This window comes from Chlorocebus sabaeus, chromosome 25, assembly GCF_047675955.1.
Source record: "Chlorocebus sabaeus isolate Y175 chromosome 25, mChlSab1.0.hap1, whole genome shotgun sequence".
In the NCBI taxonomy this organism is placed as follows: domain Eukaryota; kingdom Metazoa; phylum Chordata; class Mammalia; order Primates; family Cercopithecidae; genus Chlorocebus; species Chlorocebus sabaeus.
Window position 1 is genome coordinate 1,580,296 of NC_132928.1, and position 60,948 is coordinate 1,641,243.

The 60,948-nt window shown below is 41.8% G+C and overlaps 1 protein-coding gene across 1 annotated transcript; it reads right to left on the reverse strand.

Annotated features, from left to right (window-relative positions):
- Positions 1–31,251: 31,251 nt before the first annotated feature.
- On the reverse strand, positions 31,252–60,159 carry PRSS38 (serine protease 38). Its single transcript, XM_007988217.3, has 5 exons — positions 59,841–60,159; positions 59,451–59,613; positions 58,304–58,575; positions 31,844–31,986; positions 31,252–31,506 (listed from the first exon to the last, which is right to left on the reverse strand). Exons 1-5 carry the CDS (start codon positions 59,986–59,988, stop codon positions 31,252–31,254), a joined length of 981 nt encoding a protein of 326 aa, XP_007986408.3. The 5' UTR covers positions 59,989–60,159.
- Positions 60,160–60,948: the final 789 nt, after the last annotated feature.

Here is a 60,948-nt window from a genome sequence, read left to right on the forward strand (position 1 = left end):
GTCTACAAGTCTTTTCTTTATAGGTGATTCTCCTTTCTCTTTGGGTTCTTGCAGTATATTCTCTTTGTTGATACTCTTCAACTTTACCATAACAGGTCTAGGTGTAGAATAATGTTGTGTTTCCTTGATCTTTAGATGTATATTTTTCATCGGTTCCAGAAAATTATCTTAATACATAATTCTTTTAACGTATAATGCATTATTCTCTTAATGTAAATTCCTAAATAAATTCTTACCATCTTTTTCTTTAGAGATTTCAAACAGACACATATTAGATGTTGTCATTGAATCCCCTTACGTCTCTTAATCTGTCTTTCATGTTTCTCATCTTCCCATCTTCTCTGGATTTTCTTCTCCTCTACTACTTCTCTCTTTAACTGTGTGTAGCCTGCTGAACCCATGCACTGTGGGATTTTTTTTAATTTAAGTAATTATGTTTTACATTTTTGAGGTTACATTATAAAAACCAATTCCATTAATTCCTGAAGGTTTGCTTTTATATGCTGTTTTTGTAATTGCATCCTTCATTTCCCATTTTAAAAATCATTTTTATTTTGAGAAATAACATCCATGCAGAAAATTTTATGAAAGAAGATTGTGCAGATGAAAGACTGACACAAAAGAAATATCTTTATGATGGGAATGCCACCTGGATCAAGTCAGAATATACTCTCAGCACCCCAGAAGCATTCTGGTGCCCCTCCTGAGAACTCCCTCTTCTCTCCTGCTTGTCACTTTCTCTGGGTGACCACTATCCTGAGCTTTATAAAATACTTTCCTCACTTTTCTTTACACCTGTATTCCTAAATACCAGTCTAGTCTTGCTTTTGTTTTGCACTGTACATAAATGGAATCATACAATATATATTCTATTGTGTCTAGCTTCTTTTGCTCAATATTAGAGTTATGAGATTCATGCATATTGTCGCTTGTTGTTTTGAATTGTTTGTTTTTATTGCTGTATGACCATCTTTTTTTTTTTTCTTTTTCTTTTTTAGAGACTGGATCTCACTCTGTCACCCATGCTGGAGTGTACTGATGTGATCACAGTTCACTGCTGCCTCAGCCTCCTGGGCTCGAAGTGATTGTCTTACCTCAGCCTCCCAAGTAGCGGGACAACAGGTGCATGTCACGACACCTGAGTAATTTTTAAATTTTTTGCAGTGATGAGATCTTGTTATGTTGCCTAGGCTGGTCTCAAAGTCCTGGCCTCAAATGATCCTCCCATCTAAAGCATGAACCACCGTGCCTGGCTACCACTGTTTTTTAATGCTTTATTCTGTTGCTGGATATTTGGTTATTTTCCTTTTTGGGACAGTTGTTAATAATGAGGCTATAAATATAACTTCTCCATATTTCTTGGTGTATATGTGCACATATTTCTTTTTTTGGATATACTTAAAGATGGAATTACTAGGTCAAATAATAGATTCATATTCACCTTGAGTAGATAATACCAAACCATGTTCCAAACCAGCTGAACCAATTTGAACTTTTACAAGTGGTGCATGAGATTTTCAGTTGCTTCCATTCTTGCCAACACTTGGTATTATCTAGGTTTCTTTCTTTTTTTAATATTAGGTATTTTGGTGGGTATGTAGTTGTATCTTATTAGAGTTTTAATTTGCATTTCCCTGATGTGTGCACATTAGTCATCTGAATATACTCTTTTGTGGTGTTCATTTGAGTATCTTATCCATTTTTATATTGAGTTCTTTCTCTTGTTGATTTTTTTTGAATTATGTATATTCGTTGGTTTTATGAGCTACACTTTTTTTAGACTTGATAGGTTTTCACTCTCTTAATAGTGTCTTCTGATAAACATAAAAATTTAATTACAATATAGTAAAAATTTCAATAATTTCCTTGATGACTAATCCTTTTTGCGTGTACATGTATCGTTATTTTATTTAATTTCTTTAAATTATTATACTTTAAGTTCTGGGATACATGCATAGAACGTGCAGGTTTGTTACATAGGTATACACATGCCATAGTGGTTTGCTGCACCCATCAACCCATCATCTATATTAGGTATTTCTCTTAATGTTATCCCTCCCCTAGCCCCCCACCCCCTGACAGGCCCTGATGTGTGATGTTACCCTCCCTGTGTGCATGTGTTCTCATTGTTCAACTCCCATTTATGAGTGAGCATGTTGTGTTTGGTTTTCTGTTCCTGTGTTAGTTTGCTGAGAATGATGGTTTCCAGCTTCATCCATGTCCCTGCAAAGGGCATTAACTCATCCTTTTTTATGACTGTAGAGTATTCTATGGCTGTAGAGTATGTACAGTAGAGTACATACTCTAATGTAGAGTATTCTATGGCTGTAGAGTATGTACAGTAGAGTACATACTCTACTGTAGAGTATGTAGAGTATGGTGTATAGATGCCACATTTTCTTTATCCAGTCTATCATTGATGGGCATTTGGGATGGTTCCAAGTCTTTGCTATTGTGAATAGTGCTGCAATAAACATATGTGTACATGTGCCTTTATAGTAGAATGCTTTATAATCATTTGGGTATATACCCAGTAATGGCATTGCTGGGTCAAATGGTATTTCTAGTTCTAGATCCTTGAGGAATCACCACGGTGTCTTCCACAATGGTTGAACTAATTTACACTCCCACCAACAGTGCAAAAGTGTTCCTATTTCTCCACACCCTCTCCAGCATCTGTTGTTTCCTGACTTTTTACTGATCGCCGTTCTAACTGGCATGAGATGGTATCTCACTGTGGTTTTGATTTGCATTTCTCTAATGATCAGTGATCATGAGCTTTTCTTCATGTTTGTTGACTGCATAAATGTCTTCTTTTGAGAAGTGTCTGCTCTGCTCCTGTCCTTTGCCCACTTTTTGATGGGGTTGTTTGCTTTTTTCTTGTAAATTTGTTTAAGTTCCTTGTAGACTCCAGATATTAGCACTTTGTCAGATGGATAGATTGCAAAAATTTTCTCCCATTTTGTAGGTTGCCTATTCACTCTGATGATAGTTTCTTTTGCTGTGCAGAAGCTCTTTAGTTTAATTAGATCCCGTTTGTCAATTTTGGCTTTTGTTGCCATTGCTTTTGGTGTTTTAGTCATGAAGTCTTTGCCCATGCCTATGTCCTGAATGGTATTGCCTAGGTTTTCTTCTAGGCTTTTTATGGTTTTAGGTCCTACGTTTAAATCTTTAATCCATCTTGAGTTAATTTTTGTATAAGGTGTAAGGAAGGGGTCCAGTTTCAGTTTTCTGCATATGGCTAGCCAGTTTTCCCAACACCATTTATTAAATAGAGAATCCTTTCCCCATTGCTTGTGTTTGTCAGGTTCATCAAAGATCAGATGGTTGTAGATGTAGTGTTATTTATGAGGCCTCTGTTCTGTTCCATTGGTCTATATATCTGTTTTGGTACCAGTACCATGGTTTTGGTCACTGTAACCTTGTAGTATAGTTTGAAGTCAGGTCGCATGGTGCCTCTACCTTTGTTCTTTTTGTTTAGGATTGTCTTGGCTGTATGGGGTCTTTTCTGGTTGCATATGAAATTTAAAGTAGTTTTTTTCTAATTCTGTGAAGAAAGTCAGTGGTAGCTTGATGGGATAGCATTGAATCTATAAATTACTTTGGGCAGTGTGGCCATTTTCACAATGTTGATTCTTCCTATCCATAAGCATGGAATGTTTTTCCATTTGTTTATGTCTTCTCTTATTTCCTTGAGCAGTGGTTTGTAGTTCTCCTTGAAGAGGTCCTTCACATCCCTTGTAAGTTGGATTCCTAGGTATTTTATTCTCTTTGCAGCAATTGTGAATGAGAGTTCACTCATGATTTGGCTCTCTGTTTGTCTGTTATTGGTGTATAGGAATGCTTGTGATTTTTGCACATTGATTTTGTATCCTGAGACTTTGCTGAAGTTGCTTATCAGCTTAAGGAGATTTTGGACTGAGACAATGAGATTTTCTAAATATACAATTATGTCATCTGCAAACAGAGACAATTTTACTTTCTCTCTTCCTATTTGAATACCCTTAATTTCTGTCTCTTGCCTGATTGCCCTGGCCAGAACTTCCAATACTATGTTGAATAGGAGTGGTGAGAGAGGGCATCCTTGTCTTGTGCCAGTTTTCAAAGGGAATGCTTCCAGCTTTTGCCCATTCAGTATGATATTGGCTGAGGGTTTGTCATTAATAGCTCTTATTATTTTGAGATATGTTCCATCAATACCTAGTTTATTGAGTTTTTATCATGAAGGGGTGTTGAATTTTATCGAAGGCCTTTTCTGCATCTGTTGAGATAATAATTTGGTTTTTGTCATTCGTTTTGTTTATGTGATGGATTATGTTTATTGATTTGTGTATGTTGAACCAGCCTTGCATCCCAGGGATGAAGCCACCTTGATCATGGTGGATAAGCTTTTTGATGTGCTGCTCGATTCGGCTTGCCAGTATTTTATTGAGGATTTTAACATCGATGTTCATCAGGGATATTGGCCTGAAATCTTTTTTTGTTGTTGTGTCTCTGCCAGGTTTTGGTATCAGGATGATTCTGGCCTCATAAAATGAGTTAAGGAAGAGTCCCTCTTTTTCTATTGTTTGGAATAGTTTTAGAAGGAATGGTACCAGCTATTCTTTGTACCTCTGGTAGAATTTCGCTATGAATCCATCTCGTCCTGGGCTTTTTTTGTTGGTAGGCTATTGATTACTGCCTCCATTTCAGAACTTGTTATTGATCTGTTCAGGGATTTGACTTCTTTCTGGTTTAGTCTTGGGAGGGTGTATGTGTCCAGTAATGTATCCATTTCTTCTAAATTTTCTAGTTTATTTGCATAGAGGGGTTTATAGTATTCTCTGATGATAGTTTTTATTTCTGTGGGATTGGTGGTGATCTCCCCTTTTTCATTTTGTATTGTGTCTATTTGATTCTTCTCTCTTCTTTATTAGTCTGGCTAGTGGTCTATCTATTTTGTTAATCTTTTCAAAAAACCAGCTTGTGGATTCATTGACTTTTTGAAGGGTTTTTCATGTCTCTATCGCCTTCACTTCTGCTCTGATCTTAGTTATTTCTTGTTTTCTGCTAAGTTTTAAATTTGTTTGCTCTTGCTTCTCCAGTTCTTTTAAGTGTGATGTTAGGGTGTCAATTTTAGATCTTTCCCACTTTTCCTCTGGGCATTGTGTTATAAATTTCCCTCTAAACGCTGCTTTAGCTGTGTCCCAGAGATTCTGGTACGTTGTGTCTGTTCTCATTGGTTTCAAAGAACTTATTTATTTCTGCTGTAATTTTGTTATTTAACCAGTAGTCATTCAGGAGCAGGTTGTCCAGTTTCCATGTAGTTGTGTGGTTTTGACTGAGTTTCTTAATCCTGAGTTCTAATTTGATTGCACTGTGGTCTGAGACACTGTTTGTTATGATTTCCATTCTTTTGTATTTGCTGAGGAGTGTAAACCCAATTATGTGGTCAATTTTAGAGTAAGTGTGATGTGGTGCTGAGAAGAATGTGTGTTTCGTTGATTTGGGGTGAAAAGTTCTGTAGATGTCTATTAGGTCTGCTTGGTCCAGAGCTGAGTTCAAGTCCTGAATATCCGTATTGATTTTCAGTCTCGTTGATCTGTCTAATATTGACAATGGTGTGTTAAGTCTCCCACTATATTGTGTGGGAGTCTAAGTCTCTCTGTAGTTTTCTAAGAACTTGCTTTATGAATTTGGGTGCCCCTGTATTGGGTGCATATATATTTAGGATAGTTAGCTCTTCTTGTTGTATTGATCCCTTTACCATTATGTAATGCCCTTCTTTGTCCTTTTTAATCTTTGTTGGTTTAAAGCCTGTTTTATCAGAGACTAGGATTGCAACCCCTGCTTTTTTTTTTTTTTTTTGCTTTCCATTCACTTGGAAAATATTCCCCCATCCCTTTGTTTTGAGCATATGTGTGTCTCTTCACATAAGATGGGTCTCCTGAATACAGCACACAGATGGGCCTTGACTCTTTATCCAATTTTCCAGTCTGTGTCTTTTAATTGGGGCATTTAGCCCATTTACATTTAAGGTTAATATTGTTATGTGTGAATTTGATCCTGTCATTATGATGCTAGCTGGTTATTTTGCCAGTTAGTTGATGCAGTTTCTTCATAGTGTCGATGGTCTTTACAATTTGGTATGTTTTTGCAGTGGCTGGTACTGGTTTTTCCTTTCCATATTTAGTGCTTCCTTCAGGAGCTCTTGTAAGGCAGGCCTGGTGGTGAGAAAATCTCTCAGCATTTGCTTGTCTGTAAAGGATTTTATTTCTCTTCACTTATGAAGCTTAGTTTGGCTGGATATGAAATTCTGGGTTGAAAATTCTTTTCCTTAAGCATGTTGAATATTGGCCCCCACTCTCTTCTGGCTTGTAGGGTGTCTGCAGAGAGATCTGCTGTCAGTCTGATGGGATTCCCTTTGTGGGTAACCCGACCTTTCTCTCTGGCTGCCCTTAACATTTTTTCCTTCATTTCAACTTTGGTGAACCTGATGATTATGTGTACTGGGGTTGCTCTTCTCAAGAAGTATCTTTGTGGTGTTCTCTGTATTTCCTGAATTTGAATGTTGGCCTGCCTTGCTAGGTTGGGGAAGTTCTCCTGGATAATATCCTGAAGAGTGTTTCCAACTTGGTTCCATTCTCCCTGTCACTTTCAGGTACAACAATCAACATAGGTTTGGTCTTTTTGCATAGCCCCCTATTTCTTGGAGGCTTTGTTTGTTCCTTTTTATTATTTTTTCTCTAATCTTGTCTTCGTGCTTTATTTCATTAAGTTGATCTTCAATCTGTGATATCCTTTCTTCTGCTTGATCGATTTGGCTATTGATACTTGTGTATGTTTTGCAAAGTTCTCATGCTGTGCTTTTCAGCTCCATTAGATCATCTATATTCTTCTCTAAACTGGTTATTCTAGTTAGCAATTCCTCTAACCTTTTTTCAAGGTTCTTAACTTACTTGCATTGTGTTAGAATAGCTCCTTTAGGAGTTTGTTATTATCCACCTTCTGAAGCCTACTTCTGTCAATTTGTCAAACTCATTCTCCATCCAGTTTTGTTCCCTTGTTGATGGGGAGTTATGACCTTTTGGAGGAGAAGAGGCATTCTGGTTTTTGGAATTTTCAGCCTTTTTGTGCTGGTTTTTCCTCATCCTCATGGATTTATCTACCTGTGGTCTTTGATGTTGGTGACCTTCAGGTGGGGTTTTTGTGTGGATGTCTTTTTGTTGATGTTGATGCTATTCCTTTCTGTTTGTTAGTTTTCCTTCTAACAGGTCCCTCTGCTGCAGGTCTTCTTGAGTTCATTTGCTTGGGTATCACCAGCGGAGGCTGCAGAACAGCAAAGATTGCTGCCCGCTTCTTCCTCTGGAAGCTTCGTCTCAGAGGGGCATCTGCCAAATGCCAGCTGGAGCTCTCCTGTATGAGGTGTCTGTTGACCCCTGCTGAGAGGTGTCTGCCAGTTAGGAGGCACAGGGGTCAGGGACCCACTTAAGGAGGCAGTCTGTCCCGTAGCAGAGCTTGAGTGCTGTGCTGGGAGATCTGCTGTTCTCTTCAGAGCCGGCAGGCAGGAACATTTAAGTCTGCTGAAGCTGCGCCCACAGCCACCCCTTCCCCCAGGTGCTCTGTCCCAGGGAGATGGGAATTTTATCTATAAACCCCTGACTGGGGCAGCTGCCTGTCTTTCAGAGATGTCCTGCCTGGAGAGGAGGAATCTACAGAGGCAGTCTGGCTACAGCAGCTTTGTGGTGCTGCGGTGGGCTCCGTCCAGTTTGAACTTCCCCACGGCTTTGTTTACACTGTTAGGGGAAAACCACCTACTCAAAACTCAGTAATGATGGATGCCCCTCCCCCCATCAAGCTCAAGTGTCCCAGGTCTACTTCAGACTGCTGTGCTTGCAGCAAGAATTTCAAGTCAGTGGATCTTAACTTGCTGAACTCCGTGGCGGTGGGATCCACTGAGCTAGACCACCTAGCTCCCTGGCTTCAGCTCCCTTTCCAGGGTAGTGAACAGTTCTGTCTCTCTGGCGTTCCAGGTGCCACTGGGGTATGAAAAAAACTCCTGTAGCTAGCCCGATGTCTGCCCAAATGGCCACCCAGTTTTGTGCTTGAAACCCAGGACCCTGGTGGTATAGGCACCCGAAGGAATCTCCTGGCCTGTGGGTTGCAAAGACCATGGGAAAAACATAGTATCTGGGCCGGAGTGCACAGTTCCTCATGGCAGGGTCCCTCACAGCTTCCCTTGGCTAGAGGAGGGAGTTCCCCAACCCCTTGAGCTTCCTGGGTGAGGCGACACCCCACCCTGCTTCTGCTCACCCTCTGTGGGCTGCACCTACTGTCTAACCAGTCCCAATGAGATGAACCAGGTACTTCAGTTGGAAATGCAGAAATCACCCACTTTCTGTGTTGATCTCACTGGGAACTGCAGACTGGAGCTGTTCCTATTTGGCCATCTTGCCCAGGTCCCTTTAATTTTTAAATTTTAAATATTTTTTGTTTAGAGACAGGGTCTTGCTTTATCACCCAGGCTGGGGTGCAGTAGCACAATCATTGCTCACTTCAGCCTCAACCTCCTGGGCTTAAGTCATCTGCCCACCTCAGCCTTCTGAGTACTTGGGACCACAAGTGCCTGCCAACATGCCTGGCTAACTTGTGCATCCTTTTAAAGAAATATTTGCCTATGATGAGGTTGTGAAAATACTTTATATTCTCTTCTACAAGTTTTGTTTTGTCTTCACAGTTGAACCTAAATGTACCTGGAACTGACAAGTTGGGAGATAGAGGTCAAATAAATGTTGAAAACACTTCTTTCTCCACTACCATGCTGAATCATTTTGGTTTTGCATTGTGTCCGTATGAAGATATGACTATTTCTCAGCTCTCTATTCCATTCCATGGGCTTATTTGTTTATCCACACACCAATATCCTCTGTCTTAATTACCATAGCTTTGTTAATACCCCACAGAGGAAGTCACCCCACCTTGTTCTGCTTCTTCAAGTATGTCTTGACTTGTGTCAGGAGACATGGGCACCAAGTATGTTCATCAGTGCCTCTTCTCCCATAGTGTGTCACCAGCACCCACTTCTCATGGTGCCTTGGCCATCAGCCCTGCTGTCATTGTGACTCCTTTCTCTGCCTGAAGTGTATCTCAACTACTTTTTCCTGTATAAATTTTAGCATCAGAATCAATTTACACAAGACAATGAAGTTTTTATTGCAATAGCATTTAATTTATAGGCCAGTTTGAAAAGTGTTGGCACCTTACAATACTGAGTGTTCCAACTCATGACTATGTGCCTTAGCCTGTTTGTGCTGCTATAAAAGAACACCACACACTGGGCAATGCATAAAGAACAGAAATGTACTCTCTCACAGCTTCGAGGGCTGGGAAGTCCAAGATCAAGGCACCAGCATCCAGTGTGGGACTTTTTACTATGCCCTCACATGGCAGAAGAGCAGAAGAGAGAAAACCCACTCCCAAAAGCCTTTTTTATAGAGGCATCAATCCATTCATGAGGCCATAGCCCCCACGTCCTAAATACCTCCCCTTGGGCCCCACCTCCCAACATTGCTGCAATGAGATTAAGTATCCAACACATGAATTTTGGAGGGGCATCATAACACAGCTCTGTTCATTGAAGGATTCTTTAATTTTTCTCCAAATCATTTGTAGCCTTTTGGGTTAGAGATCTTGCACACATTTTACTAGATTTATTCCTAAGTAGATGATGACATTGTCTATTATCAATCATGATTTTTAAAAACTTATTGAAATGGTAACGTGTTTTAGGTTGAGTTTATTGATTTTGTTAAAGCAGATTTATTGAGCAAGTGTGTGTTCTCAGGAGAACAGCAGCAAAGTGGCGGGCAGGACAGAGGAGGAAAACTAAGCAGGATGTGGTCTTGGCTGGAGCCTGCAGGAAACCTCGTGCCCAAGAGCAGCTGGCAGAGTTGCTGCCACCTTCAGGTAAAGCAGCTGCCCTGTGCACCTCGTGCCAGGCCATTCATGACCATGGTCTGGACTGCAGTGGGCAGTGGCATGGGGCCTCCCAGGCCAGGCGCTCCACCTGGTTCAGGGCGACACTCCTGAGGACAGCTGTGAGGGCTGGCAGTCAACACTCACCACAGCTGGCACAGGGAGCGCTGCTTGCTGGAGAGGATCTGGGTGGGAAACCAACAGCATCCACCACATCCTTGCTTCCCTGACCAAATGCACTCCATCTGGCCCAGCTTCCTCAGGGTTCTGGTAGGTCCCAATTCCTGAGAAGATGTTCAAATGGAGAGTCAGCGGGATAATAAAAGACAGCTGGGCTGCTGCAGGTCGTCCTGAGGCCATAACAGATGTTTGTCTCCCTCCTCCACCACCACAGCTCACTTCCCTTTGCTGATGGAGATGACCCAGTGCAGCAGCCCAGGTCCTCATCCCTGAGGAGTCTGTGACCCGTCATGAGCTATGGCACAGGGACAGCAAGGAACATCAGGCACCAAGTACGTTCATCAGCGCCCCTTCCCCCATGGTGTGTCACCAGCCTGACCAACCAGTTAAGCAATTTGCAGCTCATCTTTCACTAGATGTATTCCCTACAGCCTTATCTTGGACCACTTATATCTTGCACAAGGTGGATGCCCAAATGCCCTGCTGGGAGCTCCATCACTAGGAGGCTCCCCTCACCACTGACTTCAAGGCTTCCTCCTTCTCTGTCAGTCGGTTTTAAGGACCCCCATGGGGCCAGGGGTGAACTGAGGAAAGGCATCCATACAATACTAGCAGATGACACAGAGGATAGGACCGCCTGTTTGTGTAGGTTACTGTGCCCTCTCAACCTGTCTGGACACAATCCCTATGTATCACAATGGTTAGCAGTTGGGCCCACCTAAGTTTATGACTTAGTGAATCTGTCAGTACTCACCTCGTCTGGGGAAGCTTCAGCCACATGATCACTTGGTCAGTTGGCTGAATGCCCGATTCCTACTAAGCTCTGGTGGCATGCCCAGGTCAGCATTTTAATAGTGGCTCAAGGGGAGGGGCTGCCCTGCCCACCTCCTATTGGGGCTGGTCAGATGCCCCACACAGGGTTTGTTTCTACCATAAACATATCTGGTACCATGGAATCTGCTGAGACATGCAATCCAAGTGGTGGGTCTGCTTGCACTGCAGCTGGAACCTGCACCTGGAGGTGTGTCTGCTCTTACTGCAGCTGGAGTCCTTTCTTGCTCTGGGCCCCTATGCAATGTAGTAGCATGGGCCATTTGGATCCAGTGGTCAGTTTCCATTTGGACCCTGTGTTCAACAGCCCTTCAAGTATCTAGGGGTTTCCCTTTACCTGAGATAGGATTACCGTGGAAGTGGCCATAGATCCCATTGCGAAGGTATGTGGGATCAATACTGTACAGTCTTTCTAGGGGCTGTAGGGTCTCTCCTCATAGGGACCCAAGTTCTGGATCTGAAAATTGTTTCAGAACTGGAAGCAAGGAAAGAGATTGTGAGTCTCCACTGGGATGGTTGACCCCAGCCTTTTGTTCATCAGTGACCGCTTCCCATTTTATAGATTAGTGATACTCTTGTTGGCTGCCTGTCAAACTTGCTCCAGGAACACCAAGTTCTCACTCAGTTTATTTCCATGGACCCTGAAAGGTCAGATTCCTATAGCTGCTGTTCTGACTTTGCTGACTATAATGGTACTTATGCCCATGCTGCTTCTGATAGTTGTGTTGCCCTGGCTACTACTCTTCCAGGGTCCCAACATTCCCACCCATTTGGGAAAAGCATCTCCCATGGAGGACAGCCATTTGGGACATACTGTACGCTCTTGATAAATGCAGTGTTTTTCAGGCCCTCCTGTGGAATGTGCCAGCCGGTGGTTTTCTGGTCTCATATTCTAGCATGCCCACTTCTGCAAAAACAGTATGGAAATTTTGATAGTGATTGCATTGAATTTGTAGATTGCTTTGGGGACTAATGGCATCTTAACAATATTAAGCCTTCCAATCCATGAACGTGAGATGTCTTTCCATATATTAGGTCTTCTTTAATTTCTTTCAGTCATGTTTTGTAGTTGATGGTGTGCAAGTCTTGTGTCTCTTTGATAAAATGTATTTCTCTAAGCATTTTGTTGTTTAGAGGCTATTGAAAACAGAATTGTGTTCTTAAGTTCCTTTCTGGATTGTTCATTGCTAGTGTATACAAATACAATTTTTTTCACCCTGATTTTTATCCTGTAGCTTTGCCAAAGTTATTTATGAGCTGTGATAGTTTTTTTTTTTTAAAAAAAACCCTTTGTTTTCTATATGTAAGACAATGCCATGTGAAATTAGAGATAGTTTTATTTCTTCCTTTTCAATTTTAATGAGTTTTATTTTTCTTGTCTAATTGCTGTGGCTAGAACTTCCAGTACAATGTTGAATGACAGTGGGGAAATCAGGCATCTTTGTCTTGTCCTGATCTCAGGGGGAATGTTACCAGTTTTTTTCCATTGATTATGCTCTTAGCCACGGATTTTTCAAATATGACCTTTTTGTGTGGAGGGTGTTTCCTTCTATTCCTAGTTTATTAAGTGGTATCTTTTTTAAAGATAGATTCTCATTCTGTCACCGGCTGGAGTATAATGGTGTGATCTTGGCTCACTGCAACCTCTGCCTTCTCAGCTCAAGAGATCCTATCACCTCAGCCTCCCAAGTAGCTGGGACCACAGGCATGTGCCACCATGCCCAACTAATTTTTTTGTATTTTTGGCAAATATGGGGTTTCACCATGTTGCCTAGGCAGGTCTCAAACTCCTGAGCTCAAGCAATCCACCCACCTTGGCCTCCTTGAGATTACAGACATGAGCCACCATGCTTAGTATATTGAGTTTTTCTTTTTAATCATGAAAAGATATTGGCTCTTGTCAAGTGATTTAAACATTTTTATTGTCATAAATTGAGATGCTTATGGTTTTTATCTATAAATATGGTGTTTTTATCTATAAATATGGTGTTTCACATTGATTATTTTTTGTATCTTGAACCACCCTGGAGGTCCTATAATAAATCCCACTTCGTCATGGTGTATGATACTTTTAATATTCCAATTCCATTTTACTAGTACTTTGTTGAGAATTTTCATATATAAGTCATAAGGAATATTGCTCTTTAATTTTCTTTTCTAATGATGTCTTTGTCTGGCTTTGGTATCAGGATAACACTGGTTTTATAGGATGTTTTGAAGTGTTCTTCCCTCTTCTAATTTTTAAAGAAGTTCAAGAGGAGTTGGTGCTATTTTTAATTTTTATTTATTTATTTTTTAGAAATAGGGTCTTGCTCTGCCACCCAGGTTGGAGTGCAATGGTAGAATCATAACTCACTTCAGCCTTGACCTCCTGGGCTCAAATGAGCCTCCCACCTCAGCCTTCTAAATAGCTAGGACTACAGATGCACGCCACTATGCCCAGTTAATTTTTAATTATTTCTGTAGAGATGGGGTTTCATTATGTTGCCCAGGCTGGTCTCAAACTCCTGACCTCAAGCAATCCTCCCACCTCAGCCTCCCAAAGCACTGGCATTACAGGTTTGAGCCACTGCACCCAGCACTTCCCTTAGGACCAGTGAAGCCACTTGGTCCTAAGTTTTTCTTTGTTAGAAAGGTTTTCTTATGGGCTCAAGCTCTTCACCCATTATAAGTCAGTGCAGATTTCCTATTTCTTCCTGAGGCCGTTATGGTAGTTTTTGTGTTTCTAGAAATGTATCCATTTCACCGAGATTATCTAATTTGTTAGTATACAATTCTTCAAAGCATTCTGCTACAATCCTTCTTATTTCTCTAAGGTCAATAGTAATGTTACTACTTTCTGATTTTAGCAATTTGAGTTTTCTCTCTTTTTTTCTCAGAAAGTCTAGGTTTGGAAAATTTGTTAATCTTTTCAAATAACCAACTTTTGTTTCATTTATTTTATCTATTTTTCTATGTTTATTTCTGCTCTAATTTTTATTATTTTCTTCTTTCTGCTAGCTTGAGTTTGTTCTTCTTTCTTTAGTTTCTTAAGGTGAAAAGCTAGGTTACTGTTATATTTCTCTTTTTTCAACTGTATTAACTGATTCTTTCTCTCTCTCTTTCTTTTTTTGTACAACTCCACCAGATCACTGAACTGTTCTTCTTAATGTAGATGTTTATAGCTATAAATTTCTGAGTGCCGATTTTGCTGCGTAACCAACTTTTGATATTTTGTGTTTTTTATTTTATTCACTTCAAAATGTTTTCTAATTTCCCTTGTGATTTCTTCTTTGACCCATTGATTGTTTTAAAATGTGTCACTTAATTTTCACATATTTGTGAATTTCTAGTTTTCCTTCTGTTATTAATCTCTAGTTTCATTCCATTGTGGTTGGAGAAGATAAGTTGGATAATTTTAACTTTTAGAAATTTATTAAGACTTGTTTTGTGGTCTAACATATGGTATATCTTAGAGAATGTTCTATGTGTGCTTGGGGAAAATATATATTCTGCTGTCTGGGGATGGAGTGTTCTGTATATATCTACTAGGTCTAGCTGGTCTATAGTATTGTTCAGGTCCTCCATTTTCATATGGATCTTCTGTCTGGTTATTTTATCCATTATTGAAAGTGGAGTATTGACGTCTTTATTCTTGTGAAACTTTATCCTTTCAATTCTGTCAATTTTTGCTTCATGTTTTTTAGAGATCTCTTGTTAGGTGTATATATGTTTATGGTTGTTGTCTCTTCTTGATGGATTGAACCTTTGAACATAATGTCCCTTTTTGTCCCTTTTTTACTTAAGGCCTAATTTGTCTGTATTGGCACCCTAGCTCTCTTTTGGTATGATTTTCATGGGTTATCTTTTTCTGTTCTTTCACTTTCAACCTATGTGTGTCTTTGGGTCTGAAGGAGTCTCTTCTAAGCATATAGATGAACCATAAGCTTTGTTTTGTTTGGGTTTTGTTGCTATTGGTATCCATTCTGCCAATCTCTGCTATTCAATTGGATAACTTAAGCAATTTACATTTAAAATAATTGCTGATAAGAAAAGACTACTGCCATTTTGTTATTTTTAGAAATTTTGTTTTTTTTGTTCCTCAATCCTTCCATTAATGCCTTCTGCTTACTTTGAGGTTTTTTTTTTTTTTGTTATATCATTTTGGTTCCCTTCTCATTCACATTTTTGTATATGTTGTAGTTATTTCTTAGTAATTTCCTTGGGGATTACAATTAACACCTTAAACTTATTAATATACTGTTCTAGTTTTCATTAATACTAACAACTTCAATAGTATACACAAACCCTGGACTTACACAGTTCTATTCCTCCTTCCTTGTTATTGTAACAAATTACATCTTTATATATTGTATGCCCATTAGCATATCTTTATAATTGTTGTTTCATGTATTTGTCCTTTAAATCATATAGGGAAAGAAGAGGAAATCCAAAAAAAACTTCACAGTTCTACTGGCCTTCATATTACCGTTGTAAGCACCTGACCCAGTGGCCTGTATTTCTCCGTGTGGCTGTGAATTATTGTCCAGTGTTCTTTCATTTCAGCCTGAAGGGACCTCTTGGCATTTCTTGTAGGGTAGTTCTTGTAGGGCAGGTTTTGATGTTCCCTATTTTTAATTTTTTTAATTTCCTTTTTAAAAATTCAGTTTGCATTAAAAAAAATTCAGTTTGAACTATTTTCTATTATCCTCTTTGACTCATAGGTTATTTGGAAGTGCATTTCTCAATTTGTTAACACATAGAGATTTCCTAGATATCCTTCTGTTACTAATTTCCAGTCAGCTTCACTGTAATCAGAGAACATATGTATGAGATCAGTTTTCTCCTCTCTGTGTACATTCTGTAGTGACTTTCAGTAGCCTTCAGTTTGTAGTGTCCATTCTAAGTCCTTTTATATCTGACAAAACACTTTCTTTTCATTCTCACTCAGGTGTGTTGGCTTGACTGGGTGTAGAAACTTAGGCTCACAATTATTTTCCCTTTGTCTTTGAAGATATGATCCTACATTCTTTTGGTATTCAGTATGTTCCTTATTAGCTTGATTTCACTTTGAACCTCCTGTTTATTTTCAGCATTTAAGATTTTTCTATTTTTGGTTTTCCAAAGTTTTACTAAGATGTATAAAATACGAACTTAAAAATATGCATCTACATCTTTAGTGGGATTTATCAAGTGGAAAACTTACTTTTTTCATTAATGGAAGATTATTGGCCATTACATCTGCAGGTGTTATGTCCCATAATTATATCTATGTATCCTGTCCTTCCACAGTTGCTATTAGAAGAATGTCGCGGCCTTTGTACTGTCCTCCACATTTCAGAGAGGATATTTCACACTTCAGGGGAGGCTCCTGACCACCATGGTGGATGCAGGGATGGGTAGAAGATAAAGTGATTTGAGTGAGAGCATGCACTGCCAGGGGAGGGCGTGAGATGGGCAGCTTCCAGGGAGCCCTCTTGACGGGGAGAGGCCCTCGGATCATGACAGACACAGGGGACCTTGAGGCACTGAGGCACTGAGAAAGTCAGGAGAGCGGATATGGCCTGCTGGAGCCTTCCTGGAGAGGTGGTGGGACACAGCAATAAAAATGGATTGATTCTATGCAGTAAGAGACACTGGCATGAGTGCCGGAGACCCCAGGGGGATTGCAGCTATGTCATCCCAGTTCACATCTCCAAGTTGTGAACCACATCTCCAGATGTGGTTCAGTTTACAGACTCAGGTGTCCCAGAGTTCAACTGGAAAACGAAGAAAGGGTTTGCTCTGGGTTAGGAGCAGGTGCACCTGCCTGTCTCCTAAACCCTCACCCCAAGCACCAGACCCAGACACTACCGTCTGTCTGGATTTCATGGCCAGTTGTTCACCGGAAGCTGACCAGGGGCTGGATCTGGGGAGGTCATGCTGTTGTAGGAAGCGTGTCTCCCTGCCACTCTCTCAGGAATAGACATAGGCTGCAGAAGGGCAGATTGAGGTTCCTCTGCACAGTGTGGGTGGCATCACCAGCACTGGGTGGCAAAGCAGAGGCCCCTCAGGAGGTTTCCCCTGGAGGCAGCCCTGCAGGAGTAGATGTGCCCACTCTGCAGGACCTCCCCCAAGGGGCCCACAAGCAGCAGGCCCTACTGCCCGGCCAGAGCTGAGTGCTGGGTGGCTCGGCCCAATGCTGGAGTGCACAGGCTGCCGGGCACCCTGGTGAAGCCTCTGCCTTTGCAGCCTGCAGGGCCTGGCTAGAGTGTGAGAGGGAGCCCCATGGGCCGGGCTTTCTGCAACCTGTGATCTGTGCACAGACATGGTCTTTCTGGTAGCTTCTATTAGTGGGGGCATTCCAATGCTCAAGACAAATGAAAGATTGGGGAACCCCCAGATTCAACTTGCCTTTTGCCACTGCCAATCTCAGTACCCCTAAACCCAGTGTCACTCATGCCATGACTGTGCTTCACACCGGTGGGTCTCTGGGCACTGCATGCCCTACTGGGCAGTGAAGGGATCTACTTGGAAGTCCATGCAAATTTACTGGGGTCCTGGGAAGTTCAGTTTCCTGGACGTCAGAGAAATGCCCCCTGGTGGTAGGAGAGTTCAGGATGCCACCACCAGAAAAAGGCCGCCCCTTGGTCTGTCCTTGAAGGAAAATCATTTGAGAGTTGCAGATGTAACTTTGTAAGCTTGTGAGTTACAGATAAGAAAGCCATGCTTGGAAACCGCATGCGATTGCTGGCGTTAGGGTCCCAGGAACACTTTTCTGCATAAACACACCAGGCTGAGGATGCCCACCACGCCCACAGGGGTGGGTGGAGAGGGGATCCTGGAATCCACAGAAGAGAAGGCCAGATCGTGAACCCTGGAATCTTCAGGTACCCCAAGCAGCAGGTGTAGACAGCCCCAGCCTCTTTAACCCTCATCTGCCCACGGTGGGCTCCTCCCCTGGATCTGACCCATCCCCTTCCAAAGCAAGGTGTGGTCATGGGACTTGCCTAGACAGTGAGTTTGGAGATCAGGGTTGCAGGTCACTTTCTGAAAGAGGTTTTTGGAGCTGACAGTCCCTGCCCAAGAAGGGGCAGGCATCAGTAGCACTCTGAAGGCACCTGTGGGTGCTCATCAAAATGAGCATTTGCATGGTCCTGTAGTATTGGAGGACAAAGACCACAGTGGGGAGTGGCACTGGGGAACAGCCTGGCCTCAGTGGAAAGCCAGGTGGCATGGTGAGCTGTGGACCTATAGAGGCCTTTCCCAGGCACTTGCCAGTTCTGGCACATCCCATAAGCAACGTCATCCGCATCTTGTCCAACTTTTTCTTCTTTTGCTTTTTTAGAGGCAAGGTCTCTCTTTGTCACACAGGCTGGAGTGCATAGCTCACTGCACCTTCAAACTCCTGGGCCCAAGCGATTCTCCCCCATCAGGCTCCCAAGTAGCTGGGACCACAGGTGCATGCCACTGTGCCCAGTTAATTTTTTTAATACAAAAATTTTTTAGAGGCGAGGTCTTGCTATGTTGCCAGGCTGCTCTTGAACTCCTGGGCTCAAGCAAACTCTGCCTCTCACCTTGGCTTCCCAAAGTGCTGGGATTACAGGCATGAGCCACTGTACAGTTCCTGTACAATTTTTATACAAAAGGGTCTAGAGTGTATGTGCAACTTACTAGGCATGCCAAGGGACAGGCCTGCACAATCTCAAGTCCGAGAGGAAAAACAGAGTGGGATGGCACCTGCCTTTGTAAAGTCCCTTGGAGGGTTGAGGAGATACCTCTGCTGATGGACCCCACCCATGCCTTCCCCAGCTCCCATCCTGGGTCTGGGGTCTCCCCAACCCAGCCTGGCCCAGGTCTCACCAGCACAGGAGCCTCACAAGCCATGCTACTTGACCAGCAGAGGGACAGGGACATCAGCATTCTTTCTCTTCCTTTTCCCTCTGGTCTTGCTGATCTGGGCAGGCCATACCTCTTTTCAGGTACTCATCTGTGCGTTTCTTTTTATATTTTTTCCAGCATCTGTGCATTTCTTTGTGGCCATCTTTTGCCACATTCATTCTCCTTTCCCTCTCTACCTGAGGTAATCATTTACATATTTTTAAGGTGCACTTTTACTGGAATACATTCTTGCAATGTGTGCTTAATCATTTTGTGTGACTGCATTTCTTTTTGTTAGGTGAGCTTTGTGTATAAAATTAACCATTTCAAAGTGAACAGTTTGGTGGCCCGAGGTGAATTCACAACGTTGTGCAACCACCACCTCTGTCTAGTTCCAAAATCTCATCACCCCCAAAAGAAACCTGTAGCCATTAGCAATCACACTGCATTCCCTTCCCCTTATCCCCTAACAACTGTCATTGAGTAATGGGCTTGCTGCCTTACATGCATGGAAGCCAATACTATGGCACCAGCTTTTGAGAAAAGAAAGGCTTTTACTGTGTGTTGACTGGCAAGCAGTCAGGAGGAAGTGCTCAAATCTGTCTCCTAGAGCTGGGATCTGAGGCAGGTTTTATAAAGAGGGTAATGAGGCATGATCTGATTGGATCTTGCAATGAGGTGATGCTGAGAGGTGTGATTTGATTGGATCCCACCCTGGGGTGACACCAGGGCTTAATCTAATTGGAGCATGGATCCCGTTATGCAGTGTCAGTTTCTTTTTCTTTTTCTTTTTCTTTTTTTCTTTTTTTGAGACGGAGTCTGGCTCTGTTACCCAGGCTGGAGTGCAGTGGAGTGATCTCGACTCACTGCAACCTCCACCTCCCGGGTCCAAGTGACTCTTCTGCCTTAGCCCCTCGATTATCTGGGGCTACAGGCACGCGCCACCATGCCTGGCTAATTTTTGTATTTTTAGTACAGATGGGGTTTCACCATATTGGCCAGGCTGGTCTCGAGCTCCTGACCTTGTGATCTGCCCGCCTCGGTCTCCCAAAGTACAGGATTACAGGCATGAGCCACTGCGCCCGGCCTGCGGTGTCAGTTTCTTAATTCACTACTCTGTTCCTTGGTCTAGCACTTAGGTTCTGCCTGTGGTTGCAAGCTTGGTTCATCTGGATGTGTTCAGGTAACTTGCAATCTGGGGTCCATGGCAACTGAAAAACAATTCACAATTTTGTTTTATAAAAGTTGAGCCAGATTGGCCTGGTTCCACAGTTATACAACCACCAGCTAGCTTTTTGTCTCTGGGGCTTTGCCTATTCCCGACATTGTCCAAAGTGGAATCACACACTCTGCGGCCCTTTGAGTCTTCTTCTTTCATTTGGCCATCAGACTTTCAAGGCTCATCCATGTTGTGGCCTGAGTCATTTATGCCTTTTGATGGCTGAATGTTATTCCACTATGTGGATGGTCCATGTTTGCTTTATCCATTCATCAGGACAGTTAGGCTGTTTCCACCTTTGGCTCTCTTTTTAAATTTTATTTATTTATTTATTTTTGAGACAGGGTCTTTGCTCTGTTGCCCAGGCTAGAGTGCAGTGGCATAGTCACAGATCACTGCAGTCTTAACCTTCTGGGCTCAAGCAATCCTCCTGACTTGGTCTCCCAAAACACTGGGACCATAAGCACGAGCCAGTGGCCTGGCCTTTCCAAAGTTCTCTGGGAGGCCAAGATGGGAGGATCATTTGAACCCAGGAGTTTGAGACCAGCCTGGGCCACATAGCAAGACCCCACCTCTACAAAAAATTTAAAAACAATTAGCCAGGTGTAGTGGTGTGTGCCCATCATCCCAGCTATTCAAGAGGCTAAGCCAGTAGGATCATTTGAGCCCAGGAGTTCGAGGCTGCAGTGAGCCGTGATCATACCACTGCACTCCAGCCTGGGCAACACAGTGAGACCCTGTCTCAAAAAAAATTTTTTCACTTGCTGGAATTAAATAACCTTTTTCCCTCAGATGGTTTGTGCTTTTGAGCCTCTATGTAAGAGACTCTTCTCCACTCCTTGGTCACAAAGGTGTTCTGCATTTTTGATTTCCATTTTATTTTAAGTTTTGTATCTAGGTCTTTAATTGGCCCTGTGGCTGTTTTCACAGGCGATGTTACATAAAACCCAGTTTTATTTTCCTCCCTACAGCAAACCCTGTTTCCCAATATGATCTGCACTAAGCAGCCTGGCCATTCCTTGCCTGGGGAATACATTCATGTGTGCATCTGTTTGAGCTCTGTTCTGTCTTATGGGCCTTTTTGTCCTTTATCAAAGCAGTACCTTTATTACTAAGACCACCATAGCTTTGAAGTAGGTGTTTATAACTTTATACTTATCATTCAGGTTGACTTACCTATTTACAGACCTTTTGTTCCACCACATACATTTCCAGATTAAATTTATGGAATTCTTTCAAAAATATCCAATTGAAATTTTGGTTAAAATTGTTTTGAATATATGGATTTACTGGAGGGAAACTGGATATGTATTAATGTTACATTGCCTCATGCAAGAGCATGGGATGTCTCGTTTCCTCTTCTTTGCCTTTCCTTAGAATGGGAGTGCTTTCTCCATAGGAGTTTTATGTGTACTTCATGGTTTTGTTTTCTTTCTCTGTGATTATATTTTCTAGCTATGGCAATAAATGTAATTGACTTTTGTAGGTTGATTGTGTATCTGGCAAACTTGCGGAATTTAAAAATGTTTGAAGAGTTTGTTGATTCTGCAGATTTTTCTAGGAGGATAGATCATCCCATCATCTATTATAACATTAGTTTTATTTCTTCTCTTCCAGCCCTTTTCCTCTATTTGGTCAACATGCCCAATATGATATCTAACACATTCTTATATGGTTCCCAGTCTTTAGGAGAATTGAAACTTTCTACAAAAGTATAATGCTTTACTTTTATTTATTTTATTTTTAAAATTTTTACACCTTGCTTTTTCAAGAAAAAGTATAATGCTTGTTCTTGGATATTAAATGTAGCCTTTGTCAAAGTAGAAAATTTCCCTGATATTTCAAGTTTGCCCTATATATATTTTAATCATAAATAGATATTGAACCTTATAAAATTTTTTGCATTAATTGGGATGATCATATGATTTTTTTTCTCTGTGAGTTAATTGATGTACTTTCTGTTTCTGTTAATGGCTACGTAGTTCCTATCAGTTCAACCTTCCCATAAATAACTACAAACTGGATAAAATATTAAAAACACAGCCCGCAGTCCCAGCACTTTGGGAGGCCAAGGTGGACAGATCGCTTGAGCCCAGGAGTTCAAGATCAGCCTGGGCAAAATGGTGAAACCCCATCTCTATAAAACCATAAAAATTAACCAGGCAAGGTGGTGCACGCCTGTAGTCCCAGCTACTCAGGAGGCTGAGGTAGGAGAATCACTTGTACCCAGGAAGTGGAAGTTGCAGTGAGCCAAGATTGCAGTACTGCACTCCAGCCTGGGCGACAGAGCAAGACCCTGTCTCAAAAAATATGTAAAAAAATATATATATAAATATAAAACACAACTATCTGAAGACTTAGAAAAATGAACAGTTCTTTCAAAGTACCAAATTTTAACCTTATTGGCCCTCTCTATCATACATTAAACTTCTATTTAATAAATTTCTAATTAATTAATTTTTGTTTTAGGTATATCTCTTGTAATAGCATTTCTTTTCTTTTTTTTTATAACCATCTGACATTCTTTGATTTTAACTGGATTATCTTGTAAGTTTAATGTAATTGCTGATGTTTTGGTTTTTGTGTATACCTCCTTATTTTGTGCTTTCTAATTTTTTCTTCCTTTTCTACATTTTCTCTTTTTCCCTGCCTTGTGGACTGGCTGATTTTTAAATAATTTTTAGTTCTCCACTTCCTCCATTATTAATTACAATGATACACTCTGTTTCTATTCTTTCAGTGATTAGTCTTAAAATTACAGCTTATAATCTTTAAAATCTAAAGTTAATCAAAATCTTTACTTTCAACCTGGATAATACAAGACCTTAGAACACCTTAGCCCTACTCCCTCCACTCCAATTTTACATTTTGATATCCAGTATTCTAATTCTATTTTTCCCAAACCTCGTTAAATATTATTAATACCATTTTTCTATGATCAGTGTTCATTTATGTTTGTAAAGAGGACCCTCCTAAGGGAACAGCTCAATGAATCTGTGTGCATGTGAGCCCATTTGTAACAACTATCTGGAGTCAGATCGAGGACATTCTGAGCTCCAGGGAGTCCCCTCCAACCCTCTTCCCTTTTCATGTCCCCCACAGTAGCTACAACCCCATTCCCTTTTCATACCTCTCCATGGTAGAAGTTCATGTAAAGGCAGTGATCCCAGATTTAAGCACTGGACTGAAAGAAGGAATGGAGAAGAGGTCTTCTGGTTTCCCTGCAGTCTTTCATATTTGTAACTATCATTACACCACTGGAGCACATCCTGTTATACACTACCACCTCTCCCCTCTCATTCTCATTTGCTATTAGTACAACAAGTGACTGTATTTAATGCTCATGACTATTCCTTGAATAAATGCCTTGTGTGGAGAGGACCCTAGAAAGTAAATATATGTGAGTCACGACTCTTCCTTGGATAAATGCCTTCTATAGAGAGGACCCTAGAGTAAACATATGTGTGTGAGTAGAAAATAACAATGGTTGTTGAAAACAAATGAGGAATTCTGGAAGTGGCAGTGGCAACGACATAGAATTGAGGTCTCTCTGAATCTCCACATAAAATAGACAGAGCAGGCCAGGTGTGGTGGCTCACACCCATAATCCCGCACTTTGGGAGGCCAAGGTGGGAGGATGGCTTGAGGCCAGGAGTTTGAGACCAGCCTGGACAACATAGCAAGACCCTGTCTCTACTAAAAAATCTAAAAAATTAGCTGGACATAGTGGTGCATGTCTGTAGTCCCAGCTACTCTGGAGGCTGTGGTGGGAGTATTGCTTGAGCCCAGGAGGTCAAAGCTACAGTGAGCTGTGATCACATCACTGCACTCCAGGCTGGGTGACAGAGCAAGACCCTGTCTCAATTTTTTTTTTAAAGAGCAACTGGAGACTAAAAGAAACAGACGACTTTCACAATAAAATTAGGTGACAAGGCTTGTCCTACTTCCCACAAACCACCAACAGCCACAAGTCCCACATGTTTACCAGTGTTGCTTGGTGGAAGTGGCATCGAGGGCCTGGAGATAGGAGAGCCCTAGAGAGCCAGCAGTGGCTTACATGTGGGCTAGCTTAAGACAAGTAGCCCACACTACAGAAGGCACAGCTTGGGTAGGGAGTCGGCAGTGCTGGAGGGCCCCCCAAGTCTCCCTTCTGGGACCAGGTCCCATTGAGGAGACCCCACTGGCAGTGGAGGCAAAATTGGGCAGGTTATGGACAATAATGACAAAAATGAAAAGAAGGGCGGGGAAAAAAGTCAAAGCAGGAAATGGAGACAGGGAATTTTGGAAAACAAGCTGCCACAGTTACGCATGCTACAGGAAAACAGTGAAAGATATTATCTTAAAGTATGCTTCTTTGCCGAGACCAGCTCAGTTGGGGAGACCCTAATTCCAGCGGTGCTAGAGGAATTAAAGACACACACACAGAAATATAGAGGTGTGAAGTGGGTAATCAGGGGTCCCACAGCCTTCAGAGCTGAGAGCCCTGAACAGAGATTTACCCACATATTTATTAATAGCAAACCAGTCACTAGCATTGTTTCTATAGATATTAAGTTAACTAAAAAAGTATTCCTTACGGGAAATGAAGGGATGGGCCAAATTAAATGAATAGGTTGGGCTAGTTAACTGCAGCAGGAACACACCCTTAAAGACACAGATCTCTCGTGCTTTTGTTTGTGGTTTAAGAATGCCTTTAGGCGGTTTTCTGGCCTGGGCGGGCCAGGTGTTCCTTGCCCTCATTCCCGTAAACCCACAACCTTCCAGCTTGGGGGTTGGGGCCATTATGGACATATGACAGTGCTGCAGAGATTTTGCCTATGGCCAATCTTGAGGCCAGTTTATGGCCAGATTTTGGGGGACTTGCTCCCAACACTTTATAAAAGCTTGGAAAGACTTAATTTCTCACAAACACAAGCAATGCAAAAGTATTGAGATCAAATCCTCTGCAAGATTATTGCAAGAGAAAAGAGAATAATAATACCTCTATAGACCATGAAAGCATGCCAGAAAGAGAAGCACTCAGGTGAAAACTGTAATCTATTTCAAAACAGATTTTTAAAAAATGGCTGGGCTGGGTGCAGTAGCTCACACCTGTAATCCCAGCACTTTGGGAAGCCAAGGCGGGCAGATCACATGAGGTCAGGAGTTTGAGACCAGCCTGGCTGACATAGCAAAACCCCGTCTCTACTAAAAATACAAAAATTAGCCGAGCATGGTGGCACATGCCTGTAATCACAGCTACTTGGGAGGCTGAGGGAGGAGAATCGCTTGAACCCAGGAGGTGGAAGGTTGCAGTGAGCCGAGATCGTGCCATTGCACTCCAGCCTGGGCAACAAGAGCGAAACTCCATCTCAGAAAAGAAAAAAAGAAAATGGTCAGATGTGGTGACTGACGCTTGTAATCCCAGCACTTTGGGAGTCTGAGGCAGGAGCATCACTTGAGCGCAGGAATTTGAGGCCAGCCTGGGCAACATGATGAGACCTTGTCTCTACAAAAAAGAAAATTAGCCAGGCATGGTAGCACAAACCTGTGGTCCCAGCTAATCGAGAGGCCGAGGTGGGAGAATCACCTGAGCCTGGGAGTTTGAGGCTGCAGTGAGCCATGACTGCACCACTAAACTCCAGGCTTGGCAACAGAGTGAGACCCTGTCTCAGAAAAAAAAAAAAAAAAAAAAAAAAAAGGATACAAGACATGAAAAACAGCATAAGTCAGAATTAGAAAAACATAGAAATGAGGTGATAGTACTTGAGAAAATATTAAAATTAAAGAAAAATCATCTCATAAATGAAAATTAAGCTAGCAGACAGGAAGGCAGTTTTAAAAATGAAAGATGAATTAAGAAAAGGATAAGAAAGACCCAAGAAAATTGATAAGTAAAGTTTGATAAAATTGATTTAAAAATAAAGTAGGCAGAGGAGTTTAAAATAAAAACTAATAGAATTCCTAAGAAGAAAGGAAGATTCGGATACTAGAACAAATAATAAACTATAATTAAAACTTTTCCTAAATTAAGAAAAGTTTTGAAGCCAGGTGTGATGATGACTCACACCTGTAACCCCAGCATTTGGGGAAGCTGAGGCAGGAGGATTGCTTGAGCTCAGGAGTTTGAGACCAGCTTCGGCAATATAGTGAGACCCGTCTCTACAAAAATAAATGAATAAATAAGCCACTAAAAACAAACAAACAAGAAACCCAAGTCTTATAACTTTAACAAGGGTGGTAACCTGGAGTCAGTAAACTTTGGAGAAAAAAAGAAAAAATTTTGAAATGTTATGTTAATATTAAAATAGGACATTATCTACTTGGGAATCAATTCAGAAAGATTAACACTAAGACCAATGACTTATAGCGGAAAGACAACGAATTTTTTTTTCTTTTTTTGAGACGCAGTTTCACTCTTGTTGCCCAGGCTGGAATGCAATGTTGTGATCTCGGCTCACTGCAAGCTCCGATTCTGGGTTCAAGCGATTCTCTTGTCTCAGCCTCCCAAGTAGCTGGGATTACAGACATGCACCACCACACCCAGCTGATTTTGTATTTTTAGTAGAGACAGGGTTTCTCCACATTGGTCAGGGTGGTCTCGAACTCCCAGCCTCAGGTGATCCTCCCACCTCGGCCCCCCAAAGTGCTGGGAGGACAATGAATTATTAATATCAGACATTTTTGACAACAAGCCTCAATGTTCTAATAAAATGGAGTTCCACATGTAAGATACTTATTCAAAGAAAAAGGGAGCTAAGTACTTCAATCCAGGAAGACTGCCCTTTGAATAAAATGAACAGAGATATACTTGTAGGAAATCAGGGAAGGTTGCTTCCATGAACCCTTCCTGAAACATCCATAAGAGACATTTATTCAACGACCAGAATTAAATAGACAATCACTTGTTGCACTAACACTAAATGAGAGTTAAAGGGAAGAGAACATGATTGGCATGCGCTCCAGCGATGAAACTGTAGTTACAAATATCAAAGACTGTGAGGAAACGAAGGCCATACCAAAACATTTGAGCTGTTTTCAGTCATCATATTGTTAGTGTTCACATTAATGATGTGTATGAGATTGTTGTGTGTGAATGTGTGACAAAACAAATTAATAATTATGGGTTATCACCTCCTTGAGAAACACATTATGCTCAGTGGCGAAAATTGAGATTTCCCTCTAAGATCAAGAACATGGCAAGGATGCCCACTCTCACCACTTCTATTTAATGTGGAGGTCTTTGCCACAGAAACTAGGCAAGAAAAAGAAATAAAATACATCCAAATAGGAATGGAAGAAATGAAATGGTCTCTGTTTTCAGATGACATTTCATTTCTTATATATAGAAAACCTTAAAGACTCCACCCAAAAAACCCCAAGGAAACACTAAAACTGTTAGAACTGATGAAAGTATTCTCAATACAGAATACAAACTATAGATTTTTTTTTTAAAGTAAAAACTCTGTAGCTCTGGACTTAAATTGGAATTTACATCCCACCTTCAGTAGCAATGATCTTCTGAGCACTCAGATCGTGCTCTTGAAATACTGTGTTTGACTACAAAAAAACAAGGCTCCTTGGGGGAATGACTGGCTCTAGGTCTTAGACAGGAAATAGACCAGATGAGCCTGAACATCTTGTCAAACCATATAAAAGAAAACTAGCAGGTACCATTAGTACTATTATGCCTAGCACTGTTAAAAGGACTCAGGAACCAAGCTGGCAAAGCTCCTGTTGTACGAATACGGGGCAATTTGAACTTTCATAGGAATAATAATTGCAATGAATTGAAACCCATCAAATATATTTAAATCCATGACCTAAAAATAACATTTAAAAGCTAATTGGCCTGCTTTAGATGGTGAAAAAGAACAATCACTTGATCTCAAGAGCTTCTAAAGAAAAGAATAAGACATTGTCTTTTCTATACAAATTTGTCACTAGGCAACCAAATAGTAGATGACAAGATGTCTCTTTACAGAAGTATTTGAGTGACATCTAGCTTCCGGTTTGGCATGTAAACAGGCTGGAAGTTATCACTCCCATCCTTACAACAAGAAAAAAGGTGAACAAACTAAAAATCCACAACTCTTTTTAGATTCATAAGAGAAGTGAGGTCACAGAACAAAGTACCTCCCTGAACACTGGAGAGACAGACAGGTGGACAGAGACAATCACAACTTGCTGGGGAGGAGAGGCCCCAGCAGAGTCAGCACCAGTGGAAATACTTAAAGGGTAATTGATGAACTGCTAGAGACTAAGCAAGGGCTAACTTGAGAGCTTAAAACTCCTCAGGGTCCACTTTTAGGGGTCCTCACTCTTTTATGAGTTTTAGTTCTGGAAGCTACACCAGGCTCTCAGGTGAAGAGCAGAGAAGAATCCCCCAGTGTTTGTGGCATAGCAAGGAGAAAAGTAGCCAATTTTAAATATGCCCAGCACTGTCTGTTCTCATTAACCAAAGCCTGCCCTCAAGGGAAACTATGTAACCAGAGCCTAACCAACTTGGGTTCTATCAGTCTGACGTGTGGGAAGGGAAATACTGGAATCCAGCCTGCCCTAGCCTTGAATGTTGGGAAATACCCAACTTCAGCCCATTATTCCCATCACACTTAAGGGGGGAAAGTGAAGGTGAGAAAAACACTTGGGTGGTGACCTTCTCCCTAAAGACTGAGACCTAACCACAGAACTAAAGAATGCTTCCTCATCCCCACACCTTATCATTACATCTGTGGGGTTCCTATGTAGTATCAGAGGATTACAGCTGAAATAACTACTTGTTTATTTAAGAAGGAGTCTCCAGGGAGACCCAAAGACAACAGAGGAGACAAAAACAAGATCATTAGGGGAAAGTTCGGACTCAAACACCACAGCTTCAGGAGGTGGTAAACACAGCCTAATTGCTAGTCAGATAAACCTCACACCAATGATCAGTTTACCTCAGATCCTCTTACTTAATATATCATGTCTAGCTTTCAACAAAAAGTTACAAGGCATGCTAAAAGGCAAAATAAGCAAAACAAAACCCCCACACAGCCTGAAGAGACCAAGCATCAAAACAAAACTTAGATATGGCAGATATTTTGGAATTATTGGACTGGGAATTTGAAGTATTAGGATTAATACACTAAGGGCTGTAATGGGAAAAGTGGGCCACATAGAAGAAGAGAGGGGCACTGAAAGCAGAGCCATGAAACTCAAAGAATAAAAAGAAATGCTAAAGACAGGAAAGCAACCTGAGTGTCCATCAACAGATGGTTGGGTAGAGAAAATGTACATATATATCATGGAATACTACTCACTCATAAAAAGAATGAAATCATGTCTTTTGCAGCTATGTGGATAGAACTGGAGGCCATTATCCTACATGAAACAACTCAGAAACAGTCAATTAGCATATGTTCTCACTTATGTGGGAGCTAAATAATGTGTACACATGGATATAGAGAGCAGATAATAGATACTGGAGACTCAGAGAGGTGGGAGAGTGGGACGGGGATGAGGAAGGAGAAATTACCTAATGGGCATAATGTTCACTATTTGGGTGATGGTTACACTAAAAGCCTGGACTTCAGTACTATGCAATATATCTATGTAACAAAACTGCACTTGCACCCCTAAATCTATGAAAATAAAAATAAAATGTGAAGATGAAAACCAATCAAACAAAAAGAAATGCTAGAAATCAAAACCACTGTAACAGAAATGAAGAATGCTACTGATGTTTCATCACTAAATGAGATACTACCTGTGAAATGTGAAATGGTAGTATTTTTTGAAAGTGGACATAGATTAGTTGTAATTATTGTGAACTCTAGGGCAACTATTTAAAATTGTAAAAGGAAGTCCAGTTGACCCTTGAACAATGTTGGGGTTACTGGTACCCCCCATGCAGTAAAAAATCCACATATAGCTTTTGATTCCCCAGAAACTTTTACCGTGGGGGGGATGTTCTTTCTTAAATGTCTCAATTTCTTCTACAAAAATTCGGTCTATTTAATAAAACTTCTCTGTCTTTCTCTCTCTCTCTTTTTTTTTTTTTTTGAGACTGTGTCTCACTGTGTGGTCCAGCCTGGAGTGAAGTGGCATGATCACATCTCACTGCAGCCTCAACCTCAACGGTTCAAGCAATCTTCCCACCTCAGCCTCCAGAGTAACTGGGATTATAAGTGTGTACCACCATGTCTGGCTCATTTTTTTAGACAGGGGTCTTGCTATGTTGCCCAGGCTGGCCTTGAACTCCTGAGCTCAAGTGATCCTCCTGCCTTGACCTCCCAAAGTGCTGAGATTACAGGCATAAGTCACAGTGCCCAGCCTAAAACCTCTCTCTCTACTGGGGTTAGTTTTAGCAAATTTTTTTTCCTAAAAAGTGCTGCTTTTTTTCATTTAAATTTTCATTTAAATTTATTTATATAGAGTTGTACACTCTCTCATGTGGTTTCTTACCTTTTCTCTGTTGGTGGATCATTTTCACTTGTCATTTCTCATTTTGTATATTTTTGTTCTCATCTCGTATCTTGAGTAGGTTAGTGATCTCCCCCAACCCCTGTCCACTGTTTGATTTTTTCCAAGGAGCAGACTTTCGAAATATGAGTTTTTGGTGCTTTTCTGACTTGGGGCTCCTTCATGCTTCATCGTGTTTGTTCCTTCCTGGTGTCTACTTTCAGCTCAGGTTACCGCCTCAACACTTTTTTTTTTTTTTTTTTGGAATTGGATGTTTAAATGTCTGCAGCTGTTTTATATGTACAGGTGTAGGCATGTAAGCAATGACCTTTCCTCGGGCCTGGGCTTTGACCAGGAGTTGTCTCCACACATTCAGAGGAGTGTGTCTGTGTCATCACCCCTCTGTTTCTGGAAAAAGCTGATTCGGTCTGTGCTTCTCCTTTCCTGAGAGTCTGAGGAGGGGTGATAGTCTCTCCTTTCTGTGCATAGAAGAGGACAATGACTCTGGCAGGGGCAGAAGGAGCCACACAGGTGATCTCAGAGGCTTGCTTTGTAAATATTTAATGATCTTATCAAATCTCAGGTGCACTCTGCCCAAGCTGGGTTCTCCCTGGCCCGCCGCTCTCCCCCTTCCCTTTCTTCTTTGTACACTTGCTCATCACCTCCTGGACTCAGCATCCACCCTTGGGATAGGTGGCCCTTGCCTGCTTCAGAGAGACCAGGACAGGAGATGCTTAGGGCTCTGGAGGCAGCTGGGCTGGGGCAGGTTGTGCAGCCGTGAGAATGCTAGAGTGGGTATCCTGACCTCACAGCACTGACCAGCCAGCCATCATGGCCACAAGGACACTGAGAGTGGCCCCCAGAGCTGGAGAGAGAGCAGGGGCTGGCTGAGCAGGAGTGGGTGTGATTTCTATGTTATAACATATCCATTCTGAGAAATAGGAAACACTGGCATACACTCCAGGGTACAGGGGGTTGGTGCAACCTCGGCCCCAGCTCACAATTCCAATCTGCAACCAGCTGCGGTTGAATTCACACACAAGTGGGCCCCCGGAGTCGCCCTAGAAAGGAAGAGGGAGTTATTGTGAACTGGGAGTCCCAGGTCTGCTGCCTCCTGCACCTGTCTCTCGGTGCAAGGGGGTGGCTGTGCAGGCCCTGCTGGAAGGGGCCAGTGTCCCCCTCTCACCCAGCCCCCCTACTGGCTGCAACACAGCCCAGAGCTGCAGGGAGGCCTGCTGCAGGCATGCGGCATTCGTACATTGTCATGCATCGCCCTGTTCAGCTCAGGGCACGGCTGCAGGGCTCCTGCTAGTCAGTGGGAGGCCAGAGCGGGGTCCCCTGGGGTCCACAGGCACAGGGCACCCGTGACCTCTGTCTCACGGACCAGGAGGGGCACACCTCACACACGGTCTTAACGTTCAGGATGTCCCCAGCACACAGCATGTCGGGCATGATGTAGGACATGTGTCCGTAGAGCAGGCGGCACCAGGGCTCCGGGATCAGCGGGAGCTGCACCTCCTGCAGCTCATCTGAGGTCTCACCTGTGGGAGGAGGGCTCCTGTGAGGGGGCAGCGCCTGCCTTGGGTGGGGTGGGGGGATCCCTGCCCCACAATGGACACCAAGGGGACAGCCCATGGAGAGGAGCCCCACCACACATAGGGAGGAGCCCTAACAACACAGAAGGATGAGTCCCACCATACATAGGGAGGAGTCCTGACCACACATAGGGAGGAGCTCCACTATAGATAGGGAGGAGCCCCATCACACATAGGGAAGAGCCCCACTACACATAGGGAGGAGTTCTGACCACACATAAGGAGGAGTCCCACCACACATAGGGAGGAGCCCTAACCACACATAGGGAGGAGCCCCACCACACATAGGGAGGAGTTCTGACCACACATAGGGAGGAGTCCCACCACACGTAGGGAGGAGCCCCACCACACATAGGGAGGAGCCCTGACCACACATAGGGAGGAGCCCCACTGCACATGGTGAGGAGTCCCACCACACACAGGGAAGAGCCCTGAACACTCAGAGGGAGGAGCCCCACCAAATGAGGAGGAGCCCTAACCACACATAGGGAGGAGCTCCACCACAAACCGGAAGGAGCACTGACCACATAGGGAGGAATCCCACCACACAGGTAGGAGTCCTGACCACACATAGGGAGGAGTCTCACCACACGGAGAGAGGAACCCTGACCACTCAGGGGAAGGAGCCCTACCACATGTAGGGAGAAGCTTTGCCCACTCACAGGGAGAAAACCTCACCATTTGTGGAAGGTAGGGGAGGAAGCCTTGACCACAGACAGGGAGTAACTCCAATGACCCATGAATGAAGTCCCAACCACAGATGGGGAGGAGCCCAGGTCTCACTGGGGAGGATCCCCACCACATACTGAAGGAACACTAACCCTAAGCCTAACCCCTAGCCCTAACCCCAACCCTATGTTTGGTTTCCTGAATATTTATATCAAAAAGAAACAATTATAAAAGTTAAAACAAAAGATGTCAAAGTAAGAGAGTGTTCCATGAAGAGTCAAATCAGGACAGAACAGTCTACGGAGTTGAAAGTCACATAGAGGCTTTGTTTGTTTGTTTGTTTGTTTTGTTGTTTTGAGACCGGGTCTCACTCTGTCGCCCAGGCTGGAGTGCAGTGGTGCAATCTTGGCTCACTGCAACCTCCACCTCCCAAGTAGCAGAGACTACAGGTGGGCACCACCATGCCTGGCTAATTTTTATATTTTTAGTAGAGATGGGGTTTCACCATGTTGGCCAGGCTGGTCTTGAACTCCTGACCTCAGGTGATCCACCTGCCTTGGCCTCTTAAAGTGCTGGGATTACAGGCATGAGCCACTGTGCTTGGTCGGTTTTTTGTTTGTTTTTTATTTTTTTTTCAGATGGAGTTTCATTCTTATTGCCCAGGCTGGAGTACAATGCAGTGGTGCTATCTTGACTCACTGCAACCTCTGCCTCCCAGGTTCAAGTGATTCTCCTGCCTCAGCCTCCCAAGTAGCTGGGATTACAGGCGTGTGCCACCACACCTGGCTAATTTTGTATTTTTGGTAGAGACGGGGTTTCTCCATGTTGGTCAGGGTGGTCTCAAACTCCCGACCTCAGGTGATCTGCCCAGCTCAGCCTCCCAAAGTGTTGGGATTATAGGCATGAGCCACAGCGCCCGGCTGGTTTTTATTTTTTGTTTTTGTGTATGTATGTGTTCAAAGATTTGTTGGGTGTGGGAGAATGGGAGAAGAGGGAAAATGAAAGAGGGAATATGTGTTGTTGTGGAATTGCATATCATGTAATATCATCTAAGCGACCCAAATAAATATGAGGGCTACTTTTCAGTTACGTTTGGTTTCCTGGCCTTGACTGGGGCACTGTAAACCAAGTCTTGTGGCCTGTGGTTCACGTATGCATCCTGGAACCCTGTGCTACATTATATATGGATGCCTTTTTAACTAATTCAGCCAAGACAAGGCTACACATGTCTCATAGAAAGGGCATGGCTATTCCTAGTGCCCGTCTCAGGGTGTTAGGAAAATATAAAGGCTGGTCCTCATCAGAGAGGGTGAAGTCTACTGCTCCTGTGATCAAGGTTGGAGCCTTCCAATCTGTGGGCTGTTGTTCCTGAGGGCAACAGATTCTCTGCAAAGGCCTGGGAATCCATGGATATACTTACCATGACCTGTCTGTCAAAGATGCATGGTAAGAAGTTCCCTCAGAGGCCGGGCGCGGTGGCTCACGCCTGAAATCTCAGCACTTTGGGAGGCCAAGGAGGTGGATCATCTGAGGCTGGGAGTTCGGGACCACCCTGACCAACATGGAGAAACCCTGTCTCTACTAAAAATACAAAATTATCCAGGTATGGTGGCACATGCCTGTAATCCCAGCTACTTGGGAGGCTGAGGCAGGAGAATCACTAGAACCCGGGAGGCGGAGGTTGTGGTGAGCTGAGATCGCGCCATTGCATTCCAGCCTGGGCAAAAAGAGCGAAACTCTATCTCAAAAAAAAAAAAAAGAAGAAGTTCCCTCAGAGGAGGAGAGGTGGAAAGCCAGATGGGGCAGGGTCACAGAAGCAGATACAGTGCTCTAGTTGTCAGTGCTCTAGTTTCCTTGTTGGATTGGTGTCCATATTATTATAAGCAAGCAAACACTAAAAGAGCGCTGTGCAGGAACCAACGAAGAGTAAATTGTTTTTGATCTGAGAATTAGAATGAATCCAATTCTGTGCCCCAAACAAAGAGAGATGGACAGACACCAGACATATAAAATGGCATCCAGTGTCTCAGAAGGGAGAGAGGGCAGAGATGAATTTGAGAAAGCTTTCCTGGAATGAGGGTACCTTGAAGCATGGATATGACCTGGGCCTACAGATCATATAGGTCGACATGCAGGCACCATTCGCCTGCCCTACTGCTATAGTTGGGATGTTTGTCCCCTCCAAATCCCATGTTAAAATTCAACTCCAAATGTTGGAGGTGGGCCTAAAGGGAAGGATTTGGGTCCTGGGGAGTGCATCCCTCATGAATAGATTGGTGCTGTGGAGGTGAGGGGAGCGAATTCTCATTCTATTAGCTTCCAACAGACAGAGCTGGTTGTTAAAAGGAGCCTGGGAACTCTCCTCCCCTCTGGCCATGTGGTTCCTTCCCCTTCCGCATGAGTGGAAGCAGCCTGAGGCCCTGAAGCAGACGCCAGCACCATGCTTCCTGTACAGCCTACAGAACCCTGCGACAAAAAAACTTCTTTTCTAGAAACTACCCAGCCTCAGGTATTCCTTTACAGCAACACAAATGGACTAAGACACCTGCCTGCTCACATGCCCTGGAGGAGATGAGGAGGATGCAGACATTTGTGAGACAGAGCTGGAGAACGAGGGCTGTTACTGGGAGGTGAGTGGTCCTGGTTTTGGGTGAACTGAATTTGGGCCTTGGGTTAACCCTTTCCTGGTTGTGGTTAAAAATGAAAGACTAGTGAAAAATGTGGTCAAGGATTACTGGATTTAAAGCAGCATTCATGCCAATATAATGTATAGAAGAAAAATACAGAACAAAAGTGTAAGGGGTTAAAGAAGAAAATGGAGTTACGCTATTTAAAGTGTTTGTACGCTGAGTAGTAAAATAGGAGTGCAGGGGAAATGAACTGCACTAGTGGGTCCTCTTCTCCGCCTTTCCCACATGGGTGCCCTCTGCCATATGTCTTGCGGTTCCTCTCATCGAGGTGTGGTGTCGCATTTCACCAGTCCTTGGATCTGAATTTTGCCACGGACATGGTTTGGTCAACGGGATTTAAGCAGGGGCTTGGAAAAGTGCTTGTTTCTCACTCTCTTGAATCTTCACCATTGCCAAGGGGCACGCCACCTGCTGGATGGAGACAGTTGCATGGGGCAGAGTCCAGCCCCTCAGCTCAGGCTCTCTCAGGCCAGCCAGCAGCCCAATGGGAGAAGCTCAGCCCAACCAGAAGAACCCACAGGTTACATCACCAACCCACAGCTGCCTGAGCTCAGTAAAGGCCCATTGCTGGGTGAACCAGGGCTGCTCACTCTTTATAATGCAGCATTCTTGTGGCAATAGATAAATGATACAGAAATGGCATCTAGGAATTAGAGGCTTCTCTAAAATATCAAAAACGTGGCCTTGGTTTTGGAAGCTCGTGGCTAGCAGCACTCACAGTAGGATCTGGAAAAATGAAGGGAAAACTGATATAGGAGGTTGGGAAGATGGTGGCTTGGGGGATGAAGTGGCACAAACTGTTGCTGACGGAGACATGGAAAGTACAAAATATGTTTAATGAACTTGAGAGACTTCACAAGATGACTTCCAGGCTGAATGACGAAAGCCAAATGGCGATTCTGGCTGGGGAAAAGGCACTACAGAAAAGAGAGGAACTCGAAAGAGAAGACGCCAATTTTCAAACAACTGTAGAGGACCCACAGTGAAGAAGGGGTGAGCAAACTCCATAAGGGACTGAAATGTAGACACTGTAGGCTCTACAGGCCGTCTCAGCTCTGCAGCCACTGCTCCACTCTGCTGTTGTGGAATGGAAACAGCCAGAGACAATATGTAAATAAACAGGCATGTATGTGCTTGAAGAAAAATGTAGGGACACTGAATTTTGAGTTTTAAATAATTTTCATGTTTTATGAAATATTCCTCTTTTGGGTTTTTTTTCCCCCCAACCATTTAAAAGTGTAGGCTGGGTGCACTGGCTCATCTGTAACCCCAGCACTTTGGGAGACTGAAGCAGGAGGATCACTTGAGCCCAGGAGTTTGAGACCAGCCTGGGCAACATAGCGAGACCCCCATCTCTACAAAAAATACAAAAATTAGCTGGGTATCGTGGCACACGCCTATAGTCCCAGCTGCTCAGGAGGCTGAAGTGGGAGGATTGCCTGAGCCTGGGAGTTTGAGGCTGCAGTGAGCTATGATCAATGCACTGCACTCTAGCCTGAGACCGTGTCTCAAAATATAAAATAATATTTTAAAAACAAAAGTGTAAAAACCATCCTAAACTCACAGACAACACAGAACCAAGCAATGGAGTGGATCTGACTCCTCGTCTGTAGTTTACTGACCCCTATAAGACAGGGGCTGCGGTTTTCTGGGTTGGAAAATTAAACTGAGTCTGTTCTCAAGTCTTTCTAGCTAGCAAAATATTCTGAAAATAAAATAAAGCCTGGGGGCAAAGAGAAAATCAAGCAAAACACGGCTTGGAATAAAGATCTGCTCAGGGTGTGGCCGTTGGCACCTGTGCTAAGGCATTCTGTGCTAAGTCCTAGGAAGAATTAAGAAAGTTCCCGGTAGACATCCTCTGCTGGATGACAGTGACTCTAAGTACCCTCGGGGTGCTGTCCCTCAACAGTCTAACACACCCAAAAAGGCAGCGATGACATTTAGAAAGTGTTACCTCAGAAAGAGTGGTGGCACATCGAGGATGTCAGGAGAAGACATAAGAATCTAAGATCTGTACTTGTAAAACTGTCACCAGTCTGAACTGGTGAACAGGATGTTCACAATGTCAAAAGGCCACTAAGCCAAGAAAATCTGAGAAAGTTGCTCACATGCAATATATATAAAAGACCTTTTAAAAACTTATTTTTCAGTTACATACCTTTTTTTTCTTTTTTCCCTGAGACAGGGTCCTGCTCTGGTTACATACCTTTTTTTCTTTGAGACAGGGTCTTGCTCTGTTACAGGCTGGAATGCAGTGGTATGATTATGGCTCACTGCAGCCTGGACTCAAGCCATCCTGAGCTCAAACCATCCTCCTGCCTCAGCCTCCCAAGTAGCTGGGACTACAGGTATGCACCTCAATGCCTGCCTAATTATTTTATTTTATTTCCTTTTTTGTAGGGATGGGGTCTCACTATATTGTCCAGACTGGTCTCAAACTCCTGGCCTCAAGCAATCCTCCTGCCTCAGCCTCACAAAGTGCTGGGATTACAGGCTTGGACCACTGCACCTGGCTCAGTTGCATACATTTAAACAGGGGTATGTTTTATTAAAGCATTCAGGCAACACTGACTTCCTTAGGGCTGGCAGGAAAAGAAGCATAAAAATGCAAAACATTGTTGGCTGAACCTGAATGTATCCGCGTTACCTCGCATGGACCAGTTTGTGCTGCCAGAACACTTATTCCTTGGCATTAAAATGGAGCCGTAGAGCTGGGCGTGGTGGCTCATGCCTGTAATCCCAGCACTTTGGGAGGCCAAGGCAGGTGGATCACTTGAGCCCAGGAGTTCGAGACCTGGGCCTGGGCAACATAGCAAGGCCCTAGCTCAATTTTTTTAAAATAAAATAAAATAAAGAATTATATTGGAAAAAAGAAATACAGTCATTGCATGTATTTACAATTATCATAGACACACAAATGGTGAAATACTACAAAGAAATAAGAGTTTTCACATTATAATGGCCAAAACATCCATCTAACTTGCTTGAAGCAAACAAAACTTAAACCTGAGTATGTAAGTCCTATAGCTTAAGACATCCTGACATCATGACAAACAGACAGAATGAACATTTTTCAAAGCCTGCTTAAGGAGTAGCCAAGGAGACGAATGCAAAAGAAAGGATGTCTCAGGGAACAGGACCAAGAGCCATGGAAAACAATGGATCATTCGAAACCTTAGCAGGCATTTTGTAGAAATGAGGGGGCTGACTCCAAACACAAGTGGAAATGCAAAGGCTCCAGAGTGCCCGTGCTGGCTCTGACTACTAGACTGCAATGCTCATCTGCAGCGGTGGTGCTCAGGAGAGGGCCGTGGACAGCACTGAAAGCCCACTGAGGGTCACGCATGGAGTCACAACAGACATGACACTGCCACCAGCTGGCTCAAACTTGGCCTTTTCCCCACACCATATGCAAAAATTAATTTCAGATGGATCTTATGCCTAAATATAAAAATTAAATTCAAAATGCTTCTAGAATAAATGTTGAAAATTGTCTTTGTAAACTTACAATAGGCAAATCTTTATAAACAGAATATAAAAGACCCCCCATGTGTGAAACCAAAATATTAATATAAAAATAAATTGGACTTCATCAAAATTAAAAACTTTTTCCCACCAGAAGACACTGCTAAGAAAATTAAAAGCTGGCCAGGTGCAATGGCTCATGACTGTCATCCCAACACTTTGGGAGGCTGAGGTGGGAGGAATGTTTGAAGCCAGAAGTTTGAAACCAGCCTGGGGAACAGAGCAAGACCCCATCTCTAAAAAAGAAAAATAAAACAAAAAAAGAAAATGACAAACCAAGTCACAGTCTGGTAGAAAATATTTGCAATACACATCGAAATACATGTATCCAGAATATATAAAGAACTCCTACAAGTCAGCAAACCTCAAGAAGGGGTCATGACACATGAATAGCATAACTGAAATGAAAAAGATGGCACTACCAAGTATCGGCAAAGAGGTGCAGCAACTAGCACTCTCCTACATTGCTCACAGGATTGAAAAATGGCATGACCACTTTAGAAACACGTTTGGCAGTTTCTAATAAAGTTGAATTTATCCCTACACCACAGCCAACAGATTCTACCAAGCATAGACCCAAGATAAATAAGTACGTATATTCCCCAAAAGACTTGCACAGTAATATCTGTTGCAGACGTATTCACATGACCTAAACACTGATGGCAGCCCAGACGTCTATTAGTAGGACTATGGAGAGAAGAAACTTTGCTGCATGCAAACACTGAAAGAAGACACAACAGAAAAAGAAGGATGAGCTGCTGATGTGGAAACATGAATGAATCTCAAAAACAGTAGTCATCGAAAAAAGTTGGGCACAGAGGGAATCCATGCTGTGTGATTTCATTAATGAAGTTTAAGAACAGGAAAAACTATTAAATGATGACAAAATTCAGAATATGGTTACCTCGGCAAGGGGGATTTGTCACCTGGGGAGACTGGACGTTTTCTCTAGTGAGGAAATGTCCTTTATCTCGGAGGGTGGTAATGGTGATGCAACAGGACTATTCGTGTGTAAAAAGTATCCAGGCGCACACCTGTGGCGCACACCTGTAGTCCCAGCTCCTCTGAAGGCTGAGGCAGGAGGATCATTTGAGCCCAAGAGTTAGAGGCGGCAGTGAGCTATGACTGTGCCACTGCACTCCAGCCTGGGTGACAGAGCAAGACCCTGCCACTAAAAGAATAAAATAAGATTAAATAAATATATAAATAAAATGTTTGTCTACACTGAAATATTTATGGATGAAATATAGTGTCTGGAATTTGCTTTAAAAAGTCATTGTAACCTCCAATGTTACAGGAAATAAAATTTTAAAAAATGAAAAAAGAATATGTTAAAATAATTGAGCTATAAACTTAATATTTGCGGATTTTACAGTTTTTAAACGATGTCTCAAAATAAAAATGTAGAGTATAAAATAAAGGCATTCTCACATGAAAGATGAGAGTTTCCAATGAAAATTCTGTTATTGAAGCTTTTATTAAAAACTTTTTTGGCTTGATCTGGTGGCTCACACCTGTAACCCCAGCACTTTGAGAAGCGGGAGGATCCCTTGAGGCCAGCCTGGGCAGTAAAACGAGACCCTCATCTCTAATAAAGAAAATTACCTGGTGTGGTGGTGCGTGCCTGTGGTCCCAGCTACTCAGGAGTCTGAGGAAGAAGGATCGCTGGAGCCCAGGAGGTTGAGGCTGCAATAAGCTGTGTTCATATTACTGCACTCCAGTCTAGGCAACAGAGCAAGACCTTGTCTCGAAAAAAAAAAAAAAAAAAAAGGTAAAAAACAAACCCCTCTTTTATAATCAGAGTCTTGTTATGTTTCCCAGGCTTGTCTCAAACTCCTGGCCTTAAGCTGTCCTCCTGCCACGGACTCCCAAAGTGCTGGGATTGCAGGCATGAGCCACCACACCTGGACAGCACTTTTTAAAAATCAAGGCAAAATTTACATTACATAAAATTAAACATTTTAAAGCAGACAATTCAGTGGCATTTAGTACATTCACAATGCCATATAACCATTACCACCATCTAATTCCAAAACATTTTCATCAAGCCAAAAGTCACCCCTAGACCCTGTCCTTGGTAGCCACCAATCTGTATTCCATCTGTATGATTTGCCTGTTCCGGATATTTCTTATACATTGAATCGCACAATATAGGACTTTTAGTGTCTGGCTTTTTCACTTAGCATTGTGTTTGTGAGGCTCGACAGTGTTGTAGCATGTATTCCATTTTATGCTTGAAACAATTTTCCATCCTACGTCTATGCCCCAGTTTCATTTTTCCACTGTGGGACATGTGAGCTGTTTCTACCTTTTGGCTACATTGAATAGTGCTACTATGAACACACATGTACATGTACTTGTTTGAACACTAGCTTTCAGTCCTTTGAGTACATACCTAGGAGTGGAGTTGTTATGCATGGTAATTGGGCCATAGGGTAATTCTATGTTTAACATTTTTTTTTTTCAGAGTTGGGGTCTTGCTGTGCTGCCCAGGCTGATCTCAAACTCCTAGGTTCAAGCAATCCTCCTGCCTTGGCCTCCCAAAGTGCTGGGATTAAAGATGAGCAGTGCACTTGGCCTGTTTAACTTTTTAAGGAACTTCTAAATTGTTTCTGCAGGGAGTATGTCATTTTTAATTCCCACCAGCAATGAACAAGGGCTCTGCTTTCTCCACACCTTTGCCAGAACCTATTTTCCATTTGTTTGATTACAGCCATTTTAGCAAGTGATGAATGGATGCTGGGGTTCTGACTTGTGTTTCCTAATGACTAATGATGTGGAGCATCCTTGCATGTGCTTGTGGACCATTTACATATTATCTTTGGAGAAATGTCAGTTCAAGTCTTCTGCCCATTTTTAAATTGGGTTGCTTGTCTTTTTGTTGAGTTATAGGAGTTCTTTATATATTCTGGATACTAGGCTTTTATCAATTCATAATTTGAAAATATTTTCTTCCATTCTTATCACTTTCTTGGTATTGTCTTTGACATACAAAAGTTTTTAATTTCAATGAAGCCCAATTTATCAATTTTTTTTTTTTTTTTAGACAATTTAGATCTGCCACCTAGGTTGGAGTGCAGTGGTGCAATCTTGGCTCACTGTAGCCTTGACCCACTGAGCTCAGGTAATTCTCCCACCATAGCCTCTGGGTAGCTGGCATTACAGGCACTTGCCACCACACCCAGCTAATTTTTTTTTTTTTTTTTTTTTCTTCTGAGATGGAGTTTCGCTCTGTTGCCCACGCTGGAGTGCAGTGGTGCAATCTCGGCTCACTGCAAACTTTGCTTCCCGGGTTCACGCCATTCTCCTGTCTCAGCCTCCCGAGTGGCTGGGACTACAGGCGCCCACCACCACGCCTGGCTAATTTTTTTTTATTTTTAGTAGAGACAGGGTTTCACCATGTTAGCCAGGATGGTCTCGATCTCCTGATCTCGTGATCCGCCCACCTCGGCTTCCCAAAGTGCTGGGATTACAGGCTTGAGCCACTGCACCCTACCCTTTTTTTTTTTTTTTTTTTTTTTTTTTTTTTTTTTTTTGAGACAAAGTCTTGCTCTGTTGCCCAGGCTGGAGTGCAGTGGTGCAACTTCGGCTCACTGCAACCTCTGCCTCCCGGGTTCAAACGATTCTCAGCCACCTGAGTACCTGGGATTACAGGTGCACACCACCACACCTGGCTAATTTTTGTATTTCTTGTAGAGACTGAGTTTCACCATGTTGCCCTGGCTGGTCTCGAACTCCTGGACTCAACTAATCCACCCACCTTGGCCTCCCAAACTGTTGGGATTATACACATAAGCCACTACACCTGGCCAATTTATTTTGATGCTCATGTTTTTGTTGTCTCTAAGAAACTATTGCCAAGTCTAAGGTCATGATTTCTTGACCTATGTTTCTGTATTTGTTTCCTAGGGCTGCTGTCACGAAGTACCCCAAACTGGGCAGTTTCAAACGACAAAAAGTTTTTGTCTCACAGCTCTGCAGACCAGAAGTCTGATGTTAAGGTGTCAGAAGGGCCAGGCTCCCTCTCAGGGGTCTCAGGGAGGATCCCTCTTTTCCTCTTCCTAGCTTCTAGGATTTTGCCAGAAATCCTTGGCATTCCATGGCTGGCAGGTGCATGGCTCCAGTTCCTGCCTCTGTCATCACATGCATGCTCCATGCCTGTGTCCCTTCTCCTCTTCCTATATGTACATCAGTCATATTGGATAAGGCCCCACCCTAACATCCTCATCTTAACTTGATTACATCTGCAAATAGCCTATTTCTAAAATGTTCCATTTATGACTACTGGGGGTGTTAACTTCAATATGTCTTTTGGGGGACATAATTCAACCAATGACAGTTTTATTCTAAAATTTTATACTTTGAGTTGATATACTTAGTCTTCAATAACTTCTGTGGTAAATTTTGTATATGGTATGAAGTAAGGGTCCAACTTCATTCTTTTGTATGTGAATGTCTAGTACAACTTGTTGAACAGACGGTTCCTTCTCCATGGAATGGACTTGGCACCTTCATTGAAAATGAATGGGCCAGTTATTCTGGACTCTCAATTCTATTCCATTGGTCTCTATATCTTTCCTTATGCCATAACCCATGATTTTGACTCTTGCAGCTTCATGGTATATTTTGAAATCAGGAAGTATGAGTCGTCCAACGTTGCTTTTTTTTTTTTTTCCCCAGGATGGAGTCTCGCTCTTGTTGCCCAGGCTAGAATGCAGTGGCACGATCTTGGCTCACTGCAACCTCTGCCTCCTTGGTTCAAGTGATTCTCCTGCCTCAACCTCCCAAGTAGCTGGGATTACAGGCGCCCACGACCACACCCGGCTAATTTTGTATTTTTAGTAGAGATGGGTTTCACCATGTTGGCCAGGCTGGTTTCGAACTCCTGACCTCAGGTGATCTGCCCATCTCGGCCTCCCAAAGTGCTGGCATTACAGCGTGAGCTACTGCACTCGGCCAGGTTGTTCTTTTTTAAGATTGTTTTAGCTATTTGTGGCCTCTTCTAATTACATATAAATTTGAAGACTGACTTTCTTATTTCTGCAAAAAGGGGCATTGGTATCTTGATAAGGACTGTGTTTGTAGATCACTTTGGGTAATATTGTCATCTTAACAATATTAAGTCTCCCAATCCATGAACATCAGCTGTCTTTGCATTTATTTATGTTTTCAAAAATTTCTTTCTGCAGCGTTCTGTAGTTTTCAATGTCATTTTGTAGTTTTCATTTTCTTGGATACATTTTTATCATAGGTATGTTTTGGTTTGGGTGCCACTGCAGATGGGAAATTTTCTTATTTTCCTTTTTGAATTGTTCATTGAGGTTGTATAGAAGCACGACTTATTTTTTTGTGTGTTGATTTTGCACCGTGCCACTTGGCTGGATTTTAAAAATTATCTGTAGTTTTATTTTGTTGTTACTGAGTGTTTGTTTTTAGGATTCATTGGGATTTTCATTGGGATTATATATAGGATCATGTCATCTGCAAACAGAGATAGTTTTACTTCTGCATTTCCAATTTGGATTTCTTTTATTTATTTTTCTCACCTAATTTGTCTGTCTAGAGCTTCTGGTATAATGTGGAATACCAGTGGTGAAAGCAGGCATCTTAATTTTGTTCCTGATCTTGGAGGGAAAGCTTTCAGTCTTTAACCATTTTTGTATTTCACCAGAATTAAATCAGTATTAATCTGACTGGATTGTGATAAACAAAGCAAGCCCTACAACCACTGTTTAGAAAACATCTTTTGAAATATAGTCTAAAAAATCAAGGGAAGAATGAAAATGGCATACCAAAAGTCACTTTGTTAACATAAAAGAAGGCATGGAAAAATGAATAGAGGAAAGAGATTATATAGATACATAGAAAACATTTAGCAAAATGGCAAATTTAAATCCACAAAATCAATAATTACATTATATGTGAAGAAGGACTAAATACTTCAACCAAAAGGCAGAGATTTCCAGGCTAGATAAAAAAGGAAGACCCAACTGTATGCTTTCTACCAAAAGATACACTTTGGATTCAGAGGCATATATAGATTGAAAGTGAAAAGATGAAAAAAGATATCCATGCAAACAGTAATTGTAAGAGAGCCTAAGTGGCTAGATCAATATCAGACAAAACAAACTTTAAAACAAATGTAACTAGGGACAAAGAAAGACAGTTGATTAAATGATAACAGAATCAACACACCAAGGAGACATAATTATAATTATATGTGCACCCAATCAATCAGAGCCTGAAAATATGTGAAGCAAAACCTGACATAATTGAAAGGAGAAATAAACAATTCAGCAGTCATAGAGATTTTAGTACTCTACTCTAAATAACTGCTTTTTTTTTTTTTTTTTTTTTTTAAGATGGAGTCTTGCTCTGTCACTCTGGCTGGAGTGCAGTGGTGTAATCTCGGCTCACTGCAACCTCCGCCTCTTGGCTTCAAGTGATTCTCCTGTCTCAGCCTCCCAAGTAGCTGGGACTACAGGTGCATGCCACCACACCCAGCTAATTTTTTATATTTTTAGTAGAGATGGGGTTTCACCGTGTTAGCCAGAATGGTCTCAATCTCCTGACCTGGTGGAGTGCTGGGATTACAGGCGTGAGCCAGTGTGCCCGGCCCAATAACTGCTTTTAAAAGACAGAACACCAATAAGGATATGGAAGACTTAAAAATGTTATCAGCCAACTGGACCTGTGACTTATAAAAATTTCCACACCAATGACAGCAAGACACATATTCTTTCCAAACACACATGGATCATTTACCAGGACAGACCATACTCTAAGCCATAGTACATATCTCCATAAGTTCAAAAAGTATAAAATTATAGCAAGTATTTTTTCTAAGCACAAGGGCATTAAAGTTAAAATTAAAATAGAAATTTTATTTGGAATTCACCAAATACTTATAATTAAGAAACTTTGAAGAAAAAATTATGAGGGAAATTAGATAATATCCTCAACTAAATGAAAACAAAAACATGGTATACCAAAATTTGTGGGAAGCATTTAAAACAGTGCATAGAGGGAAATTTATAACTTCAAATGCTTATATTAGAAGAAGAAGAAAGGTCACAAACCACTCTAAGCTTCCACCTTATGAAAGTAGAAAAAGAACAATTAAATTCAAAGCAATCAGAAGAAAGAAAATAAGAAAGATGAAAGTGGAAATCAATGAAATAGAAAACAGAAAAGTAATACAGAAAATCAGTGACCAAAAATCAGTTCTTCAAGAAGACAACCAGAATTGATAAACCTTTAGTTATAATGACAAAGATAAAAATAGAAAAGATGCCAATTACCAAAATCAGGAAAGATGAAATATTACTACTATCCTTTTAGAAATTAAAATAAATGATGAGACTATTATGAACAACTGTGTGCTATCAAATGAGACACCTTAAGGCCAGGCGTGGTGGCTCATGCCTGTAATCCCAGCACTCTGGGAGGCTGAAGTGGGCAGATCATCTGAGGTCAGGAGTTCGAGACCAGCCTGGCCAACACGGTGAAACCCTGTCCCTACTTGAAAAAAAAAAAAAAAAAAAAAATTAGCAGGGCTTGGTGGTGGGTGCCTGTAATCCCAGCTACTCAGGCAGGAGAATCACTTGAACCCGGGAGGTGGAAGTTGCAGTTAGCTGAGATCACACTATTGCACTTGCCTGGGTGACAAGAGCAAAACTCTATCTCAAAAAAAAAAAAAAAAAAAAGTAGACACCTTAAACTAATTCAAGAAGAAATGGGAATCTGAATGCACCTGTATAAGAAAATGTAAAAGTAATAGGACAATAATAAATACATAAAGTAAATAACAAATTAAATAAAATATCTTTCTGTAAAGAAAAGCCCAGGCCCAGGTGGCTTTACTCATGAATTCTATCAAATCTTTAAGAAGGAAACAATACCAATACTATAAACACGAATATTATTCTGATACCAAAACCAGACAAAAACATCACAAGAAAAATTCAGCCAATATGTCTCATAAATATAGTTGCAAAAATCTTTAACAAAGTATTAACAAATTGATTCCAGCAACCTAGAAAGAATATTATACACAATGACCAAGAGGGATTAATCATAGGAATGCAAGGTGGGTTTAATATCCAAAATTGAATATAATATATCAATAACATAAAAATCAGGAGCCACAGGAACATATTGATAGATATAGAAAAAGCATTTCTTACTCCTATTCATAAGAAAGATACTCAATAAACTAGGAACAAAAGAAGTCCTCCTCAATCTGCTAAAAGATATCTACAAAAAACCCCACAGCTCACATCATTCTTGATGCTGAAAGACTAAACATTTCCCCCACTAAGAAGAAGAACAAGGCAAGGATATCCACTATTCCCAGCTGTATTGAACATTAGATTAGAGATTGTAGCCAGTGTAATGAGGCAAGAGACAGAAATGCTACCCACACTGGAAAGTAAGAAGCTGTCTTTGCTCACAAACAACATAATATATGAAAAAACTCATAGTGAATTACAAAAAATGATAAGAGGGATATCACCACTGACCCCACAGAAATACAAACCACCAACAGAGAATACTATAAACACTTCTATGCACATAAACTAAAAAAATCTAGAAAAGAAACTAGAAAACTAGAAAATAAATTCCTGGACACATACATGCTCCCAAGACTGAACCAAGAAGAAATTGAAACCCTGAACAGACCAATAACAAGTTCTGAAATTGAAGCAGTAATAAATAGCCTACCGACCATGAAAAGCCCAGAACCTGATGGATTTGCAGTTGAATTCTACCAGAGGTACAAAGAAGAGCCGGTTCCATTTCTACTGAAACCATTACAAAAAAAATGAAAAGGAGGAACTTCTCCCTAATTTGTTTTATGAGGCCAGCATCATCCTGATACCAAAACCTGGCAGAGATACTACAATGACCACAACAAAACTTCAGGTTAATATACTTGATGAATATCAATGCAGAAATCCTCAACAATATACTGGCAAACCGAATCCAGCAGCACATCAAAAAGCTTATCCATCACAATCAGGTTGGCTTCATCCCTGGGATGCAAGGGTGATGCGACATACGCAAGTCAATAAACGTAATCCGTCACATAAACAGAACCAATGACACAAACCATGTGATTATCTCAATAAATGCAGAAAAGGCCTTTGATAAAATTAAACATCCTTTCATGTTAAAAACTCTAAACTAGGTGTTGAAGGAACAGACCTCAAAATAATAAGAGCCATATATGACAGACTCACAGCCAATATTATACTGAATGGGCAAAAGCTGGAGGCAGTCATTGCCCTTGAAAACCGGTACAAGAGAATGCCCTCTTTCACCACCTTTTCTTTTTTCTTTTTTTTTTTGCTTTCTGAGACAGAGTTTCACTCTGTCACTCAGGCGCTATCTCAGCTCACTGCAACCTCCGCCTCCCGGATTCAAGTGATTCTCTTGCCTTAACATGCCGAGTAGCTGGGACTACAGATGTGTGCCATCACGCGCAGCTACTTTTTTGCATTTTCAGTAGAGATGGGTTTCACCATGTTGGCCAGGCTGGTCTCAAACTCCTGACCTCAGGTGATCCACCCGCCTCGACCTCCCAAAGTGTTGGGATTACAGGCGTGAGCAACCGTACCCAGCCTTACCACTTCTATTAAACATAATATTGGACGTTCTGTCCAGGGCAATTAGGCAAGAGAAAGAAATCAATGGTGTTCAAATAGGAAGACAGGAAGTCAAATTATCTTTGCAGATGACACGATCCTATATCTAGAAAACCCCATTGTCTCAGCCCCAAAGCTTCTTAAGCTGGTAAGCAACTTCAGCAAAGTCTCAGGATACAAAATCAATATGCAAAACTTGCTAGCATTCCTATACACTGACAACAGGCAAGCAGAGAGCCAAATCATGAATGAATTCCCATTCATAATTTTTACAAAAAGAATAAAATACCGCCGGGCGCGGTGGCTCAAGCCTGTAATCCCAGCACTTTGGGAGGCCGAGACGGGCGGATCACAAGGTCAGGAGATCGAGACCATCCTGGCTAATACAGTGAAACCCCGTCTCTACTAAAAAATACAAAAAAAATAGCCGGGTGAGGTGGCGGGCGCCTGTAGTCCCAGCTATAGGGAGGCTGAGGCAGGAGAATGGCACAAACCCAGGAGGCGGAGCTTGCAGTGAGCTGCGATCCGGCCACTGCACTCCAGCCTGGGCGACAGCGCGAGACTCCCTCTCAAAAAAAAAAAAAAAAAAAAAAAAAAAAAAAAAAAGAATAAAATACCTAGGAATACAGCTAACAAGGGAAATGAAGGACCTCTTCAAAAGGAACTACAAACTGCTGCTCAAAGAAATCAGAGGGGACACAAACGAGCGGAGAAACATTCCATGCTCATAGACAGGAAGACTCAATATTGTGAAAATGATCATATTGCCCAAAGTAATTTATAGATTCAATACTATTCCCATTAAACTACCATTGACATTCTTCACAAAATTAGAAGAAAACTATTTTAAAATTCATATGGCACAAAAAATAAAGCCTGAATAGCCAAGACAATCCTAAGCAAGAGGAACGAAGTTGGAGGCACCATGCTACCCACTTTCAAACGTACTATAAGGCTACAGTAACCAAAACAGCATGGTGCTGGAACAAGAACAGACACATAGACCAATGGAACGGGATAGAAAACTCAGAAATAAGACTGTACACCTACAATCATCTGATCTTCAACAAACCTGACAAAAACAAGCAATGGGGAAAGGATTCCCTATTTAATAAATGGTGCTGGGAGAATTGGCTAGCCATATTCTGAAAGTTGAAACTAGACCCCTTCCTTACACCACATACAAAAATGAACTCAAGATGGATTAAAGTCTTAAATGTAAAACCCACAGCTATAAAAAAAACCTAGAGGTCAGACGCGGTGGCTTACGCCTCTAATCACAGCACTTTGGGAGGCTGAGGTGGGCGGATCATGAGGTCAGGAGATCGAGACCATTCTAGCCAACATGGTGAAACCCCGTCTCTACTAAAAATACAAAAATTAGCTGGGTGTGGTGGCATGTGTCTGTAATCCCAGCTACTCCAGAGGCTGAGGCAGGACAATTGCTTGAACCAGGGAGTTGGAGGTTGCAGTGAGCTGAGATCACTCTACTGCACTCCAGCCTGGTGACAGACCAAGACTCCATATCAAAAAAACAAAAAAACTTAAAAACCTAGAAGAAAATCGAGGCAATACCATTCAGGACATAAGCACAGGCAAAGATTTCATGACAAAAATGCCAAAAGCAATTGCAACAAAAGCAAAAATTGACAAATGGGATCTAATTAAACTAAAGAGCTTCTGCACAGCAAAATAAACTATCATCAGAGTGAACAGACAACCTACAGAATGGGAGAAAATTTTTGCAATCTATCCATCTGACAAAGGTCTAATATCCAGAGTCTACAAGGAACTTAAGCAAATTTACAAGAAAAAAAATACCTATTAAAAAGTAGCAAAGGACATAAACAGACACTTCTCAAAAAAACACATACATGCAGCCAACAAACATGAAAAAAAGCTCAACATCACTGATCATTAGAAAAATGTAAGTCAAAACTACAATGAGATACCATCTCATGCCAGTCAGAATGGCTATTACTAAAAGTCAAGAAACAACAGATGCTGGTGAGGTTGTAGGACAAAGGAACAATTTTTACACTGTTGCTGGGACTGTAAATTAGTTCAACCATTGTGGAAGACAGTGTGGCAATTCCTCAAAAACCTAGAGGCAGAAATACCATCTGACCCAGCAATCCCATTACTGGGTATATTCCCAAAGTAATACAAATCATCCTATTATAAAGATATATGCATGCAAATGTCCATTGCAGCACTATTCACAATAGCAAAGACATGGAATCAACCTAAATACCCATCAATGATAGACTGAATTTTAAAAATGTGGTACGTGTATACCATGGAATACTATGCAGCCATGGAAAAAAGATGAGATAATGTCCTTTGCAGGGACATGGATGGAGTTGGAAGCCATTATCCTCAGCAAACTAATGCAGGAACAGAAAAGCAAACATCACATGTTCTCACTCGTAAGTGGGAGCTGAATTATGAGAACACATGGACACAGGGAGTGGGGAAACAACACACACTGGGGCCTGTTTGGGGGAATGGAGGGAGGGAGAGCATTAGGAAGAATAGCTAATGGATGCTGGGCTTAATACCTAGGTGATGGGATAATTTGTGCAGCAAACCACCATGGCACATATTTACCTACATAACAAACCTGCACCTCTTGCATATGTACCCCTGAACTTAAAAGTTGAAGAAAAAAAAAAAGAAAATTAGTACAACCTCTATTGAAAACTTTATAGAGATCTCTCAAAGAACTAAAAGTAGAGCTACCATTCAATCCAGCAGTCCCACCACTGGGTATTTATCCAAAAGAAAATAAGTCACTATACAAAAAAATACCCGCACTCATATGTTGATTGCAGCACTATTTGAAATAGCAAAAATATGGCTATTAGTCTGTTTTGCATAGCTATAAAAGATAACTGAGGCTGGAGAAATTATAAGGAAAAGAGGTTTATTTGTTCTGCAGACTGTACAAGAAGTATAGTGCCAGCATCTGCCTCTGGTGAGGACCTCAGGAAGCTTACAATCAGGGTAGAAGGTGAAAGGGAAGCAGGCATGTCATGTGATGCAAGAGGAAGCAAGAGAGATGGTAGGCTCTTAAACATTAGTCCAGCTTTTGCACAAACCAAATGGAGCAAGAATTCACTCATTACTGTAAAGATGGCACCAAGCCATTCATGAGGGATCCACCCCTATAATCCAAATACCTCCTACTGGCCCCACCTCAAACACTGGTGAGCACATTTTAACATGAGATTTGGAGGAAACAAACATCCAAACTATGTCAATATAGAACCAACCTTCGAGCCCACCCAGGGACAGCATGAACAAAAAAGAAAAAAAAAATAGAACCAAACTAAGTGCCCATCAACAAATGATTGGATAAAGAAAATGTGGTGTGTTTGTGTATATATATTATTTTATATTATATGTATAAATAAATAACATATACACACACACCATGGAATACTAATCAACCATAAAAAGGAATAAAATCATGTCTTTTGCAGTAACGTGGTTGGAACTGGAGGCCATTATCTTAAGTGAAATAATTCAGACAGTCAAATAATGCTTCTTCTCACTTATGAGTGGGAGCTAAATAAAGTTCACAACACAGAGAGTGGAATAATATGCATTGGAGACTCAGCAACGTAGGAGGAAGGGAAGGTGATGAAGGATGAGAAATTATCTATTGGGTAAAATGTTCACTATTTGGGTGATGGTTACTCTAAAAGCCCAGACTTCACCCCTATGCAATATATTCATGTAACAAACTTGCACTTGTACCTCCTAAATCTATAAAAATAAAAAATATATAATTTAAAAAGTAAATAAATAGGAAAAGATTTTTAGAAAAAGCACCCCTGTACTTGCGGGAATTTAGAAGGCCATGAACATGCCCAGGGTAGACACATGCTCATAAGTAAACCTGAGAAGACCAAAACTTTCATCTCAGGCTGATCCCTAGGCTTGGTGCACGCATGGCTAAGTACTGAAAAAGTGTCTTGGCACAGAGTCAATCTGCAAAGATCATAAGAAGAGTTTTTCGGTTTTGTTGGTTTTTAGTTCCTGGCATTCAAGAAAATACTGTCAAAACAGTAGCTAACAGAAGCTAGGGAATAGAGACTTCAGTGACCACATATGAGAAAGAATACAGTCTTTGAAAAATAGTTTGGGAAAATCATTAAACAGACTACTATAGCTTTCAACAACCAAAAAAACCACAGAAAACCCTGGGGTTGGAGATCATCTTATTTTCAGAGTTAATACATTATTATTATCAATACTCAGCCACATATAACATTCATTATAAGTATAAAACTCAATACTCCTGTTTTCAATAATAGTAATAATAACAACAAAAATCAGAAAAAAACTATGGCCCACTCAAGAAAACAAAATAAATGGACAGAAACTGTCCCTAAAGAAGTCTAGACAAAGACTTTAAACAAGGGTATTAAATATGCTCAAAGAGCTAAGGGAAAACATAAAGAATTAAAGAAAATCAGGAAAATGATATATGAACAAAATGATACTATTAGTAAGCAGAAATTATCAAAGGAACCAAACAGAATATTTGGCATTAAAATGCCAAATAATTGAAATGAAAACTTCACTAGAGGGGCAAAGCAGACAATTTGAGCAAGCACAAGAGAGCATAGGTGAACTTGAAGATAGGACAATTCAAATTATAAAATCTAAGGATTAGAAAGGAAAAAAGAAGAAGGAAAGTAAAGAGAGCCTAAGAGACTCCTGGGACACCACCAAATGAACCAGATATGTGTTATGGTATTTTCAGAAGGAGAAGAGAGACAGAATGAGGTAGAAAGAATATTTGAAGAAATAATAGTTCAAAATTTTGCAATCTGCTGAAATATTTAAATCTACAAATTCAGGTCGAACAAACTCCAAGTATTATAAACTCAAATAACCCCCAACAAGACACATTATAATCAAACTGTCAAAAACTAAAAGCAATGAGACAATCTTGAAATGAGCAAGAGAGAAGTGTCTAGTCGTGTACAAGGATCCTCAATCAGATTAATAGCCAATTTCTCATAAAAAACTAAGGAGATCAGAAGACAGTGTTATGATGTACTTAAAGTGCTAAAAGGAAAAAAAAGTAACCTTTCAACCAAGAATCCTGTAAGACATCATCCTTCAGAAATGAGGGAGAAATTAAGACGTTCACAGATAAACAAGAGCCATGGAAGTCTGCACCACTAGATCTTCCAAAGAGGAAATGCTAACCGGAGTGCTTCACATTGAAACTAAAGGACACAAAACAGTAAGTCAAAGCCATATGACAAATTAAAGGACTTTGGTAACGGTAAATGCATGGGCAAATATAAAAATCATTAAACCATGATATAAATCATTCTATTATAAAGATACATGCATGCATATATTTATTGCAGCACTATTCACAATGGCAAAGACATGGAATCAACCTAAATGCCCATCAATGATAGACTGGATTAAAAAATGTGATATATGTATACCATGGAATACTGTGCAAAAAAAAAAAAATGAGATCATGTCCTTTTCAGGGACATGGATGGAGTTGGAAGCCATTATCCTCAGCAAACTAACATAGGAACAGAAAACCAAACACCACATGTTCTCACTCATAAGTGAGTTTGGTTTTGAATTCCACTTTTTATTTGTTTTTTAATTCCACTTTTTATTTGCTACAGGATTCAAAAGACAAATGCATAAAAATGATTATAAATTTGTGAAATAACATCTCACAAATGAGATAACTTGGATGAAATAGACACATTTCTACAAACGTACAAATTATCTAAACTTCCACAGAAGAAATAGGAAATCTGAATAGATCTATAACAAGTAAAGAGATTGATTCAATAATAAGAATCTCCCAACAAAGAAAAGTACAGGACCAGATGACTTCACTGGTAAATTCTACCAAATATTTAAAGAAGAATTAATCAATCTTTATCACACTCCACCAAAAAATAGAAGAGGAAGAAACACTTCAAAATTCATTATATGAGACCAGAATTATCCTGATGCCAAAGCCAAAGACGCCATAAGAAAATAAAACTACAGATCATACCTTTAAGAATATGATATAAAAACCCTCAGCAAAATATTAGCAAACTATATCCAACAGCATATAAAATCATGACAAAGCGAGATTTATCCAAGGAATACAAGTGTAATTCAACATAAGAACATCAATCAATATAATATACATTAATAGAATAAAAGAAAAAAGACAACATAGGATCATCTCAACTGATGTAGAAAACTTCATCAACATTAAGAGCATTTATTTAAAAACTGACAGCTAGCATCATATTCAATGGTTAAAGACTGAAAGCATTTTCCATAAGATCAGAAACAAAACAAAGATTTCCACTTTGGTCACTGCTATTTATTTTATACTAGAAATTCTAGACAGATAATTTAGACAAGAAAAGGAAATAACAGCCATTCAAATTGGAAATAAAGAAGTAAAACAATCTCTATTCATAGATGATATGATCCTATACATAGAAAATCCTAATTAATCCTTTAAAAAAAGAAAAAACTACTACATGTAATAAACAAATTCAGCAAAGTTGCAGGGTATAAGGTCAACACATAAAAAACCAGTTTCTTTTTTTTTGAGATGGAATTTCACTCTTGTCGCCCAGGCTGGAGTGCAATGGCGTGATCTCAGCTCACTGAAACCTCCACCTCCCGGGTTGAAGTGATTCTCTTACCTCAGCCTCCTGAGTAGCTGGGATTACAGGCATGTGCCACCACACCCAGCTAATTTTTATATTTTTAGTAGAGATGCAGTTTCGCCATGTTGGCCAGGATGGTCTCAATCTCTTGACCTTGTGAACCTTCTGCCTCGGCCTCCCAAAGTGCTGGGATTGTACAGGCAAGAGCCACTGCACCTGGCCAAAAATCGGTTGTGTTTCTATACACCCCCAATGAACAATCCAAAAAAGTTACAAAAGCAATTTCATTTACAATAGCATCTAAAATAATAACATGCCTTCTAAAATAATAAATTTAATGAAGGTGGTGAAAAACTTGTATACTTGAATCTACAAATCATTGCTGGAAGAAATTAAAGACTCAAATAAATGGAAATACATTCCATGTTCATGGATAGGCAGATTTAATATTGTTAAAATGTCAACATTAGTCAACCTGGTCTGAACATTCAGTGCAATTCCTATAAAATCCTAATGGCCTTTTTTGTAGACATGAAAAATTTTGTCCTATACTATTGGATATAGAAAAAATAAAAATAGGGTGCACATAGTTTTGAGAAATGAATTACAAAGGATTATAAATCATGCTGCTATAAAGACACATGCACACGTATGTTTATTGCAGCACTATTCACAATAGCAAAGACTTGGAATCAACCCAAATGTCCATCAGTGACAGACTGGATTAAGAAAATGTGGCACATATACACCATGGAATACTATGCAGCCATAAAAAAGGATGAGTTTGTGTCCTTTGAAGGGACATGGATGCAGCTGGAAACCATCATTCTTAGCAAACTATCACAAGAACAGAAAACCAAACACCACATGTTCTCACTCATAGGTGGGAACTGAACAATGAGATCACTTGGACTTGGGAAGGGGAACATCACACACCGGGGCCTATCATGGGGAGGGGGGAGGGGGGAGGGATTGCACTGGGAGTTATACCTGATGTAAATGACGAGTTGATGGGTGCTGACGAGTTGATGGCTGCAGCACACCAACATGGCACAAGTATACATATGTAACAAACCTGCACGTTATGCACATGTACCCTAGAACTCAAAGTATAATAATAAAAAATAAAAAAAAAAGAATTCAAAACCTGTAATATAACCAAAGAAGACTTTAAAGGACAAGTTATAATCTTTAATTTATTCATAGAAAAAGTATGAAATGTTGAATATCTTTTGTATTTTCAGCTCAAAAAATTAGAAAAGTTTGGTTAAGCAAACTTAAAGAATATAAAAAGTTTAATGAATGAATAGATGGCTATAGGAGCGAATAGCAAAGCACCCAACATATAAAGTCCCATGCACCACCATCTCCCCACATACACCAATGCAAAATCTGTAGCAGGTAGTTTTATATAAAAAAGGCAATAGAATAGACAATTTTGGCAACTATGATAAGGAATGAAGAGAGGTCAGAAAAATAATAATAGCACATGAATTACAATCTTACGCAATATCATTATATTAAAAATCTGGAATAAAATGAACAACTTTCTAGAAAAATATAATCCATCAAAATTGGCCTAAGAATAAATTTAAAAATTGGAATGAACAGTAGCCATAACAGAAAGTAAGATAGAGTAATCATTTATACCCGCAAAAGGTACTAGGATCAGAGTGTTTTATGGCCACATCAAACCTTCAAGAAGTAGCTAATCTTTACTTTAATAGAAACTATTGCAGACAGTACAAATAAATAGTAAAGTTTTGACTCATTCTACAAAGTCAGCAGTACACTGATGCCAAAGATTAAAATCACCTAAGAAAAAATTCTAGACCCATCTCACATTAAATACCTTTTTTCTTTTTTCTTTTTTTCTTTTTTTTTTTTTTTGAGAGAAGGTCTCACTGTTGCCCAGGCTTTGGTGCAGTTTTGGCTCATTGAAGCCTTGACCTTCTGGGATCAAGAGATCTTTCCACGTTAGCCTCCTGAGTAGCTGGGACTACAGGCATATGCCATCAAGCCCAGCTAAGTCAGCATTTTTTGTAGAGACAGGATCTCACCATGTTGCCCAGGCTGGTCTCAAACTCCTGGGCTCAAGCGATCCTCCCACCTTAGCCTCCCAAAGTGCTGGGATTTACAGGTGTGAGCCACTGCACCCAGCTTAAATGCCTATTCTTGACATCAATAGATTAAAAGAGCAATACTATATGATCCTATCAAGAGTTGCTACAAGCATTTCAATAAAATCAATAATTATCTATAATTTTTTTTAATTAAGTAAATCAGCTATAAAAGGTAACTTTTCAAATCTGGTGTAATACATCAACCTGAAATCTCCAGGCCAGGCCACAAATGCTGTAGTGAACCATTATAAGCATTTCCAACCAAACCAAAACCAAGAAAAGATCTGGCATCATTTCTACTGGAGGTTCCAACCATTGTAAGAAGACAAGCAAAATAAATAAAAGATAAAATATGGGAAGAGAGTGATAAAATAGTCTTTACTAGAAGAAAATATTATCTTTTATCTAGAACCGTCAAAATAGTCAGTTGATAAACTACTAAAAATAAATTCTATAAGATGACTGGATATAAGATCAATGTGCAAAAATCAATAGCTGTGACTAATTAGCAAATGCAATTTTAAAAATCTCTTTTGAATAGACCTAAATATTGAAAAGTGCCCAGGTATAAATCTACAAAGAATGCACAGGTCTTTCTGGAGAAAGGTTTGATAACAAATGGTTTTTAGATAAGCTAAAAGAGATTTCTAAGTCCCATTTACAATCCTAAGGAAAACTATGCTTTTAAATTTGTGTTCTTGATATACTGCATACCAACTTCACATCAAAGTAGCTGTATTTTTCTGCATACAACAAAGCCAGTCAGAAATAAAACAAAACAACAAAATATCCACACTGACAAACAAATAAATGTTGATTGACGGGTGGGGATTCCTGTCCCCAAACACCTGGACCCCCTTAGTTGGCAGAGCATTTTCTTCCCTGTGGTGGTATAGAAGCCTTCATCCTGCCCACAAAGCCCTGCACTGTATTCCTACCTTGTTGTGAGACTAGTCCCCATCCTGTAGCCCAGCAATTGGCACTGGTAAGGTTGACTTCTGGAGTTGCAAGGCAGACCGGGAGCACGGAGTCAGAAAACACAATGCGGGTCTTCAGCTGCACCAGGGCCACGTCACCTCCGATGGGGTGGTACATCTCATATGTGGGGTGCAGGATCACTCTGTTCACCTCATACCACTGGGTGTGGTTGCCGGCCACCCTGAGGTTTACAAGGCCTACGTATATGTCATAAATTTTGATATTCTTGTCCCTGTGGGGGTGAGAACAGAGGCACAATGCCCGCAGCTTCCTGTGTGGTCAGCCCACAAGCCTGGGGACTCCAAGCACAGGGGGCTGGTGCTCACTCAGTGGGATTGAAAAGCCAGCTTCTTCCTGCAGCATAGTAGGGACCTATCTGGCTGTTTGGCAGAGTTGCCCCCTGAGGAGTCGACTTGGCCCATGGAGGCTCTGGGGACCCAAGTCTGTACACAGCCACCAGCTGTACAGGCCAGCAGCCCATGCATGTGGACTTGCTCTCACTCTTAGATAACCTGGCTGCACACATCCTTCTGGAGGCCAGATGGCCACAGGAGAGGCATGCCTGCTGTGCGGGGCAGCTTTGGTGAATGGGGCTGTTGGAGGAGCAATCGGGAAGGCCATGTGCTTAGAGACCAGCCTTGCTCATGGGGACCTGGCTGTGCACTTGAGGACCAGCCTCACTTGTGGGAATCTGGCTGTGCCCTTGAGAACCAACCTCACTCGTGGGGACCTGGTCGTGCACTTAGGGGACCAGCCTTGCACGTAGGGACCAGGCTGTGCATTTGAGGACCAACCTAGCTCATGGGAACCTAACCATACACTTAGGGGATCAGCCTTGCATGTGGGGACCTGGCCATGATCTTCGGGACCGGTGTCAACTCTTGAGGACCTGGTTGTGCACTTGGGAGACCCGCCTCACGGATGGGGACCCAGCTGTGTGTTTGGGGACCAGCCTCACTGGTGGGGACCTGGCCTTGTGCGGGTGGACAGTGGTGAAGAGGGCCGACAGTAGTGAAGGGAGAGGCTGGCGTGGGGTCCATCCAAGCTGCTGTGGGCACGCCGTGCAGGCCCACCTACACACACCATCCCAGGCCCGCGCCCCCTCACCGGCGAAAGCAGTGCGCAGCCGACAGCACCCAGTACTCATTGAGGATGGAGCCGCCACAGACGTGCAGGCCCGCGTAGTGCACGCTGACCTGCCACGGCCACTTCCTCTCCGGCGCAGGGACACCGCCCAGGATCTTCCCCTCCATGCTGGGCCGACCACAGGCTGCAGGGAGAACGGAGCTCACGGTGGAGCCACGCTGGAGCCACGGGAGAGGTAGGGCAGGCAGGGGATGCGGGGGAGGGGCAGGAGACACAGGAGGAAGGGAAGGCAGTGGACATGGGGGAGGGGCAGGGACAGGCAGGCGACATAGAGGAGGAGGCCCGGCACCGAGAGAGAGGCCCCAAGGGCAATGTCTCCAGCCGCCCGCCCGCCCCTGGGGCAGGGCCTACCCACGCTGCCAGTCAGGGAGATTCCCTGGTTCTCTGGGTGTCTGTGGACCGAGGCTGCGACCCGGGGAGGGGGCACCACCACGAACAGCAGCAGAAGGCCCAGGGCACAGGGTCCGACGGGGCCCATGCCGGAAGCAGGGGCCGCCATGAGGCTCGAGGCAGCGCCCCCAGCCGGTGACTAGTTCCTGACAGGTGACTGTGTCTCCAGCACAGGATTGCGCCCCCACCAGGTGGCTGCACCCCAACATGTGACTGGCTCCCACCAGGAGATGGCATTCCCAGCAAGTGAGGGTGCCTGACCTGGACATGTGACTGCACCCCCATCACATGTCTGTGTCTCATCCATTTTCCTCTCCCGACCTGGACACATGATGGCTCCCAAGCTGGACATGTGACAGTGCCCCAACCATACCTCATATGCCTAGGTGTGGCATTCCATTCCACAATCAGGTCTAAACACAGTGGTCCATTTGAGAATTCTGTGTTTTAAATCGTGATGCTCTCAGTTTTCTCCATGGCCCAACTTAATTCTGTTAGGTCAATGACAATTTATACATCTGCCACCCAGCTATCAAAAGAAAAAAGAAAAAAAGAAAAAAGAAAAAAAAAAGGAAGGAAAGAAAAGAGAAAGAAATAGGCCAGGCATGGTGGCTCATGCCTGTAATACCAGCACTTTGGGAGGGTGAGGAAGGTGGATCACTTGAGGTCAAGAGTTTGAGACTAGCCTGGCCAACATGGCAAAACCCTACCTCTACTGAAAATACAAAAATTGGCTAGGCATGGTGGCGCACAACTGAAATCCTGGTTCCTAGGGAGGCTGAGACAGAAGAATAGCTTGAACCTGGGAGGCAGAGATTGCAGTAAGCCAAGATCACACCTCTGCACTCCAGCCTGGGTGACACAGCAAGACTCTGTCTCAAAAAAAAAAAAAAAAAAATTCATTAAGCCTTCATTTATACTTGCTAAAATTTATCCCATTGATTCTACATTATGGTGAGTTGTATAATTATTTCATGATATATTACAATGTAATAATAATAGAAATAAAGTGGACAATAAATGTAATGTGCTCAAATCATCCCAAAACAATTTATCTGCCAGGAGGCAA

What these genes read in the sequence shown, in the direction of transcription:
- PRSS38 (XM_007988217.3), bottom strand. Translation starts at nt 59,988, where the DNA reads ATGGCGGCCCCTGCTTCCGGCATGGGCCCCGTCGGACCCTGTGCCCTG. An exon ending in CTCCCTGACTGGCAGCGTGG is followed by an intron (nt 59,614 to 59,840) that starts GTAGGCCCTGCC and finishes TTCTCCCTGCAG; the next exon opens with CCTGTGGTCGGCCCAGCATG. An exon ending in GGGACTAGTCTCACAACAAG is followed by an intron (nt 31,987 to 58,303) that starts GTAGGAATACAG and finishes CTCCTCCCACAG; the next exon opens with GTGAGACCTCAGATGAGCTG.